This window comes from Cryptomeria japonica, chromosome 8, assembly GCF_030272615.1.
Source record: "Cryptomeria japonica chromosome 8, Sugi_1.0, whole genome shotgun sequence".
NCBI classification, from domain to species: Eukaryota; Viridiplantae; Streptophyta; class Pinopsida; order Cupressales; family Cupressaceae; genus Cryptomeria; species Cryptomeria japonica.
Window position 1 is genome coordinate 656,885,233 of NC_081412.1, and position 72,089 is coordinate 656,957,321.

The window sequence follows — 72,089 nt, forward strand, 5'->3', positions numbered from 1 at the left end:
TGTTCACTAATCAACACTTATTGTCACTTGTCCAACCAAGATACTTTATAGGGATAGGGATGAGGTACTCTTTGCAAGTTAAGATTGGTGACCATCTCAACAAAAGCTATGTTATCTGTGGACCCTGAATCTATAATGACTCTACAAACTTTACCTTGTACATTGCAGGTGATTCTGAAAAGAGATTTCCTTTGAGGTGGTTCTTTGTTGATTGGTTGCTTCAAGAGAGTCCTTTTGATCATCAAGTGTTCTCCTTTCTCTGGGTGTACAAGTCTTGAGGTTGATGTGTGGTAGGAGGTCATGACTATCTTCCTCTTGAATTAAATGTGCTCTTCTTTCACCCCCTTGACCACCATTTCCTTGCTTCTCTAGACACCTAAAGGATTGATGCCCCACCTGGTTACAAGAAAAACACCTACTGGTGAAAACACTAGGTCCTCTTCCACTTGCTCTCTCCCTCTAAAACTACCTTTGTTCCTTGATTCCCCCTCATGTTCATGACCACTTGTTTCTCCTTGGGGTTTAGGATATGATCCTCTGCTATTGAATCTCCCCTTACCTTTGAAATTTGTATCCCTTTCTCTATTATGGTGTTCTCCTCTCCTCTTTTGCTTCTCCTTAATTCTAAGTGCCATTTGATAACACTTATGTAGTGATTTGGGATTAAACAAACTTAGTTCACCTCGATTCCTTAGCTTAAGGCCATTCATTTACCTTTCTAGCTTTTGTGTCTCACTCTCTGGTATCTTTCCTTTAAGTGTCATTTTGTGGAACTCCTTTGGTGTAAGCACTAACATCCAAATCCTTTTGTCTCAAATTTTGTAGTTTCTTATGTAGGATTATCTCATAATCCTCAGGGACAAATTGCTTCTTAACTTCTGACACCATCCTCTTCCATGAAGTGATGGGGTTCTTACCTTCCACCATTCTTTTCCTTTGTAGGACATTCCACCAACTAAGGGCAGGACCCTTCAATTTTGACTTAGCCACCTTTACTATTTGGTTATCTAGCACCTCCTCATTTTCAAAATAGTTTTCTAAGGCCTCAATCTAGTCCATGCACTCCTCTGCATTCATCTTCCCTTGAAACATGGGTAATTCTGCCTTAGTTTCCCTACCACCTACTCATTTAAGGGCTTGAATAAATTGCCTTTGATCTGCAGGTACAACTGGGTTCTCTCCTTGTTCTTCTCCCTCTTCTTCTTCCTCAAAGTCTGAGCCAACTTCTTTACCAGCTTGATCCTTCTTCAACTTTACTAGTTCTTCTTCCATCCTTTTGTTCTTGGCTATTTGTTCCCTCACTATCCAAGCCAATTCTACATTACTGATTCTAGAGGGTATCTCCTCTTCACTTTGTCCCTCTGTCCTATCTCCCATGGTTCAAACTCTTCCTAGGGTTCTTCTAGAGGTCTGATACCACCTTATGTAGAGGTCTTCAATAGTAGTGTGGAAAACCCCACACCCACTCACCTTTTTCTCTCTCAATCTCAAGCCTATGAAGGCCTCAACTCACACAAAAACTCAAATTTGTGTTTTATCCCTCACAAGGGTTAGGAAATACCTTTACTATGTCCTTAGGTCCTAACAAGGCCTTCCACAACTTTCTTGTTTCTCAAGGGTGGCAATTTTGTTCTTTACCCCTATTCACACCTACCTGGCTAATAGCCCTATTTTACTGCTCTTTCAGTCTTTACTCCAAAAAGTGCCAAACAAGGCTCGAAAATTTTTTATTTTTACATACCCTATTGGAACCTATTTTAGACTCCAAAGAACCAAACCTCCAACTTGCTCTAGCACTCCTGGACACCTACTTGGGTCACAGAGCTAATTGATCAAATTAGGCCTCGGTTACGAAGGAAGTGTGTGGGAATGGGATCAAAAGGATAATCCAATGCTTCAGAGGGATTTTCTGATGTCTGTATGCACCAATTCAATCATCTTACTCCTTCCCCCAATGTCTTTCATCTTGCAATCAATCAATTATTGATTGTTCTAATCTAAACCCTCACAAAGTTTAGACTAGGGCTTGGTGGTAAAAATACCAAACCAACTCCACTTATCTCACCCCTTTGGAATATAGTAATACACCCTCCTAACTTCCATCCTACCAAAGGCCATTGAAAACCAATGGTCAAATTGCAAGTTAGTGTCTCATCTATGCAACGCCCTAGGGAAATTAAGGGTTTTCCGACCTACAGAGGAAAATTGTCAATATCTCCCTAGAAACACCACTTCAAGGGGTCAGAATTGGTTCATTTGGAAGCTAACAAATGCTCTACTTTACCAATAATTTTTTTTCAAAACCATTCAATGCTCTATATGAATAGTACGAAAAAGTAACACAATTCTGACAAAATCATATTTGTTTTATTCCACACTCTCCACCAAAGTTCTCCAAATCATCCAACACCATCAACAACCTTTCACATCAGTTTTTCAAGTATATATAGGCTTCTCTCAATGACCCCAACCAATTTTGAAATGGTTGTGACCATTGAAGAGAAGTTACATTCCAATCGGCAACTTTTCAAAAGTTGCTTTGACAATAATGACAACATTTATGCAACTTTTGCAACTTTTAATCCCTAAGCACCTAAACCATATCAAACATATCTAAGAGAATCATTAGCCTTCAAAAACACCTAAGACAACATTCTAGGATCATAAAACACAAAAATTCATAATTCAAGCTCACATGGCCTAATAGGCCTCTTTGGCTTATATATGCACCTGAGAGCTTATTGACCACACAAAGGCATTTTATTACAAAATGCAATAATTATATAAATCTTATGTCAAGTTTTACCCTATCTTATATCAATCTTACCCTTTTACCAATACAATGGTTTAATCACAATTTCAACTATTCTCATTACATCCGATACTAGAAGTGACCCATAAAATAATATTTGATGTAAGTGGGCAAAAAGTGATACATAAGAACATTTTAAAGAATAAGCTAAGAATGTTAGTGGTGATGGAAAAAATGGACAATACCCAAGATATGAAATAAACTAGCATAAGCCCTCAATGACTAGGAAAAAAATATTTCTTTGCAATTGTGACTATGATTTAAGACACCTTATAAATTGAAATAAAAATAAATTCATTTAAAGGGTATGTGCAGGATCATGAAGGGCCAAAAAGTGGCAATATTCTGACTAAAGTCTTGATTGAAAAATATCTATAACTTTCAAAATGGTATCACATTTTTGGAATATGAAACATGCATCACATTCTATGCTTCGTATATTATAGGATTTAAATAATAAAAAGTGAACTTCATAAAGTTTTGACCAATTAATGGTGGTTAGACATATGAGTTTTTTATATTTTTAAAAAGTTATAGTAAAAAAATCATAATTAATAAATTTTTTTAAAACAAATACGTGTCATATCCAGACAAGAGTCTTCTACTTATATCTAAAATCTTATAAAAAAAATATTATGATTTGATTGTGGTTATGGTGTCAGATAGACACCTGCTTCTTATCTTTTTCTTGAAATTTTAGTACTACTACATTGAATTTTTTTTTTTTTTCAAATATATTTATTCTATTTAGAAAAAAATTTGTATCTTAGATACTTCATTCAATTTTCTATAGATTCTATTCTTACATATTTTTTAAATAATGTTGGTAACTTATTCAATTTTTTATGTCAAGTTGCCTAACTTTATTTTTCTGCTTTTCAATGCCATTTAAGGGCTTGTTTGGCCCACCATGATCTTGCACATACCCATAAGTTCATATCAACCAAAACTTTTATACCACACTAATGTAAATTGATGGAAGTGATACTAACAACACATATTTTTTTGTGTAATGAAAGGCAAAGGAATATTTTTATTCTATCGACTATATAGTCTATCAGTACCTATTCCTCATATATACAATATGGAATTGTATAGACCATATGAAATCCATACAACTAAATGGACTAATTTTCACAATTTACTTGAAAACTACAAAAATGACTAAAAATGATTTACTCTATAATATAGAGTTCCATCTATAAAATTAGGGGTTTTGGGCTTTCTAGACTCAATGGTGAGGTTGTTTTATCTAGAAATGTGCTTAACAAATGCTCCTACCTAAATCACACTTAGAGCTATGAAGCCATTTATCTATCCAAAATCTAATACCATGTTTAAATTACACAAGAACTCACGCTCCTAAGATCGCATGCAAAATAAATGACAACTCATGATAAGTGAATGAAAAGAGATTGGATTGATTGATTTTGGATACAATAAGGATACAATGATGAAATAGATCAATGATTATACTTATGTACATATGAGGTGTTGCGTATAGAGGTAAGGTGAGAGAATAACTGACGTAAGATTACGACATATGTCACAATCAATATGACATGAGACAAAAAGAGATAAGGATCCTAAATGAACCTTAAGTAAAGTTAAATAACAAGTGTCAATAGAACATATGAGGTGAACTAGATAAGTAATATATGTATTCACACCAAATATTAAATATTTTGTAACACACTTAGAAGCCCTTTCGAGGGTCACAGAACTATTGGACATGCCTTCTTTTTTTTAATAATATAACTATTACATTGGAAGATTGAACTCTATAATTTATTATATTAAGTATTGATAATTTTGTTATGCAACACAATTGATTCAAGGGTTAAGTACTTGATGTGTAAGGACTTTTTTTATTAGGCTTGTTAGAAAAATATCCAAACAATTTATAAACTCTACCTTTTAGGGTACAATCCTAAAGGGGCTATCCTTATCCTACGATATCCACATTGACTAAGCTAGATTGAAACTCTCTTTGATTAAGCCTCAGTGATTTAGGTGTAATTTTTGTCCCCATTTTTAATTTTGGTCAAGAAGTGGGCCACACTATTATCCTTTGGACCCTTATTTATTTTTTTGATATTATATTATTTGTATTTGTATGTATTTCTACATGTTTTTCCTATTACTAGTGCACACTCTTCATACATTTCATCCTTGCCTAGAGATCTCCATTTTCATATGTTGGGTCCATTACAAGTTCCTTACGAGTGATCTTGAGTGATTTTATATTCATTCAAAATATATACACTTTTAGCTTCATTTTCTAAATTTCTTGTCTTTTCTTACTAGTTATTTAGATATGACTTTCTACACATTTGTGTGACTTAATACGTTTTACTATCTAAACAAATTTAATTAAGAAAATAATAAACATTGGAATCAAGGGACTAAAAAGAATAAATCATTAGAAAACACTTTGACTTTCTATAGAACAAATAACACATTTGCATGTAGGGCATGCACACAATTAGTCATGTTATGTTCAAATCTTCAATCTCAAAACTATAAAGCTAGTTGGCTTGACCAAGAGAATTTGACCTTAGCAATCTAAGAATTTCTATGAAGTTATTTTTAAATAATATATTTATTTATCAACAAATATTAGAGGTTGTGGTAAATTAAGTTGTAAGAGTTCGTTGTATATAAGATTATATCTATGTATTATAGGTCAAGTTCCTATTGCTTGAGATTATTCCAAATGAATAAATTATTTTGTTTTAGTTTCAAAATAATAAACATATTGAAAGCATTATCTTATAAATGTTGATAGACTATTCTTAAACGTCTTAATCTCCTATATGCACATAGCATTTTCATTTAAATTAAATGGCAACTACTTTTATTTTTTAAAATTTATTTATTTTATATTTTATTCAATCAATTTATATTTTCATAAAATAAATTTTGTTCCAATCCTAATGGATATTTTAAATGGAATCAATTTTAATAATTAATATAATGGACTTTCTTTCAAAACCAAAGACTTTAGAAATTAAAAAAGTTATTCAGTAAGACTAGGAGATTTTGTACCTTTTATTTTAAATGAAAATAATTTTAATAATTAATATGGTGGACTTTCTTTCAAAACCGAAGACTTTAGAAATTAAAACAGTTATTCAATAGAACTAAGCGATTTTGTATGTTTTAGATTTCCTTTAATTTATCCCAATAATTTGAATATAAAATGATTTCCATATTTCAAAGGAAACGTAAATTACACGTCTCAATAATATAAAGAAAAGACAAATGAGGGTGGTTCACAATAAAAAAATACAGGGGTAGATGAGATTTCAAAGAATGTCATCTCTCAAGAGAAACAAAACAAGAGTCGCCTGAGCAAAATTAAACATTGCATTGATGTGAGGTAATAATATTATTTAAATATTTGATAAATTTTAAAAAAGAAGGATTTCAAGTATAAAATATATTCAATAAATTAAAAAAAAAAAAGTGTTCTAATCTATCACAATGATTAAGAATATAAAATAAACTCCATATTTCAAAAGAAGTGGATGTGAACATCTTAACGTTCAAAAGTTGGTGTGTCAAAGACAAAAGAGATACGTAGATGAGATGGCGAAGGAAGTCATCGTTCAACTTGGAAAGAAACGAAATAACAGTCACTTCATCTGAGGATAATATATTATATATCAAATCAAGAGACGGTGATATTGCAATAAAAAAAAAGGCTCTGAAAATGAGGAAATTGTTGAATGCAAATAAAACAATTTTTAAGGAAGGAGATGGTGATATTTTGGTCAGCTTGGATGCACTCTATAAGTTTATTAGAGTTCCGGTTAATGTTTTCTTCTAATTATTAAATTAATGGTGGAAGACTTGTTTTCAAAGTTGTGTTTCAAATTTATTATTTTTATTTTTCAAAGAGTGATTTTGTGATTAGATTTCTATTATTTTTTAATATGGAAAGGTTATTCTTAAAAAATGAAAAAAAATCATAACTAGAACTAGTGATGAGTCCACATGTTCAAGCATATAGATTTGAGGATGAAAAACGATAGATCTATTAGAGGTGAAATTGTTAAAAACTCAAGTGATCTCATTTGGTATTTAGGATAAAACAACTATGGAAACAGGAATGGTCTCACCCTACGTTGTATTGGATATTTAATAGAAACAAAAGTCCTAATGATACATCACACATATAAGTTGTAGAAAATCGTATTGTAAGCATCATAGTTACAATTCATGATGGCTATTATGTAACATTTTGTAATATATTACAATTTGATATAATATAAGAAATTATTTATGATTTATTTATCTTTTTTAATTTAATTATTTTCTAAGTTTAGTATATAGGATAAAATATATTTGAATATATAGTCTATACAACAGAAAATACATTTGAATATATAGTCTATTATCTTGTAGGGGCTTATTAGTAATATTATGATTTTCTATTATTAGTGTAAATATAATGAGATATTTTCTGGTTTACTAGATTGATGGAGAGTTGAGCATGATTTTTCATTTTGGATAAGATAATAAATTTTGAAGCATAAAATGAGCCATTCACATTTTTATATTTATATTAATGTTGTTTAGTATTGATAAGGGTCAATTTTTAATTATTTGACATCTCAATTTAAGTAATCAAAATATTTAGATATGATTTAATTTGTGACATTGTAGTTTGCATAAAGTTTCATTTCAAAACCATTATAATAGATAGTGAAAGGTGAGGTATCATAAATTTATATCAAATTATATTATGATTTGCATCATTATTTACACATTTTAGGGCTATTGACTATTGAACATCCATATATTTGTTTGATAATTGAGCATCTTAAATGTTTTAAATTTCCTTAATCATTTAAAGAGAATTCTTTGTGTTTATTATTTTATATTATTATATTAAACCATTGACTTTATTCTTTTAAGAAATTCCTTGTTCTTATTTAAAAATTGTATATTTTTATTTTAATCTTATATTCCTAAGCTTTATAGAAATTTCTTATTGTGTTAGATCTTTAATATATTAATATAGATTTGAGATTAATCAGGGAAAATCCATCAAATAAGTAAACCCCTGAGGAGGTCAAACTAAGAGAGCGAAAAATGGAACATATAAGACAAGTTCAAAAGAGTAAAAAAATACAATTTAAAGGTATCAAATATTGAAAGCAATACTCTATCATCCACTTAAGACATGAAAGAGAAAACAAAGGTGAACGAGAGAATAGACACAAAAATTTTACATAAGTAGGAGATTGTTTTCTTTACGTGTAGGCATGCCATCTTTGTCAAATAAAATTGGTTATTGAAATAAATTATAAACCTCTAATTGAGTCAATACATAATGAACTAATGAATGATAATGTAATACAATATTTAAACTCAGATACTACATTAAATGGTTGGTCTATCCCATGACACAAAATTTATCAAACTATGAAAGTGAACAACATTTAAAAAATAAATAAAATATATCTCATAAATAAAATTTAACTAATGAACCAAATTTACCATTGAAAAAACTACAAGAATTTTTCATAAAAAACATAAGACTCTAATTGAATAGATGAAAATATATTTTTTTTAAATTAGTGACAAGATTTTTGAGTGCAAATAAAGAAGAAATACTTGTAAAATAATATTAAAAATATGATTTAAACATTTAAATAAATGGATGATGTTGATTGATTTTGGAAAGACCCTTAATTTCAAATCAACAAACAAGAACTTTTCTTTAGGAAAATATTATAATTTGATTATTAGTATCAAGTGGCCTAGAATTGACCATAAAATTTGGAATTTATATTTTAGTTTCCCAAGTTCTTGCCATTTATGCTAGTTGTTGAGGCACAAATTAGTACGTTTTATATTTTGGTATTTAAAGAAATGTATTTGTGCAATTAATACACATAAAGGAAGGGACAAAGTAAGACAAATTAATAGAGAACTCATCATTTTTTAAAGGGATAAAAAACACTTTTTCATATAGGTAGAGAGTTTCATTCTTAAGAATGCTTTCTTTGAATATTTATGTTGCAAATTATAATGTTGGTTTAGCTAGATAATTAACCTTTAGAGAATTAGATCTTAAATATGTTAAAACTTCAATAAATTTATTTTTAAATACTACTATCCTCACTAGTGAACAAACATTGGAGATTATAGAAAATTGTTTTATAAACATATTCTCCATTAATTTAGATCTACACATCAAATGGTAGATTTGTGTAATTCAAGATTGATATATAGGAAAATCTACATATATTCAACTTCTCAAACAATGAGCATACCACAAACATCATTTTTAACATTGACAAAGTGAGTATTTACATCTTTAATTTCTTTACTCTATCATCAAATTGAAAGATAAATATATGTATTCTTCTCATTTAATTTGATATTAATTATTGAATACTAACTAATTAAATCTAACTTAATTATAAATTTATCATCTATATTTATTTAATTGAATTAAATTTATAAATAAAAATAATAAATTTTTAACAAATATATACTTTAAATAAAAAGAATATGTTTTTTTAATTAACATGTACAATGAAATTTAATAGTCAATGTAATGAAATTTCTTTCAAAATGAAGCATTTAAAAGTCTAAAACATTTAATAAGTGTTCAAAAAAAATTCCTCTAACTTATCACAATGATTAAGAATATAAAATATGTAATATTTCAAAAGAACTAGATGTGGGGAGGGATGAAGGGAGTGCTTCACAACCATGGGCATGCATTCCTAGGATTTGAGCCTCTATGGAAGGGTCTCCAAACTAGACCATGGAGGAGGACATACTACCTCCTCCATGCAGGTAAGATAACTACCTCCTTGATTTTTTTGTGGTTTTAATGACATTTTGTGCTTGTGACTTGGCTTTTGATGTAGTGTTCCTTGAGTGTTTAATGTGTCAAGATGGATGGGGATCTAGATCATGGTGCATTTATTTTGGCTGATTGTGTCATTTATTCAGATTTCACCACTTTGACTTGTGCTAAGTGATTTAAGGTTGTTGTTGCTAGTTCTTCATTCTTTATACTTAGTTTGATAAAATTCAAAGCTAGGGTTTCTTCTCTATCTGTAGGTAATGGTGATGTGAGAGGAGGATGAGGCAAGCAGAATAACCTTTCTCTATCTAGCCTTTCTATCCTCTCCAATTCGGATATGATTTATGCCCTAAATAATGAAAAATTTAGATCAAAGGACATTGCCACTTTTCTTATGGTTATGGACATTGCTAGTTTCCTAGCCCATAAATATTTTGATGAATGGCTAAATAATATTTGGATTTAAAAATTATAATTTTATTTTTCATTCTATAGAATGATCTTGAAAGGTTTGTTTATCAATTTCATTAATAATGGTAGGTCACAAATCATAGTTATCAAGAAACAATATTGGTCCATTGGAAAATGCACTTTTACGCCCCTCAAATAGTCACCTATGGCTATGAGTTGTGAAATTCTAGCCCTCTCTTGTCCTAGGTATTGTCATCAAAACCCTTCCACCTATTTTATCAAATTTTATTTCCCAAATATTAGTCTCCACTGGGAAAGTGCTCAGAGTGGATAATACTCACTCCCTAATTCTTCATATGGATGCTAGGGTCCCAATATCAATCGATCTTGGCAAAAACCTTCCTAGATTTGTTGAAATTAATATTGACTAAGATCTCATTGTCTATGTTATTGAATTTATAGCTGGGATTAATGTTTGTTTCCTATGTAAAAGAGAGGGGCACGTTTGAAGGAATTTTCCTATTCTTGCTAAACATAAACCCTTTGTTGGCTCTAAGGGTAATTTTGGAAACTCTGTGCATCCTATTGTTAAATATTCCACCCAACTTTAGTCTCTATGTAATCTTGCAAAAGGTACTCAAGGCCCTATTTTGGAATAACTTAATGTTCTTAAAGATGTTGTGAAGGTTGCAGTTAGCATTTTGCCTGTTAATCTTCCCATTCTTGTTGAAGCTACTAAGTTTGGGAAGTTTAATGTTGGTCCACCCATCACTTAACCATTGTGGTGCCACTCTCTCAAATTAGAGATCCCAAGGACGACAATTTTAACCACTTTGTGTACCAAAAAATTCACAATGCTAGGAGAAAGAACACTCAATATCTTTCCCTTGATAATCTCAAGAGCTCTAGGGCTTCCAAGATGGAGGTGACCCACTAATATTCTAAGGAGAACACTAAAGTTGTTCAATCCACTATCCCAATGGATGATTATTCTCATGTTATGATGTTTATGGCTTGTTTGGTTCAGAAAAATAGTAACTCTCTAGTAAAGTCTATTGTTAGGGGTATCAACAAAAGGAGACACTCTAGTATCAATTCAAGTGATGTTTCTAGTATGGATTCCTCTATGGGGGCCTCAGGTTCCCTAAAATAAACCAATAAGTTTGACATTATTTTTGAACCTCATTTTAAGGAGCTCCAAGATGGTGAGGTTAACAAGACTCCTACCCTCCAAGGTTGTACTTAAGCTACCTCTTCCCCTTAGATTGATATTAGTTCTTCTACAATCAATGATCATCAAAAATTAAAATTGGTAGTGATGCTTCCCTTTTTAATATTATTATGCAGACACCCATATTAGGAACAAGGGTTTTAATGAAGCCCATTACATAGACATAATTACCTATGAAAAAACTTAAATGAGCCTCTATGGTGAATTCATTGAAGCCCAACTTATTTATTCAGACTTGGAAACTGATTCCTTATCTAATGACTCAATCACTAAAGAGAACAATAGTATAGGTTGGAATCAGGTCAAGGACTCCAAAGCTGAAGAATATAAAATTATGATTATTGTTAGGAATGGTCTCTTTAATAAGGTTATAAGAAAGAGGGGAATACCTAAGGGAAACAAATCCCCACTAACTAAGAAGAAAGACAATAAGAAGTAACTCGCTAAGTGCTTCGACAACTTTAAAGTTGCCAAAGATATCATCACTTAATGTCTCTCCTAGATTTGAACTACATCTCTTGGAATGTTAAGAGACTTGAATCCCCAAAGGATAAACATGTGGATAAATAGTTTCTTAACCAATATAAAAATATTGACATTATATTGCTTCAAGAATTAAAAACCACTAAGTTCACTCCGAAAGTAAAAACTCAAATACATATGGAAAGATGTACTTCAATTTTCTACCAATCATGACAGTGGCAAAAGGGTTTTTGTCATTATGATTGGGGGTAACTGGGGTTCCAAAATCATGGACAATGAATCCTCCCCATGTGATAGAATGGTGTGGATAATTCTAAATCTTTGTAATTCTAAGGTTAGAGTATGTTCCCTTTATGCCTCCAATGACTATAGAGAAAGAATAGAACTTTGGAAATAGTTTGCTAGTCTCTTGGATATTCCTTGGCTTATTGGGAAAGACTTTAACATGATTGAGCATCCAGAAGATAAGCTTAAAGTTTTAACTTGAAATGGCAATGTGGGGAGAAGCTCCATTGGGCTATAATTAAAGATAAACTCTGACAATTTGATCCCCTTGAAGATATGAAGGAGGAGTTTAAGTCAATATGGTATACCTAATGTAACCTTAAGCAAGGGAGGAGGATAAGTTATTGTAGATTGGATAGTTTATATGCTAATAAAGACTTTTTTTCTTTCAAAAAAGAAGGTGATAGAACCATAGTCAAAGTGTGTACTTTCACTCTCTCAGATCATCATCCAATATCAACTCAAATTATAGTGAACTTCAATATAGCCTCGCAACCTACTTGAGAGATGAGAACTTTATGCTTAAAACCAATCTTCTAAAGGATCAAGATGTTAAAAATGCAATTTATATTATTAGACAAATCAATGAATAGGACTCGCATACCCCCTTTGCCATTGATAAATGGAACAAAAAATTTAGTAGTTGGAAAGTGCTATGTCAAACTATTGGAAACAAGAAAGATAAAGATGGTAGAAGACCTGGGAGAGAACTTCCCAGAACTTGTGGATAACTTGAATTTCATGTTGCCCAAATTCAAAATAATCCTGACAATTTGGAATTGTCTCTCTCCTTATCCTAGTCTCCTCGGTTCGTTTTAATGTGTTCAAGACCTAATATGGAAGACATGGGAATTCATTAAACACGTGGTTACTAATAATAGGATCATTAGTAGTAATAATTTTTTTTGTGGAGAGATGTCTATCTAGTGGAACTTTTTCCATAAGGATAGACCACTTGCCCTCATTCAAGGTTGCTCTGGCAAGAGATGGCTTCTTAAAGGAATTTGTTGTTTTAATGATATTATTACTAAGGGAAAATTTGATTTCTTGGTTTGAGCTTAGGAAAATGTATCATTTGTCCCCTTCCAACTAGAGGACCTATACTATGCTAAGGGAGGCATGTCTCAACCTTCATCTCCCCATGTTGTGTAAGGTGATTTTGGACAAGTTAGATCCTACACATGGGTGGGTGGAACTCCACTCATGAATACCAGAGCTAAAATGGTTAATGATGGTTTATCTTATAACTCAAATATGATTATTCATTTTAACTCTATATGGCACTTGAATTGCAGTAGTAATGATTGGACATCTAAACAAATAGATTTGAATTTGTCAAAATAGTCTAACATATTTCTTCTAATAATATTCAATGATGTAAGTTGAGCATCTTTGTTAATGTCTTATAAACTAGAAGGAATGTAGGTGCCCAACACACTTGATATATTCCTTGCAAGATATTAATTGTTTTGAAAAGATTAATTTTGGAATTAAAAGTACTCATTTTAGAATTCATTTATGTGGATGGAATTTTAAGAAGATTGCTTGCAAGTTATTTATTGTTTAATTTAAAAAATTGAAACATTAAATCTAAGTTGCTTCATTTAGTTTTGTGTTTCCATTTTAATTGATTTGAAGAATTATAGCATAAAATAAATTCAATGTTATTGAAAAAGTAAACCAATGTTATACTAAGCAAAAATAGAATTATACAAGTAATTTTCAATTCATTATTTTAATATTTAAATTAAACAAAAAAATTAAAATTAATATATAAACAAATTATCATAGTCAACTAATACAAATAAAAAAGAAATAATATATTCACAAACACAAAATAATTATTAATAAATAATGTCAAGGTTCTTATATTAGAACAAAATTTGATCATTAAATAAAAAATAACATAAAAATTAAAAAATATCTAATATTTCAATAACAAATAAAATATATGTTAATTGTGAAAATATTTTATTATAACATTATTATCTAATAAAAATATCAATATAATTACTTTTTCACATTACATGTACCAAAATTTAAACACATAAAATAAAAAATAATATTAAACCTCTTTGAAATTAATTATTGTAATCAACCATCTTTACATCATGATAAAAAAGAAATTAACCCTTTTTCACTCGACCTCACTTTAAAATATAAATGATAATATTTATAGTTGAATATTAGTAATAACAAACATGTAAATATGGGCAGGGGAGTTAGAAAAACTTATCTAATATTTATTGGATCTCTATATCCTCTTGCTCAACATATTACCTACATGGATTCAACGTTGAAAAAGATATTGGATAAAGCTATCCTCTAAAGCAAAACATTTGTATCTCCATTTTAGGTGAGAGCACAACACTGCAACCACAATGCCAAATCCAACCCCAAAACACAACCCCACTGCCACTTCCCACCATCGATCCATCTCATCTGCATCTGCATCTGCATCTCCTGCGCTATTCCATTGTACTTGGCTGCCTCTATGACCAGAATCAGATCTCATTGTTCCATTTTCCAAGGGAGGCCCGTGAAGATTGGGGTTCCTCACATAAGAAGCCTCCTCAAACGTTGCAAACTGCCTCCCCTGCGGAATTAACCCAGAGAGATTGTTGTTTGAAAGATTCAAAATTGAAAGGAATGTGATATTTACAAGATCTGTCGGAATGGTGCCTGGCAGCATGTTTCGTGAAAGATCCAAAGATTCCAGATGAGCCATAGCTCCAAAGGATTCAGGAATACTACCTCTCAAATTGTTATTTGAAATGTTGAGAGCAATTAAACCCTTCAGATCTCCCATTTCCTCAGGAATTTTGCCTGACAACTTGTTGTTTGAAAGATCATGAACTTGAACGCACTGATAATCTTAGGATAAAGTTGCTTGTCCTTTAATCCAGAGTGTTAATTGATTCACAAACATTATATGGAAACTGGGACCAGCGTCAAATCCATAGTTTGTCTTATTCCAGCTCATCTCTATTTTGTCACTCTGTGTCTGATTCGCCATGGCATTCAACTTCCTCAAATTCTCAGGAATAAGTCCTGATAAATTATTATGAGATAAATCTAGAATCTGAAGATTCATGAGCCTGAGCAACTCCGTTGGAAAAGTCCCTTGAAACCTATTAAAAGCCAAGCTGAGAATTCGTAACTCTGCCAGCTCTCCAATCCAAACTGGTATGCTCCCCTGAATTCTATTTTTTCCTATGTCAAATACTCGGAGTTGTGTACAATTTACAATAGAAGGAGGGATAACACCTTGCAAACTGTTTTGACCAAGATTTAGTGTCTGAAGTAGAGTAAGATTTCCTAGCTCTTCTGGCATCTCACCTTCCAAATAATTTTGAGCCAAATTCAAAATTAGCAGTTCAAAACATCTTACCAGATTCGTTGGAATGGCATCACTTAGCCTGTTCTTTGACAAGTCCAAAAATATCATTCCCTTATCGGCAGAGCATAGAGAGCGTGGAATAGAACCATTGAACATATTCTCTGACAAGTCTAAATGCCATAGAGGACAATCTGGAACATACCCATGCAAGCTATTGTTATGCAAGTCTACAACATATAGAGACTTCGAAAGAACAGGAGGCAGAGAACCTTCCAGACGGTTATGTGAAAGATTGAGCACTTGAAGACTGGGAAGCTCCCACAACCAAGTGGGGATATTTCCCACAAAGTTGTTATCTGACAGATCCAAATCTGTTAATGAGAAATGAGTAGACAAGAAAGACGGAATCTCCCCTTGAAGGTTACAAGACCTTAATCCCAGGTACTCCAGTTGGGCGAATTGCGGAATCCAACTTAAAGAGATATTAAGTGTAAGATGATTTTCAGAAAAGTCCACTTCTTTGAGGTGTGGTGTTTCCAATACGTAAGAAGAAATGCTGCCAGTTAAATTGTTAGAGTTGAGTATCAACCTTTCTAATCGGACGAGCTTTGAAATGGTATCTGGAATTGTTCCAGACAATTGGTTGTTACTGAGGTCTAAATGTGCGAGAGAAGAAAGCCTACCAACGAAGGACCCAAACGGTGGCAAATACCCTGTTAAATTATTGTATGAGAGGTCCAACATTTCAAGCATTGAAAAATTTGCAATGGAGTGAGGAATCAGTCCTCCTAGATGGTGGTTATATGACAAGTCAAGATTTCTCAGGCCAGAACGGCTCAGGAAATTTGAAGGAATGGAACCATTGAGACCACCACTAGAGAGATCAAGGGAAATCAAGGACGAGACATTCTGAAACCAGGCTGGCAATGGGGAATAAAATGGATTGTTTTTAAGAGCAAGATTAGATAAGTAAGTGAGGTTTAGGAGAGAAGGTATTGTACCTGAAAGTCCACAATAACCGAAGTGAATCTCCGTAAGATTAGAGAGGCTGCTAAGGGCGTTACCCCAATCCCGAGATGCCACTGACAGATTCACAAAAGACATATCCAGGTATTCCAAGCTTCTCAGATTTCTGATCCATCCTGCAAACCTCATATTCTCCAAGTGATATTCTGAGTCTGTTGAGAGATCCAGGTAGCGCAAGGTTGTAATGTTACCCAATTCTAGAGGAATCTCACCTCCAAATTCAGCACGTGCCATGTTAAGAAAAGTAAGCCTCTGAAGTTTCGCCAATTGAGGTGGTATGGGAGTACCACTGAAATCATTGCCGCTCAAATCAAGGTGGCGCAAGTTTGTCAAGTTACCCAATTCCAGAAGAACCTCAGCTCCAAGTCCAGAATATGCCAAGCTAAGGAGAGTAAGCTTCTGTAGTTTTGCCAACTTAGGAGTACCATCGAAGTCATTCACGCTCAAATCCAGATGGCGCAAGGTTGTAATATTACTCAGTGCTACAAAGATCTCCCCTCCGAATCCAACATGTGCCAAGCTAAGGAAAGTAAGCTTTTGGAGTTTTGCCAACTGAGGAGGTATGGCAGTACGATTGAAGTGATTCAAGCTCAAATCCAAATATTGGAGATGCTGCAGGTTGAACAGCGACGGATGGATCGTCCCACGCAGAGGACGTGAATATCCCCCCTCCCAGCATTCCTCTGAGAAATCACAGCGGAATTTGAGGTTGAGGGAAACAACATGACCGGAATTGTACTCACAGATGACACCCTGCCATTGACAACAGTTGAATTGCTGCCACGAGTTTAATCGGCCAGAGTAATCAATGAGGCCACTCCTAAAGTCGAGAAGGTAATTTCTTTCATCATCTCGGCAGGCGTTAACGAATGAGAAATGAAAGTGCAGCATTATCATCATCGTTACGCAGAATGAAAAGGGAGACATGACTGTATACAACAGCTCTGAAAGGGCGAATGCAATAAAGGTTGTGGATCATTAAGAGAGCTCTCTTCCCTATAACAGAGCTTTATATTTAGTAAACTCGAGTCTGTTTTCTTGATTTTTTAATGTGCGACTTTTCTCTGCCGTATACGTCTCTCTCCTCAAACCTACTCTTCTTCATTTTCTTTTAACTCAAACACTCAATAAAGTATATTGGTGGAAGGTGTAAGTCTATATCTTATATAGATGTTTTCAAAGATAAGTATGTTGGTATTATTTATACTTATAACAAGTAAATAATATTATTTTAATAATATAATAAATATTTTGTATAGTTTTTTGTTTTGATTGTGAGTTTTTCTTCGATGTTTCTCATCATTAGGAAGAGAGTAAGACAAGAGAAGAGGTAAAAAAAATCTTTTGTTTTTGTAACTCTAGCACAATTACTTGAGAAAAGATAAAATAAAAAATAAAGAATATTTTAATAACTACAAAAAATGCGCTATACAAATAAGAGAAACTAAGAAACAATGCATCATTTGATATTTATTCAATAGATTTTAAAGAAGTATATGAAATTTTACCTTCAAATAGTATAATTGAGTAACTATCAAACTCAACCATAACATATATTGCTGGTTCTAATAGTGTACTTCATGGTTTGTACATTATATTTCAAATATACCCTAGGGCTCCATTTAGAAGACGTAATTCTATCACAAAAATTTGGTAGTTAACACAATCCTTTAATCCTTAATAATTAATAACTCCTCAATAGTTTTATCAATTTGATCTTCTTATAGTGCAATAATACTACCTATTTGGTTTGTAAGCTAAGTAAAATAGGTAGTTGGAATGAATACATTTTTTGTTCTAACTATGCATATATTCATTTCTAGCAAATGAATATGTACTACTGTCAAATTCTTTATTTGTCAGTGTGTCTATGCTAACATTGGTTCTTGTCAATAGAAATTTCCATTCACCAATAACTAGATTCATATCTATTAGACTTGTGAGAAGCTGATAAAACCCTTGATGTTATCACTTTCTCCTTCTTGTTTGAATATCTTATTTAAAGCAACAACTCTTTTAATGTTTTCATATTAGTTTAATTTATTAATTACTAGCATGTGATGTTCTATAATTAATTAAAGTCAACTATCCAAATTTTCTAACAAAAATCAGATATATGTGTACAAAATATTTGAGATAATGTATTTTATATAAAAAAATATCTTCTTGAAAAATTGTATGTTCTTACCCTTCAAATTGATGAAAATATACAATTAAAATTTAGAAGTGTCAATGTATTGTTCCATGAGGGAGTTATATAATTATGTTGACATGTGTTATTAAAACTTTATTTATGTTAGGTTTGCAAGTTTTGCTGGCTATCCCCTAGGGTCAATATTGTTTAACATAAAAAAATTCATTGTTATCTCTCTTTCCTCAACATGTAGTGCTTATAGTCCTTGCAAGGATACGACAAATGGTTTAGTGTATGAAATATAGAGACAAAATAATACAATAAATTAATTATTTTCACCAGATTGTGACCGTATTACACATAGCCAACATATATTATGGTTTCATAAATACCAAGACATAATATGATCACATTATATAGTCAACATGTATTCTATAATATTCTCATATTATATAAGAAATTTAATTATTTTTTTTGGCAAAACACATAAGCGTATATAATTATATAAATTTTTAAAAGAGGCACATATAGAATAATATGAAGTAAAATCAAGAAACAAAACTTAAGGAAGGACTGTGGTTCAACCTCAACTAAGTATGAAACTAGAAAAAGAGGGAGTCTTTCTTAACCTCAACATAAGGATTTATAATTTTATATGAGCTCTACCACAAAGGAAGCCTAACTCAACCTGAAGCCAAAAAAGTGTATATCAATTGTATGCAAAATGAATGACTATAGATGGTGAATAGGGGAGAAAGGCTCAACCACCAATCACAAAAAGTAGATACTATATTGACTATGGAGACTAGATCCACCCAGAATAAACTTTAAAGAAGGTGCAAGAGATGCAGCTCGAACAAAAAAATAACATAGAGTATTTACAAAGAGTAACAATGAACATAAAGTAGCTAGAATTTTTTTTGTTTTCAACCTCCTTTTCATAAGCCTTCAAGTGCCTAGGTCTCTTCTGGTGATCTTTGCAATCCTAAGTTGTACCATGGGTCTACTAGGGTCTCTTCTAGAGAACATGATAATCCTGAGACACGCCTTGGATCGTATGGTGGCTATGGCGATAATGAAGTTATGGGCGAGAAGAGTAGGTGATGGAAATATTCTTCTTGGTCGATTCATTCACCATATGACCCATAAAAATAATACAATATATTATATAAAAATTTGTGTATATTATATAATATTATTGAACATTATATAACAATAAAATCCTGTCATATAGAAACGTGATTATATTATATAAAATAGTTCTGCTATATACTCTATGGAGAAAAATAACACATCACATCTTTACAACCAATAATCATAACCAAATATAGCAAATGGATAAGAATGTTAGCATGTCTTGCAAATTTCACTTCATGTTAAAAATTGTCCCATTTATTTCTAATGTCATGCCACACAAAAGGTAAGTAGTCAATATTTTAATTTTTAAACTCAAATTCTACTTATAATTTAATAAATTTATTTATTCTCAAATGTATTTCTTAGTTTTGTATCAACTCCTCTAAAACCAAATTCAAAAACTCAACTTGAAGGAAGAAATGCTTGAAGTTCAAACATTCCATCACCTAAATCTAGATATAATTTAAAACTTAACTCCACTTTAATTGAAATTACATACGAAAAATGTTGTCATAGGTAATGTGTATGCATTTCATGAGACATATATACCACATAAGAATAGAATCCCAAGCCTAAATGTATACACATTAAGAATGGATGTAGTCAATTTGGTTTGGGTTTCCATTAATGAATGTACTTGTTATAAATAAGTACCCATTTAGGAATATTTACACATTACACAAAGATATCAATTTCCTTTTTCCCACGAGTTTATTTATATTTGTTTGAATATTGTTAGTGATGAGGAATATTATCTCAAAGCGAATACCTACATCAATTGTTCAGAACTACATCTCAATTTGATCTCTTTCCATTGTGTTGCTAGCATTACTATAGCTTAACTATTCCATTGTTATTGGTGGTACTATATGACCATTGCATAATTGCAAGAACTATACTATAATTATGCTTTTTATATTTATATCCTTGTCTTCTTTGAATAAGATAATGAATCTAGCATCTAATTTTTCATATAATATCAGAGTCGATGGAAGGTGAGTTAAGCCTAGGCATGGTGCAGACTTTTACATGGAAATTATAATTGTGCAAGTTTTAGTCTCCATTTCACTAACTAGTTTCAAAGATAATTTTATTTTGTTAGTGTAATTAAGGGGCTCTTCCTTGGATTTTCATCACCTAATTCCTAATTACACGTCACTTAAGCTTACTTAGGGACAACATAGGAACTTTTAGGAGCATTTCCACTTTAAGTGGCATTATCATGTTATCATTTCCACTTTATGTGGTGTGTGAAAATTTAGTGTTATTATCACATTATCACATCTACCTTTTGTGGTTGCAATTTTCCTACATTGGTGGGTGATTCACCTTTAGGGGTATTGCCACACTATCACTTTTCCACTTTAGGTAGGATGATAGGCTATCTCTTTTTGTCTCATGTCATAAAACTACGCCACTTTTCCTAATCATATGCACCCCTATGATCTTAGCTTGTCTATATAAACAAGGGGTCTCTATTGTAAACTCATTCGATCCAATTGTTTGCATCATTGATAAGAATATAGTTTGTTCTCTCATTTTGTTGTGTTATTCATTAGGCCTCTAGATCTTGGGTGGCTACTTTCATAGCCAAATCTTACAAATATAAATGAAAGAATTGATTAGTGGTCATAGGAACTAGTTTTGGTGAGAAATATCAATGTTGAGGATCTCAAAGTTGTTTTGAAGTTTAAGTACAAGAAAAGGATAAATTACATTTGTTGTTGGTGTCAATGTCTCATGTGGAGAATTCACAATTTATGATAAGATAATGAGACTCTCCATTGGCATCTAAAGATAAAGAAGACCATAGTATCAATTTTTCTTGTTAGAAGGGTTTATTTGATAGTATAGTCATATAAATATTTAATGTTTCATCTTTACACAATAAGAAAAGAAGTAGCTTGTTTTTATTTTAAAAATCTATTACAAGATAATAACCTGTGTGAAGTGTCTAGATAGCAATTTTCTATCAAAAAATGGAACTTGTATCATGGGATCATTAGCAAGTAAGACATGAGAGACTAGAAGGCATAGAGAGGTGTTTGGTTTGCAATGTTAGGAACAATAAGAGGTAGTTAGAGGTGGTTGAAATTGAGGGTGACAAAAACTTGTGGGCAACAACTTTATATATTGGGGAGCAAGTATTACTAGTATATTTTTCTTTTCTATTCATTCTGCCACTTTTATCCTTGAGTATTGATATGTATTAGGGGAGGGGGACTAGTAGTTGTACAAGGTTCAATAGTTTTACACCTTCTTGTTCTTATAATACCCATTCTTACCACATATTTATACTATATATTGTAAATAAATAATCCACATATAAGTCAAGAAAGTTACCAAATGTTGGTCAAAATGGACCAATACTTAAACACGTGAAAACGTATGAATGTTAAAAGAAAAAGCATAAACGCATTCATTGACAAGTGAAATATATAATATTTTATTTTAAATAAAATATCATAGCTATCCACTATATAGTTGTGCCATTTATAAAATAAGATACTCATTTAAACAACCATTGTATATCTCCATTTTCATATATTGGGTCCACAACAAGCACCTCTAAAGTGATTTTGCCAGTAGTTTTGGATTATCCCAAAATCTAGAATTTTATTTTTAAAATATTAATTTCATTGATTTCTTTACTAGTTCTTCATAGATGAATTCGTATACATTTGTGTCTTATTATGTTATAGTATTTGAACACATTTATTTGTGAAATTAATAAACATGGACATCAAGGAATTAAAAAGGATATATCACTAGAATACTGTTTGACTTTCTAAGGAACAAAGAACACATTTGCATATAGGCATCTACATGTAAGTAGCAATGATATGTTCAAATCTCCAAGCTCAAAGCCATGAAGTTAGCTAGCTTGTCCAAGAGGTTCCTCCAAAGAATTTGACCTTAGCAATTTAACAACTTCTATGAATTAAAGCTATGAGATTTCCACAATCCATTTTGCATTTCTAGTGTATTTTTTTCTGGATTCGATTGTGTGTATATTTTTCCGTCAACGTTTCGAATCACACTCCGTGATGAAGTTATTTTCAAATAATGCCATCTTTGTTCATCAACAAATATTAGAGGTTAAGGTAAATTAGGTTATAAGAGTTTATTGATTGCTAGACTATATCTATGAATTATAGGTCAATTTTATGTTGCTTGAGAATAATCCACTAAAAAGAAATAAATAAAATATTGTTTTAGTTTCAAGATGGTAAACATATTGCAATCATTATTTTATGAACATTGATAGATTGGTTTTACATATCTTCAACTCTCAAATGTATATAACTTCTTCATTTAATTCCAAGATATTATTAAAAAATTAAATTCCAACTACTTAAATTTTTAAAAATTGTAAACTTGTTTCTTTTATATTTATTCAATCAATTTATATTTTTAAATAATAAATTTTATTACATTCCAAATATATATTTCAAATTAAAATGATTTAATTGAATAATAAAGTGGACTTTCTTTCAAAACCAAAGACTAGAGAAAAAAAATCATTTAATAGGAGTAGTCGATTTTGTATTTTCAAACACATTAATTTGGAATATAAAATACTTTCCATATTTCAAAGAAACCATAAATGACACGATCTTAATAATTATGAGAAAGATAATAAAATACAAATGAGGGTGGCTCGGAATTAAAAAATAGAAACGTAGATGAGATTTCAAAGAAACAAAACATTAGTCGGGTGGGAAAAATTAAACATTGCTTTGATGTGAGGGGATACCTAATATACTTAAAATAATATTTAGAAAGGACATGAGCGTAAAGACAAAGACTAATAACGGAGATTGAGGAAGAGTATGACTCAAATCTAATCTGAATACAAATCAATATGCTTAAAAAATAGTAGGGCAAAGACCATTGATCAAAATTTATAAAATATTTTTTATTTATTTTATTTCAACTTTGTAGATGACAAAAAAATATTATATCTTTTTTATCTTTTCTTATCTTTGAAAAGATTGTTTTTATATTCAAAATATAAAATTGTACTATAGAATTTATATAAAAACAAGTTTAATGAAAATATGTCTTCTAAGAGTTTATGTTTGAATCTTTTTTCTTTTAAATAGACTCATCATTAGACAACAAGAGTTATATTGCTAGGAAGAGAGGATTGTCATTATTGAAGTAGCTACCCCAACCATCTTGAGGGTCTTAGATATAAAGAATGGGTTCTTGACCATAATGAAATCTTTTTCTTTTTCTTTTCTAGATCACTAGGAATAGTGTAAACATGTGAAATGACAAGGTCTACTTGAGGGAACTTGTCATTATTATGCTAGCTAGGAAAGTCGTAGTCATGTTAAGAAGTAGAAGACTACGCATGTGGCGAGGGGGACTGCCTACATGGCAAGGTGGACTAGCCATGATGCTGACCTTGAGGGATTCCATTGGACTCCTAGAAACCATGTCTTGAACATACATTACGACTATGATTATTACAACACCCATAAGGAAAGGAAACCCTACTAGCATTAGGGGTAAAACATGGAGAAATTTTTGGATTAAGGTGTCTCAACTTTTGCAAATCCTAGCATTGATTATTGCATTTAATATATTTATTTATTATTTTATTTAATTAATTGCCTACAAATGTCTAGTCATCTAGTGGGACATGCATGCTTGGTGGCATCCTACTTGGCAATGGCTATATGACACATATGATGCACATGTGGAGGTAGATGTCCAACTTTGAGGATCTTGCATTAAGTATATGTAGGTGGCAAGTGTCATGTTATGAAAAATTTATGACACACTTTTATATGACATCTTATGAATTTTTATGATAGAATGGACAAGTGGTAGGAGACATCTTTGCATGGGAAAGGTAGGCACCTGGGTTGGGTTATAAATGGTTGTAGAGGATGTGTTATTAATAGTCATTTATTATTTGTCAATCATTATTATATTTATGACAATTATAAGAGGTGTAAGTGTTAGACATTGTTGCTGCTAGGATATGTTGTTGTCATTGATATCAACATATTCCTGCTCCAATGATTGTAGATTGGTTCATTCGGATCATGGTTTGGTGTATGGAGTATTTCAAGTATCATTATATTCTTTTCTATTGGATTTGGTGAACTGAGAATCTTAATTAATCATATCATATTATCCGGTTTTGAGTTTGTTTATCATATCAATAATTTGCAAAGTTCAGTATTTCCTCCAATATATTCTGGTGTGATCAAATCTTGATCTGTGATTTTGGGAGATTGTTTAGGATAGTCTTGTGTATCTTCATTTCAGATGGTTCATGATTTGATGTTCCACACGTTATCTTTTCTTCGTGATAGTTGTTGTTCTTGAGGCTCAGATGTTGATTGATGAAGATTTGATAAGTGGTGTTGGTGCAATTGTTTCTAATGATTCTAATGTTCTTATTGGTGTTTCATAGTCATGTCTTATTTTTGGTGGTGATCCGCATTGATCGTTGTGCGATTTTTTTATGGTTTCTATGAACTAGTGATGATTTTCATGTTATGTGGTATCTCTTGTGGTGTAGCGTGTTGTGGTTGTTCTTGGCATGATTTCTGGTGGAGTTGAGCATTTGGGAATGTGAATTAGGTCCATGTTATGTAATGTAAATCATCATATTGGTCCGTTGGTTGATCTTTGTATTGTGTGATGTAATTTTATAATTATGAGTTGAGGGTTTAGCCGACCTTATTGTCAAGGTTGATGAATTGTATAAATAGGTGATATTGTCATGTAATCTAGGTATCAAGATTGTGTCTACATTATCAGAGAGTGGTATATGTGTGATCAAGTAATTCATCCTTTGACATTGTGATTGAGTAGAGTTTGATGTTGCAAAGAAGACATTGTGCTTAACGGGAACTGTAATCAAACACTTCGAGATACTATTATTTCAGTTCATTCCTTTCAGATAGTAGTTTGAATCTTGTTGTAAGTCATTGAGACTTCCTTAAGGGTTGTATCCTTCTGAGTCATTATCTTTTGAGAAGTGAGCTCTAGGCAGTGTGCCTGAATGCATGTGCCCATTGCAATATTTTCTCATACTGCTACAGAGTATCATCTTATTGTGGGTAGGTTCCCAACATGGTTTTTCCCTCAACTGTCCAGTTTTCCATGTTAAAATATTTGTGTTGTGTTGTGCTTTCAATTTTTTTATCCTTGTTATTGCAGTAGTTTATCATATTTGTATTTGTGATTAAGTTTATTGATCCAGTCAAGACTGATTCACCGCCCCCCCCTCAGTCTTCCTTCATTGTTGTCGCCAACAATTGGTATTATAGCTAGATCCTCTGGAAGAATATTAACTGCTTGAGGAGATCCGGGATGGCAACTAGAAGTGAAAGTGTCATCTTTAAGAAGGAAAGTCCAAGATTTGATGGTAGTAACTATGTTATATGAAAAAACTAGATGAAAGTGCACTTGAGATGTCTTGGAGAAGATTAGTGGAAAATTACAAAGAATGGACTAGTTACTACTGATGAGATTAAGGAAGTTGAAAATAACATTAGAGTGAAGAAAGCATTGTTGAGTGCCCTGACTGATTCAGACATGACAAATGTAATGGGACTCCAAACTACATATGAGATCTGGGAGAAGCTTGAGACCCTGTATGAAGGTGATAAAAAAGTAAAAGTTACTAAATTGCAGAGCTTGAAAGGGAAATATGAGATTCTGAAGATGGGAGAAGATGAGGACATAAATACCTTTATGGCCAAGGTGAATGATCTTGTCCTAGGTAACAGATGTGTCGGTGGAACCCTTGAAGAAGATGAAATTTTTGCTAGGGTACTGAGATCTTTTCCTCCTTATAAAAACAAGGTGGTTGTTATCTATGAGATACAGAGTGTGACTACAATGATAATAGATGTTGGTTGGAAATATTGTTGTATTTGAGTTGAAAGAATTTGGTGAATCTCATGGGAAGTCTTAGACGACATTTAGAGCATCTGTATCTAGTAACAAGAAGTATGAACCTGAAGAATGTAGAATATCAAGTTATGAAAGAGAGACAAGAGAGATGGAAGAGAGAGAAAGAGATATGGATGAGCTTGAAGCATTGATTTCCCAGAGATTTCCTATAGGAGCTAGTAAGTATGATTGAAAAATACCTATGAAATGTCTCTCTTGCAATAAGGTATGACATTTTTCTTCTAGGTACCTAGAGAGAATGGATAAATATGAGAGTCATGATAAGTTTGATAAGCATGATAGAAATGATAGATATGAGAAGTATGAGAAGTTTTATAAGCCTTACAAGTATAACCAAAAATATAAGCATAAGAAGAACTGCTACGATGTTGCTGATGAAAGAGTTATAGATGAAGAATTAGAAGGAGATGAATTTGTACTTCTTTCCATTAAGGAAGATGGACCGGTACCTCTTTGTTCCACTAGGTACACTGTTGAGGAGAAATATTTAGCTACTAAAGTTAAAAAGAAATATGAATGGGTGATTGACAATGGTTGTTCACATCATATGACCAGTGATAAAAGAAAATTTGTGAGTATAGAAAGGTATGATGGTGGTATAGTGAGATTTGGAGATGAGAAAGCCTATGTGATCCATGATAGAGGTTCTATTTCTTTTTATGGTGAGCATAATACTGATGATGTTCTCTATGTTGAAGGTTTGAAGCATTATCTTTTGAGTGTTGGACAGATAGTTGATAAAGGTTATAAATATTAATTCAAAAATGGTAAATACAAAATCCTAAATGCCTCTGGTATAGAGATTGCATCTGGAAATAAGACTGAAGGTAACATTTTTTATTTGAATTTTGGTGAGAAAAGTTATTTGATTGCTCAAATTGGTGAAATTTGGTTTTGACATAGGAGAATGTGTCATGTTAATTTTGATTCTATGATTAAGATCAATTGTATTCAAGTTGTTAGAGACATTCCTATGATTGTTAATCTTTCTAACCCAGTATGTAAGGAATGTTAGTTGGGTAAGAAAACAAGAAATTCTTTCAAAAGCAAGTAGTATACATTTGATGGATTGCTTGATCTTGTGCATATTGACCTATGTGGACCTACAAATTTTAGAAGTGTGTAGGGTGATAGATATTTTATGTTTCTAATTGATGATTATTCTAGGATGATGTGGGTTGTCTTTTTGAAGAAAAATCATAAGCATTAGAAAAATTCAATATATTCAAAGAAAAGGTTGAGATTGAGTCAGGATTGAAGGTGAAATTTCTAAGATTAGATAGCGGTGGACAATTTTGTTCTGGTGAGAATGATTCATTCTATGAGAAGCATGAGATTAGAAGACAATAATTTTCTCCTAGAACCCCTTAGCATAGTGGAGTTGTTCAAAGGAAAAAAAGGGCTATCTTTGGTGCTGCAAGGACTATGATTATTGAAGGGAATATTTCAAAAATATACTAGAGAGAAGTTGTTAGTGTCGTTGTTTACACATTCAACAAAGTTCATATTAACGGAAATGCCACTAAAACTCCTTATGAGTTATGGTTTGGTCATGTTCCCACTATGATATATTTTAGAGTATATGGTAGCAAATGTTATTTCAAGAGAGATGGGGACATAGGAAAGTTTGATGCTAGAAGCAATGAAGGAATTTTCTTGGAATATTCAACAAAGAGAAAAGCCTACCCATGCTACAATAACAGATTAAGGAAGATAGTGGAAAGTGAAAATTTGAAGGTGGATGGGAACCTTGGAAAAGAGATCAAAGCTTGTAGATATGATGATGGTCAGCATATTGTTCTAAATCCTATTCATATTGAAGAATTGAAGCAAACTAATTTGGTAGGGATTGTTAATCCAGATGTTGCTACTACTAGTGAAGAGGTGCAAGAACCTAAAAAATCAAAACAATCAGAAGACTCCAATGTATGTAAGATTGAATCATTATAAAAATCAGATTATAGGTGATAAAAATAAAGGTGTGTTGACTAGAAGAAGGTTAGATGCTGAAGACGTATGCTTGATTTCTAAAATTAAACCTAAAGATGTTGTAGAATCTTGTATAGATGTAAATTGGATGAGAGTTATGGAAGAAGAATTAGATTAGATTGAGAAGAATAACAAATGGGAATTTGTTCCTAGACCTAAGGATAAGAATTTTATTGGTATTAAATGGGTATTCAAGAATAAATTGAATGAAGCTAGTGAAGTTGTCAAAGATAAAGCAAGATTAAGAAATGCTTTATATTTAGTAAAATCGAGTCTAATTTCTTGATTTTTTAACATGTGGATTTTCTCTACCCTATACATCTCTCTCCTTAAACCTACTCTTCTCAATTTTCTTTTAACTCGATTAACCAAAGAAAACTTGCAAATTTTTTTTCAAACTAAAGATTTTTCTACTGATGACCTTTTTTTTTAATTAAAAGACACTACATAAAGTATGTTGGTGGAAGATGTAAGTCTATATTTTACATAGATATTTTAAAAGATAAGTATGTTAGTAATATTTATACTTGTAACAAGTAAATAATATTATTTTAATAATTTAATAAATATTTTGTCTAGTTTTCTATTTTTATTGTGAGTTTTTTCTTTTATTTTTTCAATCATATTCTATGATCCATCATCAAGAAGAGACTAAGAAAAGAGATGAGAAAAAAAAAAAAATTGTTTGAGTAATTCTAGCACAATTACTTGAGAAAAGATAAAATAAAAAATAAATAATATTTTAATAACTACAAAAATGTTGATGCAAAGGAAAGGAAATCACAAATTTTTCAACACACAATGTCAATGATTTCACACATCATCCACTTAGGTGTTCTTGGATGCATTTCATGGGGTCACTAGGTTTGAACATCCTACGAGACTTGAATAAAAATTATGAGGGTAGTGTGTACAACATAAGAACTGGTTTTCATCTTTGAGTTTGATGAAAAATCCCTTGGTAGTGACTCTCAACAATGTTACAAGTATTAATACCGAAATTCATTAGCCCTTCACAACTAGGACTGTCATCATTAATAGCCAAAGGCCACACCAATACATCTATCACTCCAAACTCTTTGTTTATTTAGATTAATCATTATTTTCTCTTCATTCAACCTTCTCAAAACTAAATTCAAATGCTTCAAATGTTCCTCTTTTGTAGAAATAAAAACTAAAATATTATCAAGATATACTACAACAAACTTACCAATGAAAGGTCTCGGGACCTCATTCATGAGCCTAATGAAGAATATAGGGGCATTTGAGAGACCAAAAGGCATTACAAGCCATTAATAGAGTCCTTCATTTATTTTTAACATTGTATTCCATTCATCCCCTTGTCTAATCCTTATTTGGTGATACCCACTCTTGAGGTCTATTTTAGAAAATGCTCCACCTAGGCAATCCATCAAATCTTCTATCCTTGGCATGAGAAACCTATATCTATTTCTGATATTATTTATGGCCCTTGAATCCATACAAATCCTCCATTAACCTCCTTTTTTCGGTAATATAACAGTGGGAACAACACATGGACTAAGGTTTTCTCTTATAAACCTCTTATCTAGGAGTTCTTGCATTACCTCCTAATTTCTTCATTTTTTTGTAGTGTGAACCTATAGGCTATCTTATTATGTAAGCCAATCTATAGAATAAATTCAATGTGATGGCTAATATCTCTTATAGGAGGCAAAGAACTAGGAATGTATTCAACCACTATATCGGCATAATCTTTCAGCAAGTCCTAAATCTCTAAAGGTAACTCCTCCATCCTAGTTATTGTAATGCAAAAGTTTGTGGCTTCATGATGACTGCAAAAATTTTGTATCCCTCTTATTTCATGGTTTTTATAAACTCATTTTCACTTACCAACATTACACTAGACCCCACTTGTGATTTTTGTATTCATCTTGTAATCATTGTGTGAGGGTCTACGAAACCCCATCCTTCTCTATGACATATGTGTTTTTCCTCCCATCATGTTTTTCATTAATATCATATTGCCATGGCCTACCAAGTAGTATATGTCAAGCATCCATGGGAATCATGTCACACAAGACATTGTTCATATTCCATCAATGTGGAATTCTACCCAACTTTTCTCATTCACTAGTACTTGAGTTTCTCTTTGTTCAGCCAATAGACCTTGTATGGAATGTCATGAGTTGTTCTCTTCAACTTTAACTTCTCTACCATTTCAATAGAACCAAATTGTCAGAACTACCAAAATCAATCACAACTCTACAACATTTACCTTGGCATTTGCATGTAGTCCTAAAGAGTAACTTTCTTTATGGTGGTTCTTTCTCCATGGGCACTTTGATTAAGGTTGTCCTCATCAACAAGGACTCCCCAACTTCTAGATTAGCATTATATGAAGGAGAGTTGACACTTTCATTATCCTCACCTTAAGCAATTTGATTCCTCCTCTCACCTCCAAATGAAGTAATAGGTTATCCTTTAGGGCATTGCCATGGTTGATGGCCTACAAATTTATTACACTTGTAACACTTGTCAGTGAACTCACTTGATCCTCCTCATTTTCTTCCAAATCCGCCTTTATTGTTAGTTCTTCTTTCTCTAAAACCATCTATTGAGTTTGAAATTTGTTCTTGGTAATTACATGCCTCTCCATGAGACCTTTGGGACTGTCCTCTACCAACAAAAGTACCAATTCCTCTGAAATTTTTCCTTTCGCTACCTCTACATTGTTTCATTTATCTCCTTTGCAACTTTGCTTCAGCCATCAGGGCAAATTGATAACATTCTTCTATGGTCCTTGGACATGTGAGACCCATTTCATCTTGTAGGCTATACTTTATCCCATTCCAAAATATAGCAACCTTGTCAACATCTTCTTCCATGTGACTTGATCTAAGGGTGGTTGCAAGAAGTTGAGTCCCACTTTTGGGCAAAAAGTAGAAGTGTTTTCCCTATTTTTCAAAAAAATTGTCAATTGATGTCAAAATTTGAGGCACTTAGATATTGAATCTGAAAAAACTTCAGGAATAGAGAATGTAGTGCTCGGAGTCTAATTTTCAAATATGTAATTTATTTGAATACCCACATGGTAGAAATTTATTTTTAGTAGGCATGTTTAAAAACCACTTTTTCAAAATGCCTGTTTTAGGACCATACCACACATGTGTACGACCACCATATTTTGATGTAAATAAATGAATTTTTGCAAATCCTTCTAAGAAAAGATACCTAACACACCAAATATTGATGAGAATATTTTTTTATTTTTTTATTCAATATATATATTTTAATTATCTTTTAATTGACTAAAAAGTACATTTTCAAAACATCTGGTGTACGACCACCATAATTTGATGAAAATTTCATATTTTGTTAAAAAAAAAATATAATCTTTAAAAGAATTGTATGTAGATCGATGTCATATAATTTATTCTCCAAAAAACCTAAAAAACAAAAAAGTAATTAAAGTTTTACTGAACCTCACTATTTTACATTTAGGTACCACTTTTGATTAATAAATAATGAAAAAATAGTAAAAATAATCATATCACTATGAAATTTACATTCTTTAATTTAGGATAGTAAGAACTCTAAAGGGTTTTTGTTTCATCAAAAAATACGATTAGGAAGACCTTCAAAAAATTATGGCCTAGCAAAAATTTGGCATTCCAATGCCTTAGCCATTTTTTTGGAGGTCCAAGCATAGGCTTGGTCCCACCAAGCCTAACCCAAAGCCAAAACTGAGGCATAGGTGTGTTTCCCACTCCATCTCTTATGAAATGGGTGCCCGTTATTTGAAATCCAAAAACCAGGCACCCATTTTGAAATTTATAGCATTTTAAGAAACGGGTGCCCATTTTTAAAAATGGGTACACATTTTTAGAAACGTGTGCCTGTTTCTAGAAATGGGTACCAATTTTTAGAAATGTGTGCCAATTTCTAACAATTGTGCACCCGTTTCTCTATGGTGGTCCAATCCTAAATGGGCACCTATTTTTCAAAACGTGCACCCATTTTATTTTTATGGGTCGAGGCCGTGAAGCTAAATGGGTGTTCGTTTCTTAAAAAATGGGAACTCATTTCTAGCGGCAAACTTTTTTGCTCGCATAATTCTGCAGAATTGGGACCCAACTTCTTGCACCCACCCCTAATGCTAAATTTATAGAACTCTTTTGTGTAGGTCTTAACGTCCATGTCTTTTTGTTTCAAATTTTGTAACTTCCTAAACAACTGAATGGCATAGTCACTAGGTAGGAATTTTCCCTTAAATTTTTCCACCATTCCATCCCAAGATGTAATCTTGGGCTTGCCCTTCTTCTTTATCTTTCTTGTACATAATCCAACCATAGGGTTGCATGTCCTTTTAGTTTAGTCCTTGCCAATTTCAATTGTTTCTCTTTAGGTACCCCCTTGAAAATCAAAGTATTTATCCATTTCTCCTATCCAATCTAGAAGTTTTTCTCCATTAAGACTCCCTAAATACACTGGGAGATCAATCTTGACTTCAAAACCATCATTCTTAATAGCCTTTAGCAACCACTCCATTCTTGACTCTTCAACATCTCTTTCTTCTCCATGTTCTTCTTGTGGTGTATTTTCTCCACCCACTTCTTATTCTTCTTCGTCACTCAAATCTCCTATAACCATTCCTCTGGTTGGTTTCAACTTATGTGAGTCTTGCATCAAGTCTTTCCTTCAATGCTCTCATCTCTTGGGCAAGATATTATCTCACGTCTCTGACTAGTCTCTCCATATTCATCCTTGGAGGCATCTTGGTATTTTTTCTTCTCTTCTATTTTTTTTTTGCTTTTCTCTACACCAACTAATCTCTCCTATGATTTAAAACCAATTTGATGCAGAGGAAAAGCAATTACAAAGTTTTCAACACACAATGTTAATGATTTCACACATCATCCGCATAAGTGTTCCTAGATGCATTTATTGGGGTCACTAAGTTTGAACATCCTATGAGACTTGAATCAACATTATGAAGGTAGTGTGGACAATATAAGAACTATTTTTTTGCTATGAGTTTGATGAACAATCTCTTGGTAGTGACTCTCAACAATGTCACAAGTATTAGGATTGAAATTCATTAGCCCTTCACAATTAGGATTGTCACCATTAATGACCAAAGGACAACCAGCACCTCTATGAATCCACACTCTTTGTTGCTTTTCATGAGAGGGGTCTTTGATGGGTACTAGCACTGGTTACCTATGACTCTCGTAGTCTAACCCTTTGGATCAATCAATCATATACTTGTTTTTCATTATTTGGATATAAGTCATCAAATCGTATTAGATTGGTCTTCTTACAGTGCAATAATACTACCTATTTTGTTTGAAAACTAAGTACAATAGGTAGCTGGAATGAATACATTTTTTATTTTGACTATGCATATTATCATTTCTAGCGAATTAATAGGTACTATTGTCAAATTCTTTATTTGTCTGTGTGTCTATGCTAACATTGGTTCTTGTCAATATAAATTTCCATTCACCAATAACTAGATTCATATTTATTAGACTTGTGAGAAGCTGATAAAACACTTGATGTGATTACTTTCTCCTTCTTGTCTGAATATCTTATTTAAAGAAACAACTATTTTAATATTAGCATATTAGTTTAATGCATTAATTACTAGCACATGATGTTCTATAATTAATAGAAGGCAACTATATCGAATTTCTAAGAAGAATCATAGATATATACACAAAATATTTGAAGCTAATTGAACTTTTTTATGAATGTGTACTATAATAAAATAAAACATACAATAATGAATATATATTAAAATTTAAATTATTTTCCTATCTTCAATCAAAATTATAAATGTACCTCCAAAACACATTTACGGTTTTCTCAAAATGCTTACTGAGATAAAACTTGATGTTCAATAGAAATTCTTATATATTGAAGATCATTTCATTAATTAATATATTTTATATAAAAAAATATCTTCTTCGGAATTTGTATTAAAAATATCTTCTTGAAAAATTGTATGATCTTTCCCCTTCAAATTCATGAAAATCTACAATTGAAATTTAGAAGTGTCAATGTATTGTTTCATGAGGGAATTATATAATTACGTTGACATGTTAAGTTAAAACTTTATTTATGTTATGTTTGCAAGATTTCCTAGGGTCTATATTGTTTAACATTAAAAATTCATTGTTATCTCTCTTTTGTCAACATCTAGCACTTATAGTCTCTTCAAGAATATATAAAAAATGGTTTATTCTGTGAAATCTAGAGTCAAAATAATATAAAAATCAATTATTTTCACTAGATTATGATCATATTACACATAACCAACATATTTTATGGCTTTGTAAATACCAAGGCATAATATGATCACATTATATAATCCACATGTATTCTATAATATGCTCATATTATATAATATTCTTTTTTTTAAAAACACATATTTATGTATATAATTATATTAATATTTAAAAGAGGTACATATAGAATAATATGAAAAAAAAATCAAGAAACAAAACCTAAGGACTATGGCTCAACCTGAACTAAGTATGAGACTAGAAATAAAGGGAGTCTTGCTCAACCTTAACATAAGGATTTACAATTTTATATGAGCCCTACCACAGAGGGAGCCTAACTCAACCTTAGATTAAAAAAGTGTAAATCAATTGTATGCGAAATGAAAGAATATAGACGGGGAATTGGGGAGCAAGGCTCAACTACCAATTACAAAAGGTAGATACTATATTGATTAGGGAGACTAACTCAACCTAGAAAAAAAATTATAGAAGGTGTTAGAGATCCAGCTCGAATAAAAAACAACAGAGTATTTACAAAGAGTAATCAATGAACACCAAGCAGCTAGAATTTTTTTTAGTTTTCAACCTCCTTTTCAGAAGCCTTTAAGTACCTAGGTCTCTTCGTGTGAACATGGAAATCCCGAGTCGCACCATGGGTGTGCCCAAGTTTCTTCCGGAGAACATGATAATCCTAAGACACACCTTGGATCATAGGTGGCTATGGAAATGAAAAAGTTGTGTTCAAGTAGAGCAGATGATGGAAACATTTTTCTTGGTTCATTCATGCTTCGTAAGACTCATAGAACAATTACCATGTATTATATAACAATTTGAGTGTATTATATAATATTATTGAACATTATATAACAACAAAACCAAAAGCTACCCAAGCAAGCCATTTGGAGCCTTACCAAGGATTTTTTTTCTAAGGAAATTTTTTAGGAATTCCCAAAAATCCTAAATAAAGCCCTCCACGATTCTGGGGCACCTCGACCAAGTGACCGGATCCTTTTCAATGCTCACAGAGAGCTTATCAAATACTACCCTTTCCTACTTGATCTGAAAGAAAAAGATTTGGACAGACACAAAGTCTTTGCTGGAGTGGGTTTGAGTTATCTTAACTGGAGGTTTTTAGGAGTCGATCCAGATGCCCAAGGAAAAGAGAAGGACCTCTTCCAGTTTGCAAAGTTGAATGGAATTTTACCTATGAAAGCTATAGAGGCAGAACCACAAGCTGAACAGAGTCGTAGAGGCGGTTCGAGCAGAGGCCGTAGGGGTGCAGGTCATGGCCGGAGTCATCTAGTAGGCAAAGGCCAAGGAAGAGCAAGAATTGAGCTGTACCAACCCAATCCTTCCACTGCAAGCTAGGCTCTCTTTTGTTGTTGTGTCAATTTCCCTTCTCGATACTTAACATATAACTGTATAAAGTTTATTTTGGTTTCTTATTTTTATGCTTAAACACTCTAGTTCTGAGCAGTTGGGAATCTGCCACAATCGTTTCTAGTTCCATTTTATTCAGACTGCTTAATTTTGATGGCTTTGTTAAAATGGTTAAACCATAAGTTTAATGTTTTCCTGCCTGTTGAGGAAATCATGGTTTGCTGGGATTGCTGAGAATAGGTTTTTAATGGTAAGATTCTCAGCTAAGAAATTTCTGTATTCAATCTAAATTAATATAAATCTTGACTCTGCCTTTACTGACAAAAAAATAAAAATAAAATCATGTCATATGGTAACGTGAGCATATTATATAACACACTTGTGCTATATAGTCCATAAATAAAAATATCACATCACATTTTGACAATCAATAATCATTAACAAATTTAGTAACGAAATTGTGGGATCTAGTGACTCATGACAGGCTAATTCTTTCACATAACCGACTGGACGATTCTCTCCCCCCTGATATTTCCAAGTCTATAATCATTATAGATTTTGATAACAATAGTTTATGTGGCTCTATTCTAGATTATCCTGTATTATATCTACACGTATCAGAAAACAGGTTTAATGGTTCCATTCCACGGTCTATATGCTCTGCCTTTAGTTATTTGATATTTTTGTACTTGTCAAAGAATGGGCTAAGTGATGCCATTTATAGCAAAATGCTCTTATCTGGAAATCTCGAAATGGCTCAAAATTGTTTGGAAGGTGAGATCCCAGGATAGATAGGAAATTTGAATCTACTCCGGACATTTGAATCTACTCCGGACACTAAATCTCAATGAAAACAAATTGCAGGGTGTTAGACGTCCTCCTATTGCAAATTGTACAAATATCCAAGTACTTGACATAGGAAAGAACAGAATTCAGGGAAGCTTCCCTGGTTGGATTGGACAGCTGATAGAATTAAGAACTCTCAGTTTGGCTTTTAATGAGTTTCAAGACGCAGCTTTCGCATTCGAGTTGCTCAGGCTCATAAATCTTCACACTCTAGATTTGTGTCAGGCCATATTCCTGAGATTTTGGGGATGTTGAATTCTATGGCGAATCAGACACAAAGTGATGAAAGATATGAGTTTGGGTGATGCGACTTATGCATTTTATGCTGGTCCCCTTTCCGAATAATGTTCGTGAATCGGTAACAATTTGCATGATTGTTATCTGCCTCTAAATATTATAGTTTAGAGTATATATAAAATAAATTTATTTTTTATTTAAATTTTAATTATTGTGTTAAGTTTCTTTCAATTATTATTAATATAAATTAAAATATTATTTAAATCTTAATTTTTGTGTTAAGTTTGTTTAAGTTATTTTTAACTTAATAATCAGTATTTTGTTTAGTAAAATGAGAATCTTAATTTTATTTTTTATATTTATAATATTTTTTATGAATTACTGTTAAAATAAGAAATTTATTTATTGTATGGGCATGTTATTGTAATAATTTGTACACACAATGAATTATTGATTATATATATAATTTTGATAAAATTAAATATAATATTTGTTTCCATTTAAATTATATCTAAGCTATCATATATCCATTTCAATCATTTAAAAAATTAACAAAATAATTAATATTTATTTTGAATTAAATTATGAAAAATCTTGGAAAGAGTGTCTTTTAAAATAATTTCGCATAAACCAATTCTAATATAAGCACTTTTTATTTTGAAATACGTCTTTTTCTAATCGTAATGTTTTCCAAAAAACATATTAATTGAGATAGAAATCTACATTCGTTTTAATTTACAAAATGTTTATAAAGATGCTCAACTTAATAGCTTCTATCACAATAAACATTTCGCAACTGATATATTTAAAAACATAAATCTATTTGCTAGTATATCATATAGGAACCATTAACTTTTTTTTACCAAGAATAGCATTAGCTTATTCATTAGTTGAGTTTTTTTTTGGGAAACTTGAGTATATATAAAAGAGTGGTTGACTAAGAAATTAAAAGTTAGAATTAGACTATAACTATTATACTATTATTCAATACCTAAATGTTGAAAAAGGAACTCAGTTGAGAATATAAGATTCTTTCTAATTATTAGTCATATTTCCTATTTTTATTTTTCCCCTTGTTTTAGGGTGAAGTTACCAAAACTTGTCTTATAATGCTTCATACTAGATGTATCGTCACATTTTTTTTACTTAGTCACTTAAAATATCATAAAACTAGAAAATATTAAATTTCACTATAATTTGTTTTACACTTCATTTTATACATCTTTTATGTAACATGAAAATGATGTTTATAATTATTATGTTTTTCAATGTAATTCAATTTTATAAAATTTTAAGAGGCAAAAGTGAGAATAAAAGTATTTAATCATTGGTTCACTAAGCCTTATTTTATGAAAAATTACCACACTCAAATTGTTTTATCTTCCTTAAGAAATATGTTAATCCTTAAAGAAAATTTCAATCTTTATGAGAAATTAGTTATGAAAATATGACCTCTTCATAAAGGTGTAACCTTCTCACTTACATTTCCAGACACCTAAAATTGATACTTATCATTTATCATCACTCGTTTAAAAAAAATCAATTACAATTTGATCAATTACCTATTATCCAAATTTTTTAATGCATATATCATATTTAAAATTGCATTAATTAAAATAAAATAGTATAATATTCATTAAAAAAAAGGGTGGTAGAAATGCACATTCACAAGTCTTATCATAGGGTCTCAGCCTTGCAAAACAAATGAATAAAAAATGTGTCAAGCTCAACAAAAACTAAGTAGATAAATAAAATATTGGCAAAAAAGGGTTCATTACCATTTGGTTTCCCCCAAAAATCCTTGGGCATGGGATTCATCAATAGGATCCCAACTAATAATGGCACCATCTTCACTGTTCTACTTTTGGGCAATTAAGTGAAAACAAGAGAGAGGGCTAGTAGCACATGAGGAAATATGTTGATGTCTAGCCAACTAGTATTTTATTGATGATAAGGTGGACATGAGAGTTCAAACCATCCTCCATAAGAAATAAATTCCCTAGAGTTCTTAGGATTTGAACCATGAGAGTGAGATTCATGGTCTCCTTGACTATCTCATTTGGAAGAGTGGCTATGCCAGCTCCAATGCCCACAAGGGGGAGCAAAGTTGAAAGGAGCTTGGGAAATCCTGCAAGGGGCATTCCACCAATGTTCCAATAGCTCATAGGGATGACAAACTAAAAGAACAACCTAACATTGTAATCTTTAAGCTTTTGGTAATTTGGAAATAGATCTCTAAAGTTTCTAGAATCATGGCCTTGAAATTTCATTATTATCTATGGATGATCATTCGTTTACCACATATGAGATCTCATAGATCATACATATTAATTTAAAGGTAAGGTTATTTCCAAGATAAGGTGAAATTTAAAAAAAGTATTATGAGTTTTGTAAGACTCCAAGGAGCTGATATATCTTCTCTTAGATGTGTTGATCAAGAAATATATATTCTTACTATTGATTCTTGGGATAGTGTAGTTCAAAACATTACAATTGTTAACTATCTCGTAGATGTGTTTATCAAATTTTTCTAATGAATATTCAAATTGTTATGCCTATAATTTTAGAGTCATATTTGTTACACATTATGAGGCCTTGAAAGACTCACATGTTTGGGTTATCAAAAACATTAATGTAATATCAACTAGATAAAGTGTAACAAGGTTAATCTAGAGGCTAGTGGCACCAGAGAATGGAGGAATTTTTACCATCTCAATTTAACTTCTCAATTTCACATGTTTTTTATATGAGAAGTTTTTTTTTCTTTTATCTTTATTTGTTGGTGTTGTCAAATATGATGAATGATATATTATGAAGTTTAATTTATGGAGATAGGTAAGGGATTTGGTCTTAAACTCAATACGAATTATTGTCCAATAAGTTAGCTTGTGATCAAGAATTATAGCCCTTACAAGAGTTACAGACAACATGATGGCATCATATGTGTTTATTGCTCCATATGGATTGTTATTGAATAATTTGGTGTCTGTAATTCAAGAGTTTAAGAAAGAGAGCTCAAGAATTAAACTAATAGCTACACCTAGACAATTTTCATGAGGCAATTTGATGGGGTTCTAGTTGACTTAGGATTGTTTCTTCAATAAAAAAACTTCTAAAAATTTTGTATTTATATTCTATATTTAGCAAATTTTATTTTTTAAATCTTAAGGAGTGTTCGTTGGCTACTTGAATCTTCAAGTTTTGATGGAACTATTGGCATATAGACACTCCAATGAGACATTGAAGGTGATTGAAGGTTTTGTCATTGATGCCAACCTTACAATCCTATGGCATTGACAAGGCATTACACCAGCATCAACAGATCACACTCTACACCGACACTCAGATCTCCAGCACCGGCATAGAGAAAGGAAGAATACCGACACAGAGGCGGACAGGATTTTTGATATATTATATTTTGTTTATTATTGTAAAAATTTTGTAAGCCGACTTGATATCATTGTAAAATGACTTATATATATAAGAAGTCATTGTAGGACATTTTGTAAGGCGAAGGAAAAATTATTAGGCAGACCTATTATGCGAAAAATAGGTTAAGGGGTTTATGTAAAGAACAGAGCAGAAACTAGTACTAAATCTGGCATTGAAGATGCTATTGTAAAGCAGTACAAGTTATTGGATTTGTATAATCCACATTGTAAGTCAATGAGACTTCCCATTTTGAGCAGTGAGCTCTATGCACTTGGCCTTCCTGCATGTGTAGGCCCCCTTTTGTAATTAATATTTTCTTATTGGCCAGTAAGTGAATATTGTGGGTCACAAATCCCACCGAGGTTTTTCCCACACTGGGTTTCCTCATTAAATCATTGTGTTATGGTGTTATTTTCATGTGGTTTCTTTCATTTCTGTTTATTGCATTATTTCTTGCATACCGATACACTATTATAATATGTTCTGCATGTTTTAAGTTAAGAAATTCTAATAACCGGTTAGATACTAATTCACCCCCCCTCCCCCTCTCAGTATCTGTGGGAATCCTAATAGGAACATTAATAGGACAAATGTAATAAGGGGGGAATTTGGGCATAACCATTACATTCATTCCAGTGTTATAAATTTTTCATGTAACCATTTCTTGAATTTGCTACACATCTATTACTACTGTAAAAATTGTTAACTTCACATAAATGAAGATCATAAAAATATTTACATTTCTCCTTCAAGGATATCATTATTTGATTGACTAAAAGTGATCTAAAGGGAGACTGGTGACCAAATATTTTAATTTAAGTTGAGGAATAAATGAAGAGAATCTAACCAATTAAAAAAAATAAGGCCCAAAACTAAGGGCTTTCTGGATGGAGTCTTCCACAACCTTAAGATCCCTTAGAATGATTTCTTTCTAAGAAAATATATGACCAAAAGAGGTTTTATCCCAATACGTAACCTTATCTTTGATCAAATTCAATTTATTTGCAACTCTAAACATAGTCATGCCATCAATCCTAACATTCAACCACTCCTTTATCTTTGATCAAATTCAATTTATTTGCAACTCTAAACATAGTCATGCCATCAATCCTAACATTCAACCACTCCTTAGTTTTATTATAAAAGTCAAGGTGTTTGAGCTACATTTTCTCAAACCAAAAGGGAACTTTTTATCCTTTGTAGGCAATCAATCGAAAGAGAAATGGGGAAGTGATCAAAATCAATATGAGAGATCACTTAAAGGGAGCACGAATGAAAAATAAAATTGTCACATGAAATCAAATACCTAAGCATCCTCGACTGAATGAAATTACTGCCAATCCTTCTATTAGACCATGTAAATGAAGCCCCACTCAGGTTCAAGTCCAAAAGCATTTCCATTGATGAAATCCATCAGTTCCAACCTACCATCAAGAAGGATCTACAAACCCTTTAATTTATCATTATGTTTGAGGGGAGAATTGAAATCTCCTATAACTAGCTACCTATCAGAGGGAACTGACATCTTGAAACTCAACAAAGAAGCTCATAACCTTTTTCTTGCCTTCTTGATATTAAGGACATAAATATTAGATGTAATCGAACAAACACCATTCCTCGTGTTAATAAAGGAAGTCGCAACATGACTACCATCCAAGAAGAAATGAGTACCCTTCACAAATCTAGGATTTCAAAATGTGGAAATACCTCCTAAACTTCCATCTAAATTGGAGTACTGAAGCCCACAATGCCTAAAAAGGGAGTTAAACAATAAATAATCAAGGAATTGGTGGCTACTACATAGTATCTCAACAAATAGATTTTCAAAATGAAAATAGTTTAACATATTTTTTTCTCTATGATTTTGGTGATGATGGAAGTAGGTAATCAATCCATGCTTCCAACCAAATTAATATATTTCTAGAAAGATGTTAACATTTGAAAAATATTATTTTCACAATTGAAATTTCTTGTGTTATAATTGTTTTATGTCAGAAGTTTTTTTAGGGTATTTCATAAAAAAAATTTGTTGTATAACTTGAAATAAAGATTTATTAAATTTAATTTGTCTCACTGAATTTTTCTTCTATTTTAGATTCTTGAAGGAGTCATAAAAAAAATAGATATCTTTTTTAAAAGTGAAGCAAATCCTATACAAAATTAAGACAAATATACATATAATCAATAATTTCTAGATTACAAGAATAAAACTAAATGAAAATTTTTAAAAAATAACAAAAAAAAAAATATCATTAAAAGAAAAAGAAAAATATTCTAATTATAAAATAAGAATATGTTTTTTCATTTTATTAGAAAAATATTCATCATTTAATAAGAATAATAGAAATTCAAATTCCATTGATAATTAACTTTAATATTTATTAAAAACAGAGAAATATATTTTATTTAAAGTTATTATTGAATAAAAATAATAATATTTAAAAAATCAAATTCTGCACAAATAAAAAAATTGTATTATCATAAATTGAACACACTAAAAAATCTTAAAATGATAAATGAAAACCATTTAAAACTATTTATAATAAATATTTCACATATGATATACACTTAAATTGTTAAATTACTTTATAGGGCACGATAATAAACCCTTTTTGAGACCTCGACCATAACTTGTACTAATTTATAGTTATAGGTAAATATGAGGAATACCAAACATGTAATTATTAGCATAAGTCTTGCTATGACCTATTCATAATGAGGATCTCTGCGGCAGACTTAGCATAAGATATTGGATAAAGCTATCCAACAAAGCAAAACATTTGTATCTCCATTTAAGGTGAAAGCACAATATTGCAATCACACTGGCAAATCCTACCCCAAAACATAACCCCACTGACACCACCCACCATCGATCCATCTCATCTGCATCTGCATCTCCATCTCTGTCTCTAACTCCTGTGCTGTTCCATTGCACCTGGCGGCCTCTTTCACCCCAACCAGATGTGAGTGTTCCATTTTCCAAGGGAACCCCATGAAGATTGGCGTTCCCCAGATAAGAAGAAGCTTCAAAGGTTGCAAACTGTTTCCCCTGCGGTATTAACCCAGAAAGATTGTTGTATGAAAGATTCAAAACAGAAAGGAATCTGAGGTTTGAAAGATCTGCTGGAATGTTGCCTGACAGCATGTTTCCTGAAAGATCCAAACACTCCAGCTGAACGATACCTCCCAAGGATTTAGGAATGCTTCCTGTCAGGTCGTTGTTTGAAATGTTGAGAGCAATTAAGCCCTTCAGGTCTCCCATTTGCTCAGGAATACTGCCTGACAGCTTGTTGTAGGAAAGATCCATGAATTTGAAAGCACTGATAATCTTAGGGTATGGAGTTGCTCTTCCTTTAATCCAAAGTGTCACTTGGTTCACAAACTTTATAAGGAAATCGGGACCAACATCAGCGCTAATTCGCCCACCGAGACTCATCTCTGTTTGATCGGTTTGTGATTGATTCGCCATGGCATTCAACTTCCCCATTCTCTTAGGAATGAATCCTGATAAATTATTATGAGATAAATCTAGAATTTGGAGATTCGTGAGGTTTAGCAACTCCTGTGGAAGAGAGCCTTGCCACTTATTAAAAGCCAAGTTGAGAATTCGTATATCTGCCAGCTTTCCAATCGAAATTGGGATGCTTCCTTGAATTCTGTTGTTTCCTACGTCAAATACTCGGAGTTCTATACAATTTGCAATAGAAGGAGGGATAACACCTTGCAATTGGTTTTCATTCAAATTTAGTGTCTGAAGTTGAGTCAGATTTCCTAGCTCTTCTGGCATCTCTCCTTCCAGATAATTTTGAGCCAAGTTCAAAATTACCAGCTCAGAACATGTCACCAGATTTGTAGGAATGACATCCGTTAGCTCGTTCCTTGACAAATCCAGAAACATCAAGTCACTAGTGGCAGAACATATAGAACGCGGGATAGAACCGGTGAACCTGTTCTCTGACATGTCTAAAATCGATACAAGACAATCTGGAATAGAGCCATGTAAGCTATTGCTACGCAAATCTAGAAGGAATATAACCTTGGAAATAACAGGGGCAGGGAACCTTCCAGATTGTTATGTGAAAGATTGAGAGCTTGAAGACTGGGAAGATCCCACAATGTTGTTATCGGACAGGTCCAATACTGCCAGTGAATATTGAGTAGACAGAAAAGCAGGAATCTCCCCTTGAAGATTACAAGACCTTAACCCCAAGTACCCAATTTGAACAAATTGCGGAATCCAACTTGAATAGACGCTAAGTGTTACCTGATTTTCAGAAACGTCGACTTCTTTGAGGTGAGCTATATCCAATACGGAAGGAGAGATGCTGCCGGTTAAATTGTTTGAGCTGAGTGACAACGTTTCTAATCTGACAAGCTTTGTAATGGTATCTGGAATTGTTCCAGACAACTGGTTGTTATTGAGGTACAGGCGTCTGAGAGACGAAAGCCCATCAACGATTGAACCAAACAGTTGTAAGTCGTCTGTAAAATTATTGTATGAGAGGTCCAATGTCTCAAGCATTGAAAAATTTGCAATGGATTGAGGAATTACTCCTCTTAGATGGTTATATGACAAGTCAAGTTTTCTCAGGCTTGAACCGTGCAAGAAATTTAAAGGGATAGAACCGTTGAAATCACAATAAGACAGATCGACGTAGACCAAGGACGAGACATTCTGAAACCAAACTGGCAAAGATGAATAAAATGAATTTCCTGAAAGATCTAGATGGGATAGGTGAGTAAGGTTTAGGACAGAAGGTAAAGTACCTGAAAGTCCACAGCCATAGAGGTAAATCTCCCTGATATTCGACAGAGTGCTAAGGGCGTTACCCCAATCCTCAGATGCCATTGACAGATTCACAGAAGTCATAACCAGGTATTCCAAGCTTCTCAGATCTTTTATCCATCCTGCAAACCTCCTACTCTCCAAGGGATGTGCCAATGGAATCTCACCACCAAATGGATATGCTAACAGATCCAGATGGCGCAAGGTTGTAATGTTACCCAATTCCTGAGGAATCTCGCCTCCAAATTCAGCATCTCCCAAGTCAAGGAAAGTAAGCCTCTGTAGTTTCCCCAACTGAGGTGGTATGACCGTACCATTGAAGAGATTCATGCTCAAATCTAGGTAGCGCAAAGTTGAAATGTTACCCAATTCCGGGGAAACCTCACCTCCAACTTGAGCATATGCCAAGCTAAGGAAAGTAAGGCTCTGAAGTTTTGCCAACTGCCATGGTATGGCAGCAACATTGAATTCATTATGGCTCAAATCCAGGTGGCGCAAAGTTGTAACGTTACCCAATTCCGGAGGAATCTCACCTCCAAGTCTAGCATATGCCAAGCTAAGGAAAGTAAGCGTGTGAAGTTTGGCCAGATGAAGAGGTATGGCAGCACCATTGAAGTCTTTCCGGCTCAAATCCAGGTGGCGCAAGGTTGTAACGTTACCCAATTCCAGAGGAATCTCACCTCCAAAATGGGCATCTGTCAAGTTGAGGAAAATAAGCCTCTGGAGTTTCGCCAACTGAGGAGGGAGGGCAGTACCTTCGAAAAAATTCGCGCTCAAATCTAAATATTGCAGATGCTGCAGTTTGAACAGGGAGGGATGGATCTTCCCACTCAGACGAGATTGAAATTCATGAAGATTGTAACTAGGGTTTTTGAGGTCGAGGGAAACAACATGGCCGGAATGAGAGTCACACATGAGACCCTCCCATCGGCAACAGTTGAAGTGCTGCCACGAGCTTAATCGGCCAGAGGAATCTTTAAGCCCACTTTTAAAATCGAGAAGGTAGCTTCTTTCATCATCTCGGCATGCGTTAGCAAATGAGAAATGAAAGGGCAACATTATCATCACCGCCATGCAGAATGAAACGGGAGCCATGATTGTATAGGAAAGCAAAGATGTTAGGCTTGTTGATGAATATGAAGATCTTTATAACACTGTCCTGATTCTTTAACGTGCGACTCTTCTGTGCCATGTGTTTGAAGTGAGGAAGGACTTTTGTTACTACCTAAGAACTTTCGTAAATCCGAGTCTGATTACCGGACTTCCTAATGTGCTATTCTTCTTCCTGATTTGTCTAGACTTTAATTTTTTTTACTTATTTGTATTTAAAGAAAAGTCAGTAAACTTCCTTGTTCGGCTCATAAGAGTATTTCAATAATAATAATTATTAATTTGTTTTGAAGTTATAGTTATTCGTTCTATTAGATTTGTTAGAGGTATAATATTGATGATGAAGCGTTATCTCGAAGATTTTGTTTTGGAAGTTGATAAATAAAAAGTTTTTTTTTTGTGTATAAAGATATCTAGTTTAATAGATTTATCTAGAAAACAATTTTGGTAATCGTTATTTATTTGAGCTAAATAGAATGCACACTCTATCAATGAAGATGATTCGGTTAAGTTGGATGGAGAGAAAACTTCACCAAATTCATCTTGAGCATGATCTCAATCTCATCTTTTATGGTCATCTTGTCAATTTAGCTTAAATGTCAAAGGGTTGTAGCTTAAATGATTGAGCACTATGGCATGTATTTAAAAAGCCTTCAAGGTTAAAACCTCTAGAAGCATGTGTTGGACCTCTAATTGACTTTGACTCATGGGATCCCCCGACACATGGTTGCTTAGCCAAAGAATGACTTCCAATTAGATGTATGCTTACTCATGGTGTAATTTTTTATGCTAATAACTATGTGATTTGGTTCTTTCCATAAATATTAAAAAGTAGCTTAAACCAACTAGTGATGAGACTTTATTGATGATGAGGATTAGAGTGAGTTAAATAGAGAGAGGCCACTAAATTTACCAAAGGGACAATCCTAACCTAAATGCTTAAATTTTGAATCCCTCACTTGTAGATTTCTAGTTTGCTTATCTGAATGTGGAAGACAAATGGTTTTTGTTAATTGGTTTTCCAAATTGCCGTGTAATATATCATTTTTCATATATGAAAAAAATAGAGAATTTAATATCTTCCTTTATCATTAATTTAGCAAGGTTGGATATCATCATTATGGTGGTTTTAGTCCATCTCAAGTTTGTTGCAAAGTGTTGCAAAGTATTTTAAATAATTTTTTCATGATGAGAGTATAAATGTAGGTCTTGGGAAAGCAAAGAGACCCACATGAGAAATCTACCCCTCAAACCATGAAGGGTGCTTCCAACTTTTAACTTCATTGTCTAGCACTAGCAAAACATTATATATATTATTATGTTTAGAACCCTATCTTCTTGTTGGAAAACATGGGGTTTCTTCTAAACCCTAAGATCCAATTGTTGAGATAAAATTATATCTAGGGTGTAGATTGGATGTCTATAATTATTTTGTTTTAAAATCTAATGATCCCCAAGGCGTATGTGTCATATTAATTGCAAATGTATTAATTATTTGATCTAAGTTGCATTTAGGAATTAAGAACTTAAGCTATAACTTTTGGGATTAAACAAGTGTAATTGCAAAATCTAACTACTTCTTAGAAGTAATTTTTAATTAATTAAATAAAGTGAGGATTTTTGGGGGCTATTCTTGCAATCATTTAGTTTCAAAATATTTAAATAATAAAATCATGACTAATATTTTAACTAGCAAGGAGTTTATAAAATTCAAGTCAATTAAGATGCAATTAATGTTGAGTTAATATTCATTTATTTTAATAAAACAAATATAAAATTAGTAAGCCTAATTTTAATTCTATATAAAAGGGTTTCAATGTTGTTTTTTATTTTAAAAGGAAAAATGTTTAAATTGTAGATGATAGGATGATTAAAAAATATATTATTTCTTCCGTTTATGAAATCAAAGTTTATTCTTGGGATGCACACAACCTTGTTAACTTATAGGTTATTTATTTATTTAGATATTGTTGGTTCCCAAATCAATAGATTACCAAACCCTATAAGACTACCAGCTCTAATAATTGGGTTTGATATTGGACATGAGCAACAAATATGAATCAATACAACTAAACCTAATTCCTGTGCATTTCAATAGCTATTAGACATGGGAGGGTAATCCCTTCATCAATACCCTACTTAATATTTTACTCTTCTATAGGTAATGTAGCACATATATGCTCTCATACATAGATTCGAGAACAAGAAGATATTCAACAAGTTGGCAACAATTCTTGAGCAAGGTTTGAGTACTCACACACATAGTTATGCTAAAAAAACCCTTTAATGTTGAAAAGAAGGAACTTCTTGAGATGATCAACCTTCATAATTGTTTTTATCAATAAAAACTTGAAGCAGAAAAGACTTTGAAGGAGTTATAGTTGATTGTTTTGTTTCTTTCTTGCCATCCTATTTTGTGTTGATTTGTCAATGGTTGGCTGTAGATTTCTCTTAAGAAATGTTTCTTAGAAATTGGTTTTTGGACCCTTCAAAAGCTATTTTATCTTTCATCAAAAATAACCTTTGAAGTCATAAATTTTGATGGGATGCTAGTGTGTGACGCAAATGTCAATACATAGCAATCCCATTTGAGAAAATAGAACTTAGAATACCAAGATTCGTTTAAAAATTCTAAACAAATGACATTTTGATGTTAAAGTTTTACATTTAAACAATCTTCATGTCATAAGATAAAAGGGGGACATTGTCTAGTGTGAAATTGCAAGGGTAGGTAATTTAAAACTTTATTCTAATCATCACAATTACAATATAAAATATATAAAATATAAAATACTATATACATATATTCAACATATTATGTATTATAGCGATGGCAAAAGCATTTTTGGATAAAAGAACCCTTTAAAATATTGTTTGAGTAACTAAAACACTTACATAACTATTTATATAAATATACAGATAGAACTTAGGCATAACATTTCTCCTAACTTTCAAATAGTCATTAATACCTTTTGTACATAATGATAAGATTAACTATAAATCTTTAAATTCCATTATGTTCTAATATGTAGGGAACCCCGTTAAATATAAAACAAAAAATACTAAAATACTCAAGAATTACTGATCTCGCCTACTCAAAACTGTCCTCTAAATATAATCAATTATCTAATAATTTTTATACTATTAATTGTTTTCAATATATTTTAAAAACATTTATGAGATTGACTAAGTCAGAAGAGTTCAAACCAATTTAAAATATTTTTTCATGTTTTGATGAGAATTGACATAATGTGCGGCTATTTCACCCAAGTGCATTAACATCGTTGACACTACAAGTGGGTCTGCTCAAAATCTATTGACAATTGCCCTTTTGTTTAAGTCTTCAGAGTGTTGACATCACAACTTCAATTAATTCTACAACACTCATAGTCAATGAAGTTAGCGAATTAAACTCTTATTAAATTGACTATGTTTGTTGCTATCAAGTGTGAAATCATGCGGATTATTCCATAGTCTGCATTGGAAGGCTTAATGGGAGTAGCCATTAATTCTTCCATCTATCCACCAACCTAGACAACTTTCAAACTACTATTTTCGGTGAGAATTAAATATTTAATAATCAAGTCAAATTTAGATAGCTTGCGAGCAAGTACTCTAATAGATTGGAATGCCATTACTTCCATGCAACTACCTAGATAGGGGAAGAGCACTGGGATTTGAGCCTATACAAATTGTTGTGAGGGTTGTTGATACCTTTTGTTCCAAAAATTGAACAAATAAAACCTATTGTTTGAAACAAAAAATATCAATTTTTTTTAGGAAATGTACCAACAATTGTTAGGAAATGTACCAATAGTTGTTAAGAAATGTACTAATATTGTAAAAAGTAACCAATTAGGTGATGCCATATCAGTTGCACAACTATTGAGGTCTCTTTTGCACGCCTATTGGTCTCACTTATTTTTTGGGCTTTTTTGGACACCTAGGCAAAAAGAATGCTGATGTGGTATCATATTTGATGATGTGGCCTTGAAACCTGTAGGGGACTTGCCAAGTAAGCTGCTATAAAAAAATTGGAGTGATTTGAAATTTCCAAGTAGGATTTTGAGAAGTGCGAAGTTAGGGTGCACAACTACTGGGTCCTTTCCCCTAGATAGCATTCAAACAAATTTTTTGGTAAGAGTTAAATATGGAATGGTATGCGACGGTGATTTCTTTTTGTTTTGAACATCTGATTCAGATTACAAAGTTCATTAAAGTGATGGGAATGGAAACACTTGTGTGTCGACTGCAAATTCTGCTTCTGTGAGTAGACTTTTATCTACTGTTGGGAGTGATTTGAAATTTTCACATAGGATTTTGAGAAGCGTGAAGTTAGGGTGCACAACTATTGGGTCCTCTCCCCTAATTACAATCTAAATTTTGGAAAGAATGTATAATGTGAATAAAAGACTTTGCATAAAAAATCACATTTTAAACATATTGTTTTCTATTTTAGTAGGTAAATAGGCTGCTAGACACATAAGTATGTTTAAGAAAAAATAAGTTAGGAATTTTAAAATAATATTGAATTAAATGTTAAATCAATAGAATTCAATTTTGAAAGTTATATAATAAATAAGAAAAGTTAAAAAATAAATATGATAATATTAATTAGAAAAAACACATAATGTTTATAGATAAAACATAATTCAAATATATGTTATCATATCAAACAATATCTTTTTTTGTCATCAAATAATTTTACATGAAGGTTCTTGTATAGAATTTTCAGAGAAAACTTATACATATTCTTGTTAAATGAGTGCAATATAGCTAAGACAAATAAAATATGTAAATCCAAGAATATCTGAAACTTACGAATATGTGATCTAAGTCTTTTTTGCTCTCTGGAATAAGTTTTATATTTTTTTCATTTTAGAACTAAATTTTACTTTTATTTTAATTGTAAATGTATTTAGTAGTGATGGGTCTTTCCACATAGTATTCTTTATGTATCAAATGTTGAAAAGAAAATATTAAATATTCATACTATATATTTCAAATGATTGGCCTAGACTTTTTGTATATGTAAATTGTGGTGATGAATATTACTCGGTTATATCCCACAACCTGTAGATATATTTTATTTTCATCATTTCCATGTCTCTGATAGAGGACATAATTAGGAAGGCATATTCCTAATATTGCATGTATTTTTTAAAAAATATTATGTTCCACTAATCCCCAATGTATGTGCACTGTAAGGTCAAGGTAAGGTGTAACAAGAATAGGTAAACATAATTTTTCTTATGTAAATGAGAAAGTGGCAAGAGATGGGCATATTATAAAATGATATCATTTACATTCAAAATATATCGTTGGATGAATGTAGTTTGATATGTATTTGGTATATCTTTTCTGAAATATATGGTTGGATGATGTAATTTCATGTGCATGTTAATAAATAAGTATTATTCATTATACTTGTGCACCATTATTGTTAAACAAATTAAAATATTTTGTATGACTTTTCCATGTTTTCATATGGAATGGCATAAGACTTTTCCTAATGTTTTTTTAATAATTAAAAATAGCTCACATTTAATTGGTATTTAGTACTACTTTATTTGTTAACGTTCCTTTATTAATGTAATTAAATCACATGACACTAATTATATGAGAAATTTCTTCTTTACTATGTTTGTGTTGCAAAATCTCATTTCTTTAATGTTATTTTAATTTTATAACTTATTATAATCATTTCATTTTCAGCAAACCTTGGCTTTTTGAAACCATTTCGTTTTGATCATAAAGCCTAATTTAGCTTGAATCCTCCCTTATAGTATGCGCTGACTTTGCATACGAAGATGAAATAATATCTATGATGTGGACTTTCTCAATTGGGTAGTTTTGTAGCATAAACTTCTCTTCTCATTTATATGGCTATCTTAAAGTATTAGATAAATGTTTAAATTTGAGTTAATATTTATCAAGTCATTTATAGTCAATATAGTAGGATATCAAATTGTCAATTCCTTGTAGTCAACACAGTCCATGAATTCATTGGCCTTGCAATAAAAAAATTTAATACTTAGTGGATGTTGGGTCAATTTGACCAAGCTATCAAACTTTTGTTGCCAATCAAGTAATTGGCTATTTAGTTGTTCAATAATTTCCATTATTTGTAAGATAACAATTGATCCAGAGTGCGATGGAGTTGGGAGGATGAGGAAAAATATTCAATTATGTGAAGGCGGGAACTTGCAAAAATGGCAAATACGATGCATATGATGGGTTGGAGGATTCTAAGATGGACGATCAGGCATTCAGGGATGGGACTGACCATTTAAAGGACCAAAATAGATATGATGATGGGGGTTTAAGATTCTTTGTTCCTCCAGGCTCCCCCAAAGCTTGTTCCTAAGGGCTCCAATGGCTTGGTTTCTTTGCCTTCATTGGAGGACATACTGGACCAGAATAAAAAATGGACAGAGATTCTTAGATCTTTCTTTAAAGGTAAGAGTTAAACCCCTATTATTCATTATGTGGATCTTGTTTCTAGCTCTTGTTCCATGAATATCCCAGTTAACATTGTGGACAAGGGAATTTCTCCTATGGAATGCTCCCTTGTGGGAAAGTTTGTTGGCCCTCTCCCAAATATTGAACTAGTTAAGGCTCGGGTTGTCGGGAAATGAGAAGGTAAAGGTCATGTTGATATTATTGCCATGGCGAAAAGGTTTTTCTCTTTCATCTTAACCTATGAAGAGGAAATTCAATTTGTGCTTTTGGGCAGGCCATAGATTTTGTGGCATACTTCCCTTGCTCTGAGGAGATGGGAACCTACTTTTAACATCAAGAACTAGTCTTGTGATGTGGCTACTATGTGCATCAAGTTGCTTGGATTTCCTCTTGAATTTGGTATGAAGAAGTTTCCAGAGGCCTCACTACTACTTTGGGAATCTAATATATATTAACTCTATGAATTCATTAAAGAAAGGATGATTTATGCAAGGATTTTTGTAAACATCAAACATTTTGCATATCTTCTTTTGGAGAGTAAGTTTAATTACAAATTGGGTGTGTGGGTTTAGCCAGGGAGTTTGAATATATCCCCTTTGCTTATTTCTATTGCAAAAAAGGGCATAAATTAGGCTAGGGATTGTTTATCTAAGGCTTCTACTATTGTTAAGAATGTTTGGAAGAAGAAGGAGACCTAAAATTTTCCGAAGGAAAACATGGTTGAAAACATGTCTAAGGAAGTCCATATCCTAAACATCGAAGGTGCCTCTAAGGAAAAAGATGCTAAATCAGCTCCTTTTTTTTTTGGAGTAACCATGGATGTGGATGCAAATTTGGTAGGGAAATCTATTTTAGTGGTATTGGTGCTAGATATCCATAACGACTCTGATCCAAGGTCCATTTTTGTTGGATCTATGAATGTGAAGAAGATGAATGTGGTTTCTCCCTTTGATGATTTTGGTTCTATTGAGGAGTTTTTTATGGTTGTTAAGTCAAGAAATGGGAGGAAAGCCTCTCCCCCTCCTAGTTTGGCTGGGGTTAAAATAGTGAATCACCAAAAAGAAGACCATGGCTCTAGTTCTAAGAGAAAGGGTAGACCATTAAGTGCTATGAATAGAGATAGACAAAGTAAGCTTGATGTGGTGGAAGGTACTAAAAGAACCATTTAGGAGATGGGCCTTGTTGGCTTGCTACACTCTTTTAAATGAAGATCATTACATGGAATATATGGGGGATGAACAACTCCTATAAACATGATCTCCTATCTAATATGATTCATGATCTTAGACCTAACATTTTTCTTTTGCAAGGAACAAAGATACTGGGGTTCACTGCTATGATGCTAATGGTGCTTCTAATGGAATTGCTACCTTTTGGAACCCTAGTTTAATTAAGGGTACGATGATTTCCTCTGACCCTAGTCATATTGCCACTAGAATGGAACATCTAAGGGATGAGACTATTTGCATTATGTCTAGTATCTATGCTCCAAACAATAACATTATGATAAAAGCCTTGTGGTCCTTGCTTTGTGACTTTAGAGATAATTATCCAATGGATAAATGGATTGTTATGGGAGATTTTGTCATCTTATCTCTAGCAATGAAAAATTGGAGGTGTCCCAATTGTAGAAGATAGTAAGATGAATCTTCTCAAGCTTTTCAATTCCCAATGTCTTTTGGATCTAGATTTGGTTGGCTCGACTTTCACTTGGTCAAATAAACATAGTGGAAGTGATCTCATCTATAATAAATTGGACATGGTCTTGATTTGCATTTGACCATCCAAAATCTTTGTAATAAACTAGTTTTGTAAAGTATGGGATAAATCAATATTTGATCTTCTTGTCATTTTTTGTGTGAAATAAATTGAAACTCATTGACGATAGTTTTTGTCATTTTCTCTATAGGCGTGAATGTTGGTGGAGCATCTTCACTAAATTGAGTAATTTGGCACAATGTTCTTAATGTGTGCCATCTTAAAGACATCTGTAAAAAATAGGCTTTAAACTGGGATATTTTTTCGCTATATTGTTGTAGTTCCTTTAATAGATCCTTATAGCTATTATAAATTTCCTCTAATTTACCTATTATCTTTTTGAGTCTATGCTAGAGAATATTCTCAAATGCATCAAAATTTTTCTTTTTGTTCTTATTTATTAGTCTCATTAGAACTTCTTGTAAGACTTTTATCTTCACAGCCAATTTTTCATTTAATTACTCAATCTTTAATAGATGGCACGATGAGGAAATATTTTTTTCCTTTGTGGTAATGTGGATATAAGTACAAAAAGGGTATGTAAAATCAACTTATCATCACTTAATTTAAAATTAGGGTAAAAGCATAAAGTTGTGTCACACTTTTATTAAGGAAATGACCAATGTTGATTCAAGTTTTTAAATTGAATCAATAAAAAAGTGAAACATATGTTTTAATTTTAAAATGATGTAAACTAATAAAATATGTATTTTATGTTTGTTATTTTTTAAAATATTTAACAAATTATTTGAATATACTTTCTTATAAAGTAAAAACTATAATTTAGTTGTTGATTAAATGTTGAAATTGAAATTACACGAGGCGTCACACTTTATATAGTAAATTTTACATTTTTTTCTTCAATTTTTTGTGTATATCAATAAATTGAAACTTTAATGCAAAAAAATATTTTTAACTTTTTTTTATGTATATATATTTTTCAATAAAGTTGAAAAGTTTGTTGTACTGAAATATAAGTCCTTGCATTTAGCATCACCCTTTTTTCTTAATTATTTATCCAAATTAGAAAATAATTATATCATCTTGCAATAGACTCTTTTCTCTAGTGCATTTATTCTTTTAAAAAAATTTAAATTAATTTTAGTATTTTTCATTTACAAGATACTCAACCTTATATTTTAGTTTTGATGACCTACATTCAATAAATATAAAATATAAAATATAAAATATAAAAACTAATAAAATATTAAATGATATATATTTTGGAAAATTTATTTATAGATCTATAAAACAGTATTTTTACATTTAAAAAAAAAAACTCTTTATAAGAGTAGGAGTTGTTGAAACATTGAGTTTTTCAGAAAAATAAATAAACTGGTAATTAGACCCAAAGTGGTATAAAATATACATTTAGTAGACAATTATAATTGGAAAAGTTGTGCCCTATATATAAGATAGCTATAATGAATCTCTATAGACCATATGTTTGACTAAAATTAATTTTTAGTTAGAATTACTTAAATTCACTTATGTTGATAAGTTGGCCTAAAACGTGACATGGTTTTGTGATTTTACCCATTAACATAATGATCATATTCACTTGCAACAAAGCTAAGATATGATATAAAAGAAAAATTTATAATATCACATTCACGGTCATTTCTTAGATCATATGTAATGACTACTTCAAATTGCAATCGAGAATTTCTTGTTTCCTTATGCCATGTAGAACCATTGTGATTGTTGGTAGCAAAGATGAATATTCAAACATAGCCAAGAAGATCCTATCATATCATACCTCATCAAGTCCACAAAGCCTAGAATTTGAAAATTAGCATCTTTGATTGTAATTTACTATATATGGGTCACATCCCACCCCTCATATATAAGTATATTGAAATCTATGTAAATGATAGAAGATAGATGTAGAAGTATAGAAGATATATGTGGAAGACTATAAATAGGAATAGAGAATATATGAATATTTGAGAAGATATTAAAGAGTATAGAGGAAGATATCATATATATGATGTACTAAAATTCAATGTAAATAATTCAAATAGTTTTGGGTTCTACATATCATATGATATGTGATGAATTTATATTTTGTTAAGTATTTAGTCTCATAGCCAAACCTAATCCCTATTCTCTTGGTATGACTAATTCTTAGGGATTATAAACCATAATAGATAGAAAGTACTTCAGGCTCAAAAATTTGGTTTGTGTTCCCCATATTTCTTGCCAACATTGATTCCACTATTAGGACTCTAGTTACGCCATATTATGGACAACATAGAAATTTACAAATTTACAAATTTGAAACTCGATATAGGATAATAATGAAGGATGAAAAGGATATGAAAATATATAAAACTATTCTCTTGATGTCTACCTTTCAAGAGTGGGATACACACCACGCCCTGGACCTAGAACAAGAAGCCATGCCCTGGTCCCAAAAAATTAAAATCTAATTCTACGGCTTAGTCTGCACCTATGTGTTTCATCGATCCTGAAATTCAGTGTGTCAGATTCCTATACCTACACCTGCAACATGAAAAATGGTGTCTATGTGATTATATAGGGTTTTGCCTTAGTCAAAACCCTTGTTTTGGTGATTTTCACCTCTATAAATAGCTAATAATGTATTGAAAATGTCTGTACAATAATCTTGTGTATGCAAGATCCTAAATGAATAAGAAAGTAGATCTAGAGTTATACCCTATGCTTTGGAGAGTAAACCTAAAATGAGTGTAAATATAAATGAAAATGTTTCAAATCGCAAATGCAATAATGGATCTAAAGAATGAAGTAAATCTAAAAATGAATGTTACGAAGCTCATACAAAGACATTAAAATAACATGAAATCATACCAAATACTAATGGAGAGGTACATGACAAGTCATTAGTCAGTGATCTCCTATGATTTTTCAATGTCTTCAAAGCTCCTAATTTATGTTGAAGATGATTGATGAAGTCTTGATAATTGTTTGATTTTCTGATTGTAGACTCCACATAACCTGCACTTTCACTTCATAAGAGGCTAGACTTTAATTGCTTGTAGATGGATGCTTCAAATAAGGAAAGGAAAGGCTATATGTATGAAATCCTAACTTTGTTTTGGGTCATAGGCCAACCTAAAAATGACATTTTTCCTAAAATTCTTGTATTCAAACATTAAAACACCAAAAAAATATGCTCTCAAAATTCAAGGAGAAAAAGTTGGGACCAAGAGCCTCTTGGTCCAACCAACATTTTTTCAAATTTTCAAGGAAGCAAGATATCGTGATTCTAAAGTCAATTCCAGAAGGATGTGATGATTTAAGGTGTCTAGATATGTGGAATAGGGCCTTGAAGGTCGAAATATGACATAATTAGGGCTTTTGATAAAATAAAAAGGGGGACACTTAGGGTTAAGGGCCCAGTTTAATGATATGTAGAATGATGAAAGAAGAATTTAGATTTAATTAAGTTAATTAATTAAATTCTTTAAGAGAATTTAAAATGCAAAATGCAAACACACTAAGGCGGGTGCTAACCTAAGCATGTAATTGTACCACCCAATTAAGGGTGTACAATTTATGATGCTATAGATACTTAAGAATGCCAATGAATATGTTACTAAGTTTGCCAAGGTGGGTGTTGTCAAAGGAAAATAAAAGTCAAAAATTGATTGGAAAACGTAGTCAAAATGAATTAGTGTTTCGAAGAAGAGTAACAAATAATAACTAGTATAAAGCAAAGCATTGATGATTATTGGAGATCTAACAAGTTGTTGTTGTGGGATTTTAGTAGTATGGGGGCTCCAAGCCTACTATAACTACCCAAAATTTCTATAAGAATGTTGGCTTTATCAAACATATTAGTAAAATTGGATGACAAATTTCTTGATTCTTGAAGACTTTATAGGTGGTCTCATCAACCCAAAAAGCATATCTAGAAAAATTAGTCAATAGAAGTGCATAAGAAAATTAAGAGAGATAAGAAAATTAATAGAAGAAACAAATATTTATGAATTTCGGTGACAATGAAAACCAACAATTATGCTGAATTCTGGTAAATTGGGCTTTTAAGCGAAATTATTTTAAAGTGATCCTTTTTTAATCTTATCAATCTACTTTGCACAAGAAAGAAAGAACACTAAAGATATCATTGAGAAAAATGAGATTATTAGAGGATAGTCTAATTTTAAAACCCCATCTTTCAAAGTGATTTTGTTAAATTTTATTTGACAAATGTATAACTACAACTCCAAATTCCTTTGTTTTATGTTTTGATCCCACAAATGTCTTCTATATTGAGAAGGATAAGGGGATAAGGGCCACACTAAATAATATTGCATATGTGGTTCTTAAAAGTGAAGATGTCAATTATAAATAATTCAATATTCTATTTAAGCTATTATCATTGGTCTTAGATATGCCAAAAGTATAGTCACGATTTTAGATATGCCAAAAGTATAATTACGTGCTAAAATGAATCATGGCTGATTTATTTTTGGTCGACAAATGATAACGCGCTTATGTGTGTTCGCTTTTGAAATCGAATATCAATCGCTGGTGGGGATGACTCTGAGATTAGGGTTTGTGTACAGCTGACTTATTGAGAATTTGGAACATTGAAAGGACTGGTCGAAAAGTAAAGTTGAATTAGATGCCCTAAACCAACACCAACACCAACACCATCAAAGCATGCGTCGAAAGAAAGAAAATGATGTCTAAAATTGTGTATTTACGTTCCGCATGGGGGCCCGACTAGAGTTGTCATTCGTCGACTGCGCCTCGTTTCTAACACTTGTATTCAACAATGTCTGCCATTTCATTTTGTATGTATGTGAAACAACGTAAAGAATCTTATTTCAATGGTGATGATCCACAATGCCCACTTCACATTCAGACAAAAAGAATCGCGAAAGAGTAATCGAAAGACATGTTGGAAAGCATCAAAATTGGACACATCAATGGAAAGAAAGGTCTCATTGCCCCACTAGGCAGTATGCAAATACAATATTCAAAGAAGAGTTTTATGTTAAATGTAAAAGTAATAATTAAAGACATTTAGTTTTAGATATGAAAATGATATGTAATATATTGTACACATTGAAATATATTGTACAGTGTTTTGGATTTGAAAATGATACATATTTGTTAATATATTATTTTTATTTGGAATATTCATTTTTTTAATTATGGAGTATCATGTTTATGGATTCTTTCTCTACTATTTGGCTTACCTAATTCATCATTGTCTACTCAATTTTCTATTTTGTTGTAAAGAATAAGAAGTTTGTAAATGATCATTAGAGGATTGTTGATATACTATTAGGAGATGTTTTCTCCTAGATTAGTTTGAAAAAACATTTTAAGAGAATTGAGCTAGGTGTAATTTTTGTCACCAATTTTTATTTTGGTCAAGAAATGGGCCACACTATTGTCCTCTCAACCCTTATTTATTTTTATATATTTGATATTATATTATTTGTATTTGTATGTATTTGTATGTATTTCTATATGTTTTCCCTATTACCAGCACATACTCTTCATAAATCTCATCCTTGCCTAGAGATCTCTATTTTTCATATGTTAGATCCATCACAAGTGCCTTGCAAGTGATCTTGAGTGCTTTTGGATTCATCCAAAATATATAAGTTTATCTTCATTTTTTTTAACTTCTTGCCTTTTATTACTAGTTATTTAGAGATGACTTTCTACACATTTGTCTGACTTATTGTGTTTTAGTATTTAAATACATACAATTAAGAAAGTAATAAATATTGAAATTAAGGGACTAAGAAGAACAAATCATTAGAAGACACTTTGACTTTCTATAAAACAAAAAAACACATTTGTATGTAGGACATCTACATGATTAGTCATGTTATATTCAAATCTCCAATCACAAAACCATAAAGATAGCTAGCTTGTCCAAGAGAATTTGACCTTAGCAATATAAGAATTTCTATGAAGTTATTTTCAAAAAATATCATTTTTATTCATCAACAAATATTAGAGGTTGTGGTAAATTAGGTTGTAAGAGTTTGTTGTTTATAAGATTATATCTATGTATTATAGGTCATGTTTATGTTGCTTCAAATGATTCCATAAAACATAAATTATTTTGTTTTAGTTTCAAGATAGTAAACATATTAAAATCACTATTTTATAAATCATGATAAAATATTTCTAAATATCTTAATTTCTTATATGTAGATAACTTTTTCATTTAAATTAAATTCTAATTACTTTATTAAAATCAATTGTAAACATATTTCTTTTATATGTATTCAACCAATTTATATTTTTATAAGTTAAATTTATTCCATTCCAAATGAAAATATTTTTAGTAAATAATATAGTCGACTTTGTTTCAAAACCAAAGACTTTCTAAATTAAAAAAAGTCATTTAATAAGAATAAATGATGAGATTTGAAAGAAAGTCAAACAAGAGTTGCCTAGGCAAAATTAAGCATTGCATTGATGCGAGGGGATAGTATTATATTTAGAATAAAATTTAGAAAGGACATTAAACATCGCATCAAGGAAAAGATGTATAACGGATGATGACAAAGAGTATGACTCAAATCTAAGATAACAAATCACATGCATAAAATAGTAGGGTAAAGAGCATTGATTAAAATTTACGCAATAAAATAATCTTATTGTTTTTAAATGGGAGATTTTTATTTTGTAGATGATATATTATTATATTTTTTTTATCTTTTATGACATTTGAATATATTTTTTATATTTAAAATAATATTATAATATATAATTTATATAAAAAAAATATGTTTCTTAAGAGTTTATGTTGTAATGTTTTTTTGTTTTGACTCATCATTACACAACAAGAGTTATATTGTTAAAAAGAAAGGGTTGTTATTATCAAAGGAGTTACTCTAACCATGTAAAGGATCCTAGAGATGAGTAATGGGCTCCTAACTAATAATTGCATTCTCTTTTTCTTTTTCTTTTTCTTTTTGTTCTTCTAGATCATTAGGAGTTGTGCAAATATGTGAAGTAACAATGTCTACTTGAGAGCACTTCCTGCTATTTTGTTAGCCGAGAAAGCCATAGTCATGCTAAGAAATAGAAGACCACCCTTATGGTGAGGGGGACAAGTGATGATGTTCGACTTAAGTGAATCCATGGGAACCTTAGAAACCATGTCTTAAACATACATTAAGGCTTTGACCATGACAACATCTATTAGGAGAGGAAACCCTGATTTTAGGAGAAGGAAACACATGAACAACAATAAAATAGACATTGACATTTTCCAAATAAGTATCTATGTTGTGACCTCTCATTACATAGCCTATTTGGCCCTTAGCCAAATATGGACCCTCATTTTTTCACTTGAAAGGAAAAATCATTAATTTGAATGAATAAAATTTGAGATGTATCAAGTGGCCGAAATGGAATTTGTGATCAACAGGGAATTCAGACTTAACTAAGTTTTTCTTTTGGAGAACTTGAAAATGTGTTAGAATAGACAAGCTATGCTTTAGTGGGCATTTTCAGCTCTATCAACACAAGTATCTAGTCTCCCTTATCTTCTCCTTTTAGAAGGTAGTTCACTTTGATTTACTCGCTCCCATAATGCTTTTATATAAGTGATCCTTATGTCAAGATTCCACGTCCCTCTCGCTTCCAAACCTAATAGAATAGCTAAATCATATTAAATAATTTTAATAAGAGTCAATGACTTAATTGAATTAAATATTTAACAATTGATAACCATTTCCAATGAAATTTCTTGCTCTAAGTGTAGTGAAAGTGAAAAAGGTAAGATATATAGCATTAGTGTTGGTAAAAGCGAACATTACAATTCAAAGTTGTGAAAGCTTTAAATATCTCAAAAGTGTTGTAACATTAACAAGTGCATTTGAACTTCTCATCGATATAAATGTCTAATTAGGGGTACTGGATTGTAAACTCCCACTCCCATCAATGCATCTTGCAGCCATCTTTGTGCATTAATTTCAACTCATATTCAATTACTACCCATGTTAAAATGAATAAAAGTATTTCTTGTACCATCTTGCACGAAGCTTTTGTTAAATAAAAAATTGAAGACAAGTAAAAATCAAATAAATACTATAAAGGAACATAGTTCACAAAGATGACAAGGTCGTGATAAGTTTGGTTTTGTATTGCTTTGGCATTTGATGTCAAAGGGGGAGAGATATCTATGGAAAAACACTTTATCTTTTGGGGAGAGATTTTTACTGTCTGTATCTGTATTTTGATGATCTCTTTTAGAGATTGTTGGTTTTTGGTTTTTGGCATTTCTGTTTTGGCACTTTGATAGTTTTTCCATCTTGTGTTGCCATCAATGCCAAAGGGGGAGATTGTTGGTATTTTTGATATGTTGATATGGTTTTGTCATTGATGTCAACAATTTTCAGCACTTGGAGATTCTTGTTTATGTTCACCGACATGATCAATGACTTATGCACAGTCACTGGTATCTGGTTCACCGACAGGATATATTGTTCACTGACACTTGGAATGACTTGGAGATTACTTGGTTATGTCGAAGACATTATTTGGACACTTGGTTTTGGTGATTTGTTCATTGGTTTAATCAGGTTTGCATATTTGTTCTTACCGACAAATAGGTCTAGGTTATGCACCAACAAGGATATCTATTCCAGATCAACAAGACACGTCATGAAGATGATTTGTTATTATTATAAATGCATTGAGCCGACATCATGTATTGCATATTGATTCATTTGTAATTGATTTTATTGTAATATATTAGTGAGCCGACCTACTCATTTGGTCTTAAGTTTTGGTATATATGTAAGATCTCATTTATGAGATTGTGTAGAAGAGTGGAAAAGGATTGTAACAAGGTATATGCGAATATAAGTAGAGCTATACATGCAGACATCATTTAAGATTGAAAGAAGGTTTGAAGAAGGCATATCATAGCTTAACCGGTACTGAATCCAACATATGAATATGCTATTCTAAGCAGTACATTATCATTGGATTTAACCATTCAATTGTAGTCAGTGTGACTCCCATTTTGTGATTGAGTAGTGAGCTCTAGGTAGTTGGCCTTTCTGCATGTGGAGACTCCATATTGTACACACATACTATCTTCAGTAGTATCATCTGATTGTGGGTAAGGTTTCCCACCATGGTTTTTCCCCTTACAGGGTTTCCACATACAAATAACTGTGTTATGTGTTATGTACGTTATTTGTCTTTATGTTTCATGCATTAAACTTTATTGATACTATAATTAACTATTAAACTATCTACCGACATTAAAATTTGGTTTACCGGCATTAAGCATTAAGTTTGGCTAGGTTAGTTTTGGTTTGTATTTATTGAGACAACTGGTTCACCCCACCCCCCCACTCTAAGTTGCCTCCGAGACCTAACAGAGTAAAAATCAAATAAATACTATAAAGGAACATAGTTCACAAAGATGGCAAGGTCATGACTATTCATAATCTTAATGTATGGGTACAAATCATCTCTTTGGAAGATAGGCCAAAGTTCATAGTCATTGTTCAGAGTCCCACAATTTTTTGGCTCTAAGTGGACAAGTTATCCTCCCATGCTAAATGGTCTAGAAGCCATGATGGAGCTATTAGTTCTTCCAACTAATTTTCCAAGTATCCCCTACAAGGTAGCCAATTTCAATCAGCAAGGACTTGGATTAGTGACCAACTGACAGGATTTTGGTTAGGGATAAGGAGCTAATCAAAAACCTATTACACTTTAGACTCTGTTAAACTAAGGTGGGCGTACTTATACCAATACCATAATAGTCCCAAATCCTTATTGAGTGGGTATTGTGACAAATATAGTCTCAATATATGGAATCAAGTGTATTTACGAAATCAGGAAAATTTGAATTTACCCTTGATTCATAAAGCCTTAAAATCTTTGAGAATAGATAATCCTAACTCTACAATTTGAACTTAAAAAAAAACTTGAAACAAAATAACATGAAAAGGAAATTTCTTTTTTGGTTTTCTAAATATGTGTCGAGGTTGTAAAATAAAAAGGCATGACCAGTGCCTATCTAGGACGAATGGAGTAATCAACTACAATATGTTAACCAGAGACATAAATATTTGGTTTGATTAATACCTCATATTGATCAACAATAATAATAAATTGTAAACTCTACTTATTATCCATGAAAAGACTCTAAAAAAAAGTTTGTATTTGATTTAAGCATTTTAATCTTCTACTTTAGAAGAATCAAAAGTCAAACACATGCCAAAAACATAGTGCAAAGACAGAACCAAAAAAACTCTTAATCATTGATTTCATAAGATTTTGGAATACAAATATTGGAGACAGCCTGCAAATATTGAATTGAGGTTTCAGTATACTCCAAAATGTCAATTTGCATTCATGAACAAACATTAGAACCAAAATAAGTACTTCTCGTATTCCTTTCTTTATAGACCTATAGATATGTTTTATGTCTAAGACTCTACCTACTAAAAAGAAAATCTAAAAATTGGACCATTATGACTAAGGGCTTGAAAATCTAAAAAATATAAATATTGGAGCTTTTTTACTAAGGACTAAAAAATATAAAAATAAGTCGTAGTAGGTAATATTTATCTTCATTTCCCATACATGGTAGAAGACACAATACTAGAAGACACAATACTTTTTGAGTTGATGAAAAGATCAAATATTTATCTTCATTTCCCATACATGGTAGTTGTTGTTGATAGCTCAAAATCTTCTTTTCTACTCATAAGTTTTCATATCAATTTGTCCAGGAAATCTAACAATCCTACAGAAATATTAAAACTACCATGACAGAAAGTAGCTTGTTGCAGACATTCAATAAATATGAATTAAGTTCTGATATCTCTGCAACAAGCATTTAAAATATTTTTGGCATTACTAAGAATAAGATCTAATCCACTTTAGATCCTCCCACCTAAAACATATTATAATATTGCCTTTATAGCTCAGGCATAACTGATGTAAAATAATATGTTGAATTTAAACCTTAATAGTGTTAAGGTTAGGAGACATGACAACTTGAATATCCAATCAGATCTAAACTATGATCCTTGCATGCAAATATAGTTGTCCTGGAATGATGGGCTCATTGAATGTATCTACTATTGAAGAAACTATTCCCATGAAGTTTGTTGACCCTACAATCTGGTATACCACCATGATCTGATAGTCCTTCTAATAGAGATTGAGCCATATATAAGGATAAAGGACTATGGTGCCTAATTTTGTATCTGCGGAGCAATAACTACTCTGTTCTACACTTTGGGTTTTGAGAAAAATATTTCTAGGGTAGGTAGAAGGTTAATTTGTTCTCTACAACACAAAAAGCCCTTGATGAATGTTAAGTGTAAAAGCATAAAATTATGTCACATTTCGGGCCAACTTATCAACATAAGCAAATTTAAGTAATTCTAATTAAAAATTAATTTTAGCCAAACATATGGCTCTAGAGATTAATTATAGCTATCTTATATGTGGGCCATAACTTTTCCAATTGGAATTGTCTACCAGATGTATATTTTATACCACTTTGGGTCTAATTAACAAAAATAATTAAAAATTTGAAAAAATTAATGTTTCAACAATTCCTACTCTTATAAATAATATTTTTTTTGAAATGTAAAAATACCATTTTATAGATCTATAAGAGAATTTTCAAAAGTATATATTTTTTAATGTTTTAATTATTTTTAATTTTTATATTTTATTTTTATCGAATGTAGGTCATCAACACTAAAATATGAGGTTGATTTTAACTTGTATAGGAAAAATACTAAAATTTTGAAAATAAAATTTGGAAAAATAAATGCACTAGAGAAAAGAGTATATGTCAAGATTATATAATTTTTTTCTAATTTGGATAAATAATTAAGAAAAAAGGTGACACCAAATAGAAAAAGTTATATTACAGTACATACAAATTTTCAAATTTATTGAAAAATATATATACATAAAACATAATTAAAAATATATTTTTGCACTAAAGTTTCAAGTTATCAATATGCACAAAAAAATTGAAGAAAAAAATGTAAAAATTATTACATAATTTATGACGCCTCGTGTAACTTCAATTTCAACATTTTATTAGCAACTAAATTATAGTGTTTACTTTATAAGAAAGCATATTCAAATAATTTTTAAATTTTTTTTAAAAGTTACAAACATAAAATACACAAAAATAATATGTTTTATTAGTTTACATCATTTCAACATTCAAAACATATATTTCACTTGTTATTGATTCAATTTAAAAAGTTGAATCATCATTGGCCATTTCCTTGTGTGACACAGCTTTGTGCTTTTACCTTTAAACTTCACAAAGTCTAAACTCTATTTGTTTATGGTTCTTGTTGGCTTGATATTAGATGGCCATGATCTCATTTGAGCTATATAGAACGTGTTTAAAATATGGTCATCAATGTTACTATTGTGACACCTAAAATTTAGTCAAAGTCATGCTAACTAACTTGAGGTTGCATCTCGATTTTCCACTATGGTGGGTTTTGCCTTATTATTTTTCCCACTAGCCCATGAGCCATGTGGGGTCCATTTTTATCTCTTTTCCAAGGCCATGGGGAATTTCCCTTCCTCTACTTTCTTTAACCCCACTGGCCCACACTCTTCTTAGTCATTGATGTCACTAATTGCACGAGGGTGTGGGGTGCACCATATTGTTCACCACCCTCGCATCCCACAGTACAATGACCTTGCGGAGTTAGCTTTGTCAAGGTACTTCATTTAGTTGTACAACCATGTAAGAAATCCTAACAATTGATCAAGTTTATTTTTATTATCTTTCATGTGTATATTATTCATATTCATACAATATCAATGATTTGGCCACTTAGGCTAATACTAGTGGCAACAACTCAGTCAACTCATACTATGTATTACCTTTTGTGCAACAGGGTCCAAAATCTTGTATCCTTTCACACCATAACTATATCTGATGAAGATACATTTCACAACCTTGTTCTCCAACTTTGTTCACTTCTCCTTTGGCTCATGTGCATATGCCTCACAACCAAAAACTCTAAGATGTCTCAATTAAGGCTTGTCACCTGACCATGCTTCCATAGGCATTTTATCAAAAAGAGCTGATATAGGAGAGCTATTAATTAGGTAACAAGAAGTGGCAACAACTTCAGCCAAAAAATTTTGTTCTAGACCTAAATGCATGCAAATGTAATCAATGGAATATGCATATAGACTTATTCAAACAAGAACATGCAAACCTCAAAATGATTAGTAGCTTGATATTATGATGATTGGTTGGATGTGGTTTCTCATTGATCTAGAAAAATGATGGTGTGATAAGGATGATTGAGCAATGAAATGGACATTACAAAAATAGCATATGAAGAGATAATAGAAATGAGAGAAGAGGCCTAAATTTATAGATTTTTCATGAGGAAAATCAAGGGCCAAGATTCAAAGATAAATAGATGGTTGGGATTGAGTGGACTATCGTCCCAAATTTGGTGACTTAACTTCATGACAAGTGTTAGAAGGAGAAGTGAGATACAAGGGTAAGTGTGCTCACACATGTGTGAGAACACATTGGGAAGAACATGAAAGGGACATGTCTATGACATGTATGAAAGGTAAGTTGACTTGTAAGTCACGTGACTAAAAAGTAGAGGCTTGTGAAAGTGACATGCGTAAGAGGTAGGGTGGCTATGATGTGACCTTTCATGCTCACACATGTATGAACAGGAGGAGGGTAGGGACACTTGTCACATTATGACAACTTTAGATCTTGATCCATGTAGGTGGATTCAATGGCTTGGATCTAATGGACAAGGATTTAGGATGAGGTTGAATAAAATAATAATAAAAATGATAATGGAGATTAATTATCCTAATCAATTAATTAAGTAGGAATTAATTAATTGATTTAGTAGGATAAAGTCAAACATAATTAAATAAATATAAATATTTTTAATTAATGGTGAAGTTTGAATTTAATTAAATAAATGTAAATTTATTTAAATAAAGGTGGTGGGTTAACATAAAGGATTAATTAAATAAATAATAAATATTTATTTAATTGGCTAGAATGGGATAAGGTCAAGTGTATTTGGGTATGGACAAATTTAGATGTCTATATTTTGCCCCTCTTTGATATAGCATCATGAAATGATGTTATACCAAAGAAGAATAAAATATAGTGGATAGAAAAGGATAAGGACTAGTAGCATGATGCCCCATTCATAGGTGGGTTAGGAAGGATGACAAGGAGGTAGTGGTATTCCCCATTGAGAGGACATGCAGGTTCCAAGAAGATGGTTGTGCTCTCAAAATGGATAGGACTATAGGATGAAAGGTGAAAGGGAATCTGATAAGGATGATGAAGGGAAGAATAAGAAGAAAAATGGAGGATAATCATGTTGAAATTGTGTGGGAAACCTAGATTTAATATTGTACTTCATGTTATTCACTAAGGTATGAGGAACCAGGATGACAATGTGCCAAGTATGTGATCAAAAAGGTCAAGTTCAAACATAAGCCTTATGACACCATCATATGGAATACCATGATGTCTTTGTGGCAATGGGATGCAAAGACCATTGTAAATGAAAACAAGGATAACACACACAAGAAACAAGCAATCATGCACAACAAACCAAAATAAAACCAAAAATTTGCCCCTAGTCAAGCTGAAAACCAATCAACTGATTGATTGATTGGATTGATTAAGAGGGTAGAAAAGTTAACGATAAGAACAATGCATACCCTAAGGATTGAGAATGATACATCCCATGATAATGATTGGATTAAATATTCATTAATGGATTATCAGTTCATTTGGATCAAGATGATGGATTGATTAAGGATGATGGGATAGATTGCAATATTATATTACATGGATTAGGATTGATTGCACTTGATTGGACTGATTTGGGATTTTTGGATTATAGGGATAAAGGAAGTGGATGGGAAGAGGATTAAATATATTTGTAGGATGGATTGGATATGATGGGATTGCATGGAGGATAAATGGATTGGATAAGATAGGGTTGGATGGTGGATAAAGGATAAATAGATTGGGACCAATGACAAGGGAGAACCAAAGCTTGGTAAAAGGATGGATGGATGGATGGAGATATTTCTTGGATAGCAGACAGATGGATTGAGTGGATGGATATGGATAAGATATGGAGCACTAAATGATGGAGGGTAGGAGAATGAAGATCCAAGAGATATGTTGCAAAGGAGTGAAATGCCCCACACTAGAGGTAGTGGAATTAAGGATGGAAGGATGGTGGATAAAGATATATGAGATGGAAGGATAATGTATAAGGGATATGGATGGTTGAGCAATTAAGGCTTGGATTTTACAAAGCATACATTTCCATTTGTCTTTTCTTCTAACATGAACAATATAAAAGGTAGGATCGAATGAGGGATTTGGATATAATGATGGATATGAGATGGAGGATAGCATAGGATAGTCAAGATAAAATATAGGAAATGGGGAGGGACTTAGATAGGGTGATGGATATGGGTGATAAGGGACATGAAAGATGTGGATGGCAGGATGGCATGGATGAATCTTGCCCCTAAGTGTAGAGTGAAAGAGGATGAGGGGATTACACATGAAACTTATTTACCAAATTTTCATCATGGTTTTTACCTAAGGTGCCACAAGAAGTGGTTTTCACCATTGGATGGATTTTTTCTCTTTACTTTTTTTTTCTTTTTTCTTTTTCGTTTTTTTTTCCCTTTTTTTGGGGGGGGGAATAGTTTGGATGGATAAGGACAAGGATAAGTGGATGTGTTAAAGGGATATCGAGGGAGGACTCAAGAATCTATTTCCATGGATAGTATCCCTTAAATATGTGCTATATTGAACCAAGATAACTAGAGGTATTCTCATAGATGTTGGTAGAAATAGATGGGGAGATGGAATATATGGAAGATGGAGGGGGATAAGGATTTATACAAAATTTTAGACTAAAGGAATGGGATTATAGAAAATGGATGGGGTTTTGGAAAACTTGTGGATAAATGGATTGGGATGTTGATAATCTAGAGAGAGGTCCTAATAAGAGATCCTAAATGTACTTAAGGGGCAAGAGAGGGGTGCCAAAAATAAAAGACAAAGAGAGAGAGAGATTCCAAATGGAGTTAAGGGGTGGTAGAAAGAGTGAGAGTGAAAGAGAAGTTAAATTAAAATGAGAATAAAAAGATTTAAGGATCTAGAGAGAGAGAGAGAGAGAGAGAGAGAGAGAGAGAGAGAGAGAGAAGAAGACTTAAGTGGAAGGAGAGAGAGACTAAATTAAAACAATTAAAGACATCCTAGAAAAGAGAGATTGAAAAGAGAGAGAGAGGAGTTATAAAATTATTTAAGTAGAGAATCATAGATTAATTTAAAATTTTATTATTTTTAATTGAACTATTTCAAAATGTCTCATAATTTAAGAAAGTACAAACATACTTAACAATGTTTAGTAAGAAAAAAGAATTTAGAAATAATTAAGATAAAATTATTTTAAAAATTAATTTAATCAAATTAAAATTATCTAAAATTATTTTCATAAAATTATTACATACAAAATATTTAACTAATTAAATAAACACAATTTTAGGTATGTATTGTACATGTAATTAATTAGAAATTAAGTAAAGATACATATGTGCATAATATCTTTGCATTCTCAATTCTTGATATCTTTGTTCCATGTTGGTTGAATACTTCCTTTAAATCTTAGTTTTCCTTGGCCTCTTGCTCCCCATGCCTTTAAAATGACCTTCAAAACCTTCAAATATCTTCAAATGAATCACAATTGTCTCCCTTAAAATGAACTCTAAAGGTCTTCTTTTTATCAAAAAAATCAAAATACTTTGATAATTCATGTTCGAAACAATGAAATAAAACATTTCTATTTATATGATATTGTTAATTGTAAAAAAAAAAAAATTGCGTCAGCAAGGGTTCATTTGAACGTTGACCGTTAAAAAATGGCATATTCATATGAACCCGTTAGTTATGTGGTTTTTTGTTCTTGTGATATTTAAGTGAGCTACATAGGGTTAAAGCGAACCCCCTTCGTATGAACCAGTGTTCACGCGAACACTTTTTTTAGACATGTCTCCCCCAATCTCTTCAAATTTTTAGGAAATTTTGGCCTCGAAACCTCTAGTTCAAGGCTCAAATGAAAAAGTCTTGACAACCCAAAAATGTAGGATGGTAGTTCTCGAAGAAAG

The 72,089-nt window shown here is 31.8% G+C and overlaps 4 protein-coding genes across 4 annotated transcripts; all 4 read right to left on the reverse strand.

Moving 5' to 3' along the window:
- Positions 1–14,344: 14,344 nt before the first annotated feature.
- LOC131049670 (putative receptor like protein 25) lies at positions 14,345–14,863 on the reverse strand. The gene has a single exon (XM_057983736.2). It carries the CDS (start codon positions 14,861–14,863, stop codon positions 14,345–14,347), a length of 519 nt encoding a protein of 172 aa, XP_057839719.2.
- Positions 14,864–14,929: 66 nt separating this feature from the next.
- On the reverse strand, positions 14,930–17,320 carry LOC131049671 (receptor-like protein EIX2). Its single transcript, XM_057983737.2, has one exon. The coding sequence runs from the start codon at positions 17,318–17,320 to the stop codon at positions 14,930–14,932; it is 2,391 nt and encodes a 796-aa protein (XP_057839720.2).
- Positions 17,321–43,499: 26,179 nt separating this feature from the next.
- Positions 43,500–44,750, reverse strand: LOC131049672 (receptor-like protein EIX2). Its single transcript, XM_057983738.2, has one exon. The coding sequence runs from the start codon at positions 44,748–44,750 to the stop codon at positions 43,500–43,502; it is 1,251 nt and encodes a 416-aa protein (XP_057839721.1).
- A 111-nt stretch (positions 44,751–44,861) lies between these two features.
- Positions 44,862–46,670, reverse strand: LOC131049674 (leucine-rich repeat receptor-like serine/threonine-protein kinase At1g17230). The gene has a single exon (XM_057983739.2). It carries the CDS (start codon positions 46,668–46,670, stop codon positions 44,862–44,864), a length of 1,809 nt encoding a protein of 602 aa, XP_057839722.2.
- Between the last annotated feature and the right edge of the window lie 25,419 nt (positions 46,671–72,089).

Excerpts from the sequence above, each read along its gene's own strand:
- LOC131049672 (XM_057983738.2), bottom strand. The coding sequence starts at position 44,750 with ATGTCAGAGAACAGGTTCACCGGTTCTATCCCGCGTTCTATATGTTCT.
- LOC131049670 (XM_057983736.2), bottom strand. The coding sequence starts at position 14,863 with ATGGGAGATCTGAAGGGTTTAATTGCTCTCAACATTTCAAATAACAAT.
- LOC131049671 (XM_057983737.2), bottom strand. The coding sequence starts at position 17,320 with ATGATGATAATGCTGCACTTTCATTTCTCATTCGTTAACGCCTGCCGA.
- LOC131049674 (XM_057983739.2), bottom strand. The coding sequence starts at position 46,670 with ATGGCTCCCGTTTCATTCTGCATGGCGGTGATGATAATGTTGCCCTTT.